This window comes from Sciurus vulgaris (assembly GCF_902686455.1).
Source record: "Sciurus vulgaris genome assembly, chromosome: 7".
Classification (NCBI taxonomy): Eukaryota; Metazoa; Chordata; class Mammalia; order Rodentia; family Sciuridae; genus Sciurus; species Sciurus vulgaris.
This window is the reverse complement of record NC_136467.1, coordinates 125938121-126005765: the sequence shown is the minus strand read 5'-3', so window position 1 is coordinate 126005765 and position 67645 is coordinate 125938121. Positions and strand designations below refer to the sequence as shown.

Here is a 67645-nt window from a genome sequence, read left to right as displayed (position 1 = left end):
TGGCTCCCCTGGGGACAACTTCCTGCTCCCCAACCCACCCCCCAGCTCCAATCCCTCACACACAATCCCCCTCAGAGTGCTCCAGCAAACCCCCCTTCCCCAATCCCCTCAAAGACTGAGCCTCAGACAGGCACCAGGAGCCTCCTGCCAGGACCAAGGATTCTGCACCCTCTTCCTCTAGAGACTAGGCATCCAGCCTCGGCACCCACCCCTCCCCCAGCCCCCCAGGTCACCGGGATGTGCTTTGTTTAGGGGGGCTGATCGGCGGAAAGACACTGAGCAGAAAGTGATTTGGAGGAGGGGTGCAGGAAGCCTACCCTAAGCTATCCTCATTCTATTTTTCTGGGCCTGATCTGAGTGTCTTGAGGGCTCACGCTGCTGGCCTGGTGCTTGATTCTGTTTGCAAGAGAATAGCCCTCAGAGTGCCAGTTTGCACAGGATGATATTTGTCTGTCTGCTCCTAAAACTTGCCCTAAATAAAGGAAGACCCCAGAATAAATCAGGGGGCTCCAGAAAGACTCCAGACCAGAGCGCCCCAAAGCTTGAAAAGCCAGAATTTTGAGCCTGGGATACTGACCTCTGTGGACTCCAGGCCTAGTCCAGTTTGGTTTTATTTGCTGGGATCGGTGGTTCTGTCTTCCCTCTGGGGGGCTGGGTGTCCCTAGGGCTGTAGCCAGCTATCTTCACCTTGGAGGTAATTATGAGTCTTTTGAGCTTGATTTGTATTTTTCCCCTCTGAGTATGTTACATTGCCCCTGCTCATGTGCCCACCTCCCATCCCTGTATAGTTTTGGGGTAACTAACCATAGGCATGAATGGCAGGCTGTGGAGCTGGAGCTGTATTCACAGCTCAGCCATTAACTTCCCCAAAGGCAGGTTGATTAAGGGGCCTGGCAGCAGTGGAGAGACGAGCTTTGGAACAGGAGGAGCCCCTCCCCAGTCATCTCCTCAACCCCCAGGATAGAGCCATCAGGGCATCTTTGTCATGCATTTATCTGCTGTCTGCCAAGAAGACGGCCTCCTGGAGGAGGGGGAGGGGCAGGCTGAAATCTCTACACCAGAGCTAGCCATCCTTTAATTCCTAGAAACCCCCACTGCTGCCCCTGCTTTCCTGGTGCCCTTTGCGCCAACTTCTGCATTCAACACCACCCCTTGTTTTTTGGATTTTAATTTGGAGTTGTTCTAGGTTGTATTTCTGGCTTGGGCAAGAGTCCCATTCCAAAGAGGGACTTGGGTCCCTGGGTCCCTGGCTGACTTACAACTGGATATGCTAACCAGGTCAGCCCATGAATGCTGGAGTCTGACCTGGAACCCACACATCAAATAAGTTGGTCTAGAATTCTAGTTGGCCCCTCCTGGGGTTGCCAAGGGCTGGCTCCTGGGAGGCTAAGACTGGCTCCCTTTTCCCCTTCCCTCCTGTTAGCCTGAAGGGCAGGTGACCTCACTTTGGCCCAGGCCAGCACTCCCCAGTCCTGGTCTAGCATTGTGGGGCCACTGTTGGGCCTAGAGAAAACTGGAAGTCTGGTCATCAGACCTAGCCTCTTGACTTTCCTGGGTCTAAAGAGAGTTACCAAAACACCTCAAATCCTAAAATTAATTTGGGAACTGAGCGGATACTCTACACATACGCCTTTACTATAGCACATTATCCAGGGTCTTTGACTGGAGACCCAGACATGGTAGGTGAGTTCCACCACCCCTCATGTGGCACAATGGCATAGCTGTAAAGGTATGAGGGTATGATGGGTGGTTTTGCTGCTATGAAACCAGCCACCCCCTCCCTGGGGTTAAGGGCTGCGGTTTGACTGTAAAACCAGCCAAAATGACTCAGATGGGATGGACTGACCAGAGCTAGGAAACTGTTAATTTTTACTTCTGGGTTCTGTCAATCTGAAGGGAAAAAAAGGAAGACATGGAAGTTGAGGAGAGAAGGTTCAGGCCTGGCCTACCTTGGAGATGATCTCCCTTAATCTCAATTTACATAGCTTCCACTGCCTCACTGTAGACCAAGGCACTGCTTCTAGGCAACCTTCTCCCCATGGGACCTGCAAACTGAGGTCTTCTTTTCCCAAATCCAGGTACTGTGACCTAAATGGAGGAGTCAGCTTCCTGATTTTAGTCTGCAGAACTAAGGGGCGGGGAGCTGGGAGGAACAGTTAAGAGTGTCTAACAGGCCATGAACCAGGGTTCTAGGCCCTGGCCCTGGCTTCCCAACTAATGGCACCTCCTTTTCTATGCCTCAGTTTCCTTGCTGAATTTTCCTTTCAACTCAGACAGAAAATACTGCTCCACTCCTATACACCCTCCTATTTTCCCTTCTCACTTGCTTGACTCGTAAATATAGATTTCTCTTTGCGTACCTGTAAAGAGAAATTGTCTTGGAGAGGTGAGAGGAGGAGGCAGCTGCTACAGGCCTTCTCCATACCCCACCTACCTTTTAAGTGGTCTTCTTGAGAAATCTAGTAGGCTTTCCCCTCAAGGTTGATTAAAATGTACATAAGGAGTTTCTGAATCCAGTTTGGATTTGGTTTTCAGTACTCAGGTGCCAACAGGAAACACATTCTAGCTGGGCATGGTGGTGTAAGCCTGTAATCCCAGCAGCTCAGGAGGCTGAGGCAGGAGTATAGAAGATTCAAAGTCAGACTCAGCAACTTAGCGTGGCTGTAAGCAACCTAGTAACACCCTATCTCAAAATCAAAAATAAAAAGGTCTGGGGATGTGGCTCAGTGGTTAAGTGCTCTTGAATTCAATCCCATGTAAAAAAAAGGAAAAAAAGGAAAGGAAGGAAGAAAAAAGGAAAGAAAGACAGTCCAGGAGGTAAAACTCCTCATAGATTTGAAAAAAAAAAAAGGTGGGAATGAAGGAAGGAAAAGAGGACATGGATGGAGATGGAGAGAGAGACAGGGATGTCCAATGATCCAAGGTGGCTTCCAACTCTGATACTGTGAGCATCCCTATTGCCCAGAAGAAAGTAGCTGCAGCTCCCAGTGATTTCTACAGAAGCCAGAAACACAGAAAATCCAGGCCAGGGTTTGCTTAGCTTGGTGAGCCTGTGTGAGGCAGGAAAGCATGTGGTGACCTAGAGACCAGCAGGAATCCCCCACCTTTTCCTGGCCACACTGTCCATTCTCCACTAGATAGGAGAGTCTCTGCTCATGTCCAGGAGCATCTTGGGACCTGGAGGTCCTACTCAGTGGTAGAGTGCTTATGTACATGGACAGGGCCCTGAGTAACATGCCTAGTACCACACACCAAAAAAAAAAAAAAAAGAAAGAAAGAGAGGGGACCACAGTGGATAGCCATCTCTGAGCAGAGACATTCCCCATGGAGACCAGAGGCTTGAGAGCCCAGGGACTCTGGGGTCAAGGCAGTCCATGACTAAATTACATTGGATGGACTATTGGAAGATGAAAGCCAGTGGCCCACATGTTGGGATGGGATCCCTTTCAAGGGCTTTGTAGGGAGCCACATGCATGTCCCAGGTGTTGATGGGGCTGGGGGGCTAGTGGGACAGGAAGGAGTGATGGCAAAGGAAACCTCAAGACCTTCTAGACCAAGAGAAACTGGCTGCAAGGTACCACCCAGGAACCATTTCCACTGCATTCAAGGTCACTGTAGGTGATACCCTGCCCTGAGTACCACTGGATGCTCTGCCCTGAGTTAGACCTTGAACATCCAGTGGAGAAAAAGCTGACAGGTATGTATGAAAGAAGCAGAGCAGAATGGCTAGGCTGCTCAGTGATGAACTGTGCTCATGTTAAGACACAGGCAATCAAGTGGAGTTTCTGAAACACCCTGTCCACTAGCCCTCCTCATAATGCCACCTTCCCTTCTCTACCTTCCCTTCCACTCACTGGTCAACTGGTCCCTACCTATCACATGTATTACAGATCATGGCCCCAGCCCAGCGGCCAAGAATTTCCAGAGAGGGTGGATACAGCTCTGGCTTGCTCCTCCACTGCAGTCTTGACTTTTCTGATTTGTTTTGCTGGAATTGATATCCTCGGGTGTGCTGAAAAGGAGATCCTGGCCATCATAGTTGTATTGCCAGCATACCCTCATTCTCTGGTTTCCCAGCAACTCCCAGACTACTGTGGGCTGGAAGGTTATAAGACTCTGAAATGCCAAAGTCCCAGAAGTCCAAAGTTAAAAAACAGCACAACAGTGGCCCTCTCCATTTCCACTCCCACCACCTCCCAAAATGCCTGAAATTCCCTTCTCCTGATAAACCCACACTCATTCTCCAATTTATAGTTTCTCTGTCATGCACATCCCCAGCAAAGCCATACCTACCCCACTCTCTAATAAGTGCCCCCTCTTGTGTCCCCAGCAGGCATCACTCATACCATGTTATAGCTCCTGCCCACACGGTCTCCTCATTCGTTATACACCCCACCACATGAGCCCTCCTGAAGGCAGGGACCATGCCCTGGACCCTGCCCTGTGCCCGGCACAGGATCACATTTAAATCTCAGATCTAGGCCAGGCATGGTAAAGTATACCTATTATCCCAGTAGCTCAGGAGGCAGAGGCAGGAGGATCGCAAATTCAAAGCCAGTCTGAGCAACTTAGTGAGACCTAAACAACTCAGTGAGACCCCTGTCTCTAAATAAAATACAAAAAGGGCTGGGGGTGTGACTCAGTGTTTAAGTGCCTCTGGGTTCAGTCCCTGGCATATATTTTAAAAAAAACAGATCTAAATACTACCTACTGATTATAAACCTATGGCGAATGTAATTGAACCTCTCTAGGTCTCACTTTCCTCATCTGGGAATTGAAGATAATAATCCCTACCTCCCAAGTAAAGATTAAGCCAGGCATAATGGTGTGTGCCTTTAAACCTAGCTACTCAGGAGACTGAGGCAGGAGGATCACAAATTCAAGGCCAGCTTAGGCAATTTAGTGGAGACCCTGTCTCCAAATAAACAACTGAGCAAGGTGATCCACGCCTGTAATCCCAGCTACTCTACTCAGGAGAGTAAGGAAAGTTCCAGACCAGCCTGATCAATTTAGTGAGACACTATTTCAAAATAAAAAGGGATGGGGAGGGGCTGGGGATATAGCTCAGTTGGTAGAGTGCTGGTCTCACAAGCACAAGGCCCTGGGTTCAATCCCCAGCACCGCAAAAAAAAAAAAAAAAAAAAAAAGTTTTTAAAAAGGGATGGGGATATTGCTCAGTGGTACACCAACCAAAATACAAAGAAATGAACAAGTAAAGATTAAATGGAAAAACACGTATGCAAGTGTTAATGTAAAACTTACCATTAAGACCAATAAGAATTCAAGATAGGGACTGGGGAATATAGCTCAGTGGTAGAGCACTTGCCAACCATGCAGGAGGCCCTGGGTTCTAATTCCCAGTTTTTGGGAGAAAAAAAAAAAAAAAAAAGAATACAAGATGGACTGGGAACCTGGCTCAGTCATAGAGCACTTGCCTAGTATTGTAGAGGCCTTGGGTTCCATCCCCAGTACTGCTAAATAAATAAATTTAAGAATCATAAGCTGCTAGGGGTTGGGGGTGTGTTTAGTGGAAGATCACTTGCCTATATGTGTAAGGCCTTGGGTTTGATCCCCAGCCTGCAAAAATACACAAAAAGGAACTAATTGCTGCTATCAGAAGGTATATAAAAAAATAAAAAACAATGTATGTTGAAATATCCTTTGCTTAGGACCTTGACCAGTTCCCTAGTGTTCATATAGCTACTGGTGGATGTGGAGGTGCGGAGTTGATTATGTCAAAGAAAGGCCAGGCTTTTCCCAGTTTCTAAATTTGAAAAAGTTGGATAATTTTTTTTTTTTTTTTTTTTCCATCAGAAGGAAAGGCTTGGGAGCTTAGAGACAGTTGATAATAGCTTAGAAACTTCTTCACTGAGTGGGGAAAAGGGGAGTCTTATACTTATGTCCTATTATTTCCAGCATCAATATGCAGAGTTTTTGGCACCGTTAGTTAGATAACAAGGTTTGAGTGAGGGGTGAAATGCCCCAGAGAGAAGGAGAAAATAATATTGGAATCTCAGTGAAGATTGTGGCATCCAGAGTGCCTAGCACAGTACCTGACAGCATTTTTTGTTTTTTCTTCCAGTGCTGGTGATTGAATCCAGGACCTTGCACAAGTGCTCTACCTCTGAGCCATATCCGCAGCCCACAGAGTACAGCACATCATATTTGAACAACAATGAATGCAGTTCTACATCTTTAGTCCTCTATTGAGTGTCCCCTCCCTCTGCCTCCCCTGCCTTCTCCCAAGCTCCCATCCTGCATCACTTGGCTGATTGTTTGGTACCATGAGGATCCTAAGGATGATGACAAGGTACTGGGCTCTGACCTTAAGTCTCAAAATCAGCCTCTCCCAAGCTCTTGGGTACCTGACCTGGGACCAGGACATCCAGGGTTCTCCCACCTGCTCTCTTTGCTGCACCATAAGAAAGGTTGGTCATCCAAATGGCCTGAGACTTCTTCATGAGGGCCTGGCCTGGGAAAGAGCAACGAAGGTGTAGTAGCCTAGAGAAGGAGCTACTGAGGGGAAAATGAATAGTGGGAAAAGGTTATCTATAACAAGAGTCTTGCCTGGGAAGATATAAGGTTTCTGTGAATAAAGGAGACTGTATGACTATTGCTTAGGACACCAAAGGAAAGGGTAAAAGGAACAGGGAGTGAACCATGGGAAGGAAAAATCTTGTTCCCTGTGGAATGTCATACAGTGTCATTGTTTTATTTTTATTTTTATTTGGGGGGGGGTACCAGGGATTGAACTTGGGGGCACTCAACCACTGAGCCACATCCCCAGCCCTATTTTGTATTTTATTTAGAAACAGGGTCTCAATAAGTTGCTTAATGCCTCACCATTGCTGAAGCTGGTTTTGAACTCACGATCCTCCTGTCTCAACCTTCAGAGGTGCTGGGATTACAGACATGAGCCAGCATACCTGGCGCATTTTTTAAAAATAAAAAAAATTTTATTTTTTTAATATTTATTCTTCCTTTTTTTTTTTTTTTTTTTTTTTTGTTTGTTTGTTTGTTTGTACTGGGGATTGAAACCAGGGGCACCCTTTGTCATTGAGCTACACTCCCAGTCTTTTTTATATTTAATTTTGAGACAGGGCCTCACTAAATTGCTCAGACTGAACTCCAACTTGCAATCCTGCCTCAGGCTCAGTCTGGGATTATAGGCAGGCTCATTGTTTTAAATAGTAATGACTTCTGTTTACGGTGGCACATGCTATAATTCCAGTTAGTCTCCAGTATAGGGGGACAGGGGAGTAAATATTCATGGACCAAATTTAGATACACAAAAAACATGGTTTAGGGGCTGAGGATATAACTCAGTGGTAGAATGCATGGTCAGCATGCATGAGGCCCTGGGTTTGATCTTCAAGCTGGAAACAAAAACAATATAATTTATTAAGTAAATGAAAAATATTGAGGAGACAAAAGAGAAAGTGCTGGGGTGGGTTGAGGCACTTAGGATAGGGTACAAGTTGGTAGGAAAGATCACAGAACTGAATTCTGGGTTATACAATGTCCAACTGTCCTGTCAGATTGAGATGTCATGAATGTTGTATGTCTCATAAGGTATCTGGAATATTTAGTAACATCTTGGTTTTTCTGTCCATTTCTCTTTTTACACATTCTACTTATCTAAACTTCTTTTGTATTATATTCATCCCATTTGTTTGGATAGTCTTGAACAGCCAGCAGTTGTGATTATAAGAATGTTTATCCTGGAATGCTGCCTCCCTCAATATCCCCCAGTTTCAAATAATCACCAAGTCCTGTTCATTTTTTACTTCCTATTTCTCAAATCTGGACATTCCTCTACCTTCACCAGATCAACCCTTAGGGTAAAACTTGCTTAGCAGGCCAAACAGATCCCTCAAAGTCTGTAAGATCTGTACCCTTACCTCCCACCACCTCCACAGGCCCTTGAAGAATGGAATGTTTGAGCATCTCTGAATTCCTTGTGCTGTTCCACATCCCAGGCCTTCCTGAGGCTGTCTTTTTAAATTTTTATTTATTTATGTTATTTTTTGGTACTGGGAATTGAACTGGGGCACTTTACAACTAAGCTACATCTCTAATCCTTTTTGTTTTTTCTTTTGAGACAGTGTCTCGCTAAGTTGCTGAGTCAGGCCTCAAACTTGCAATCTTCCTGCCTCCACCTCTTGGAGTCTGTCTATTCTTGAGGGAAGAAGGTCCATCCTTCTCTTCTTTGTATACTAGATAAACCCTTACATTAAACCCTTATTGTGACCTCAAACCAAATATGGTTCTGCTGCACCCTTCTATTTCAGAGATGACTTCTGACTTATTCGGAGAATGGTGGGCTTACACCAAACACACATAACATGCCCCACCCCATGGTTGTATTCTCCATCCCTTTTACTGTTCAAAATTCCTCCAGAGTCCCTTGATTCCTGGGTTGTTCCCCTCTGCCCAGCAGGAAAGTCCTCTCTTCTTTAGCTCCTGAGAAAGTCTTTAGCTCCTGAGAAAGGTAGGAGGCTATAGCTTTGCTCATTCTGCTCTGTGTTCCCTGAGCTTGCCAGAGCCAGAGTTATCTGGGCTCTTGTTTACCAGTCCCTCCTTTGAGAGCCTGACTCTGGAGAGTTGGGATCAGCCCAAGAACCTGTGTTTTGCTTTGTTTGTTTGCTTTGGTACTGGAGATTTAACCCAGGGGTGCTTTATCACTGAGCTACACCCCCAGCCCTTTTTTGTTCTTTATTTTGAGACAAGGTTTCACTAAGTTGCTTAGTGCCTCTAAATTGCCACAAATTCTGAGCCTCCTGGGCCACTGGTATTAGGTTGTGCACTATTGCACCCAGCTTGATTGATTCTTTTCAGATAAAAGTAACATGAACTATATCAGCATATTACTGTAAAAAAGCCATAAACTGGCCTCCTTCCAAGATCAGCTTGGTGAATGTTCTTCCAGATTATTTTCATGAATATAATGACTTGCTTTAAAAAAAACGAAAATTTATTGTTATGTAACTTTTTTTCCACTTAGTAAATTTATATCTCATCTAATCTTGCTTTTGCTCCCACCTCAGCATGCTCATCTGGCTGAGGCCTACAGCTATTCCTGATTGCCAAAGTCACTGCTAACTCTTTTCAGCCTTTGTGATGTGATTTGAGGCACCTGTGACCCAGGATTTCTCTTCCTCTTGTCACTCTGCTGCTTGAAAACTGACTGCTCTCCTTGGTCTCCTTGACTGATTCCAGTGCCTGAATGGCAACTCCGGGATTTCCTGAGTCCTTCCTCAACTCTTCTCTCTGCTTACTCTGCAAGTATTGCCTAAGCTGGGCATGGTGGCACTCACCTATAATCCCAGGAACTTGGGAGTTTGAGGCAGGAGTATTACAAGTTCAAGCTCATTTTGAGCAATTTAGTGAAACCCTGTCTCAAAATAGAAAATAAAAAGAACTGTGCATGTAGCTAGTGGTAATGAGCCCCTGGGTTCAATCCCTGGTACCAAATAAAAAAAAAAAATTTTTTAAGTATCATCTGGAATCAGGTGTGCTGGCACACGCCTATAATCACAGCAATTTAGGAAGCTGAGGCGGGAAGAACACAAGTTCAAAGCCAGCCTCAGCAACTTAGTGAGACCCTGTCTCAAAACAAAAAATAAAAAGGATATTGCTCAGTAGTTAAGTGCTCCTGGGTTCAATTCCTGATACCAAAAAAAAAAAAAAAAAAAAAAGTATTGCCTGGAGAAGCCCACATACCTCTGGACTCCTTCAATGCTCTCTTCTTTCCTTTGCAGCTCCCCCCATATCTCCTCCACACAGCTGATCAAATGATCTTTCCCAAAGTCAAGTCTGATCACTTTACTGCTCAGCCAGTAAATGAGACCCTCCCCTATACCTCCCCAAACTGTCAATCCCTTGGACCAGCTCATGTGGGAAACTGGCACTGGCCTAGGATTTGTTATCAGAAAGACCTAGATTGACATCCCTCACTCTCTTAACACATCAGTAGTGTGAATTTAGGGCAGTTACAAACGGCTCAGCCTCCTTTTCTCATCTGTAATCTAGGAAAATTAAAACTTCTTGGGTGGATATTCCTGATTCAACAACTTGGTAGTAAATAACTAGAAAACAACAATACAAATGAGGGTTCTAGCAATCAATACGTTCTTAGCCAGCCGTGTCCCTCTCCACCATCAGTTCTATAGTCTCCCTGTGGTTCCCAGACCTCCATTCACTGGCTGTTTCAGTTGCCTGGATAGCCCTCCCCACTCTGCTTTGCTTATCTTTCAACACTGAATGTCAACTATCTTGTAGTCTTTCCTGTGCCTCCAGATGTGGAATTCACCCCTTCCCTTGGGATGCAATAGCAGTTATAACTTTGTGCGTTATGTGTGGTGCTAGGGATGGAATCCAGGGCCTTAAACATGCTATGCCAGTGCTCTACCACTGAGCTATCTCCCCAGTCCCTTTAAATTTTTATTTTGAGACAGGGTCTAAGGTGCTGACCTAAAACTTGGGATCCTCCTACCTCAGCTTCTGGAGTAGTTAGGATTCATAGGCATTTACCACTGCACCCACTACTTAATAGTACTCTTTCACCAGAATAGACATCTTTTAAAATCAGATCTTATCCATCTTTGCATCCCTGGCACCAAGCAGAAAGTAGTTGATCAGTAAGTGGATGTAAAAAAAATCAATTTAATATAAAATTCACTTTTTCTCTGTTCATCTCCTGCCATACTGAACTGTAGGTAGAGTTAAGTTTAATGTTCAAGTACAGGGAAGAGTGCCGGGGATGTAGCTCAGTTGGTAGAGTGCTTACCTAGCAAGCACAAAGCTCTGGGTTCAATCCCAGCACCCAAAAAAAAAAAAAAAAAAAAAAAAAAAAAAAAAAAAAAAAAATCAAAGTCAATTATGGGGAAGAGGATATTCAGGGCAATCTACTTATAAGAGGCAACCAGTCTCAGAGGAAACACTACCTTACCATCTCTCAGACTCCCCTCTATTTCCCCTGCCTTCCTTGTCTGGGCTCCAGGTAGTGCTCACAAAATACCCCATGAGATTAGAGTTTGGGGAAGGCTACTGTTCCAGGGAAGAAAAGAGGTCTACACAATTGAGAACACCCCACTCCAACCCCGGCAACTTAGCGCCAGCCTGAACAGTTAGTTAGGCCTTCTGTGGAGGTGGTGGGTTGAGGGCATCACCTGGCCTCAGTTTCGCTAGAAGCAAGGTCTCTCCTGAGGGTGGCAGGGCTCGGGCACTCAGCAGGTCTGGAAGGAGTAGCTTGCCGCTCCCATCCCCTGCCATACTCGACATCTTGCACTTACTGGCCTGACCTCCGCAATGAGCCACCCCTAGCAAGCACAGCAGCACAACTAGGGCGAACTCTAGGCAGGGCAGGCACCTGTGCGCCCACCTGGCCAAGTCCTAGTCCCCTGCCTCACTGCCCACCGCCACTACCTGCACAACTTTCCACCAGTGCTGCTGGCCTCTGCCCCAGAGCTGCAAGAGGGAAGACTCCCAGTAGGTGGGCCAGAAGTGCTTGAGATGCCAGTCTTTCCCTTTTCTTTGAATGGCATCGGGCTAAATTTGGTCAGAGACAATATTCTCTCCTCTGCAGGCTGATAAATGCTTTGGTCCTTGTGTACTCCGCAGCTTTGGGTTTCATTTTCTCTTCCATCACTGTGGAATGATGAGCATTTGTTTTATGTGCGGACCCCTCCTCAGCAATTAAACAGTTAAATATTATGATTCTCACCCTGGGAGTCGACCCTTTCCCAACAATTAATAAACGCCCCCGCTGCACACACACCCCTTTTGGTGCTGGAAATAGCTATGCCTGCAGCAACAAATTTTTTTTGGTATCTGGGATTGAACTCAGGGTCACTCAAAGACTGAGCCACATCCCCAAGCCCTTTTTTGTATTTTATTTAGAGACAGGGTCTCACTGAATTGCTTAGGGCCTTGCTAAGTCGCTGAGCCTGGCTTTGAACTGTAGATCCTCCCACTTCAGCTTGTTCCACACCAGCTTGAATAACTTGGGGAGACCTTGTCTCGAAAATATAAAAATAGAGAAAAAAGGGCTGGCAGTGTAGTTCAGTGGTAAAGCCCCCTGGGTTCAATTCTCAGTACCAGAAAAATTAAAATAAAAATCTGCTTTCATACCTGATTTCCTATTTTCTAAGTAACTCCAACTTCCAATTTCAGTCACATAATTATTTCAAGATACATCAGCACTCTGTTTATCTGAGTTTTAAAGTTTATTTTTTATTAATTTGTGAGACAGGATCTTCCTATGTTGCCCAGGCTGGCCAGGAGCTCTTGAGCTCAAGAGGTACTGCCTCACCTCAGCCTCCCAAGTTGCTGGGACTACCAGTTAGTGTCACCATGGCTGTGGATCAATCCCAAAGCCTTGCATATACTGGGCACGCTCTCTACCACAAGCTATTCCCCAGTCTTCTCTTTTTTTTTTTTTTTTTTTTTTGGTACCAGGCATTGAACCCAGGGGCCTTAACCACTGAGCCCACACCCCCAGCCCATTTTAATATTTTATTTAGACAGGGTCTTGTTGAGTTGCTGAGGCTGATTTTGAACTGGAGATTCTCCCACATCAGCCTCCTGAGCCACTGGGATTACAGGCATGCACCACAGCACCTGATTCTACTTTATTTTATTTACTCCCCCCCGCCCCCCCCCCCGTGCTGGGGATTGAACCCAGGCAAGCACTCTTCTAACTGAGCTATCTCCCCAGCCCCCTACTTTTTAATAACTACATAATATTCCACAGAACAGGTGCATCACAATTTATTCAGTCTTTGCATTTTTTAAAATTGTTATTTATTTATTATTTTTTACAGGCTGCATTTTGATTCATGATGTACATTTTGTTTTCCAATCTGAACAATTGGCCTGGGGGGTGTAGCTCATTGGTAGAGCACTTGCATTACAAAGCCCCTGCATTAGCTACCCAGTATCAGAAAAGTTCAAATTAAACTATATTAAGCAGTCTTATGTAACTTTATTGATTTATTTTGCTGTGATTTATTTGTGATTTATTTAGCTGTCTTTATTTCTGGAGCTGCATCCTATTGTGGATTGCCATGGGGTGGTGAGTATTTTCATTTAAATTATCAGATTACCTTTACAAACAATGGAAGCAGTTTCCAGTCTCCAGTTTCCTTTCTCACTTCCTCACCAGCAGAATGCCCCTTTCTCTGTATTCTTATCAGTCCTAGGTGCTAAGGAGTGACCTTATAGGGTTTGCAGTCCATTTAGATTTATAATTTTGAGGCTGAAGTGCCAAGTTTATCTATTAGTGATGCTGCAGTTGTCAACAGTCTGGCTCTGAAGCTGCCTGCAGTTCTGCTATCTACAGCGAGGATCACAGGAAACCAAACCAGACAAGGGCTGGGAGAGGCTCCTAAGAAGCTTTGGCCTGGGGGAAGTCTGGGTGCACAATGGTAACCAGTTGAACTTGTGTCTTGGGCCAGTACTCTTGGAGACTTAGTCTTATTTACCCTAGGTGTTTTTCCTTGTTCTGAAAGGAGCTTGCCCATCCCTCAGGAAAACAGAAAAGAATTTTGTCAAAAGAACATTGTTTACTTATTATGTTCAGACTTGAATTCCAATAAAGAGAGTTCTGGGACCTCTCATACTCTATGCACCAGCTCTATCTGGCCCCCTTCCCTGAATTACTCCTGCTCTCCCTACAGTGACCAGAATGCACCAAATTTTAACACAAAGGGATTACGACAAGCACTTTAGTGTGTTTGTTCCCACCAGACAGTGAAGGCCTTGAGAGAGGGCTGTCTCCCCAACTCCCAACTGGAGATTGAGCCCAGGGGTGTTCTACCACTGAGCTACAGTTGCAGGTTTTTTTGTTTTGTTTTGTTTTTTTGAGACTGATTCTCCCTAAATTTCTCAGGTTGGCCTCAAACTTTTTTTTTTTTTTTTTTAGTTGTAGATAGACACAATACCTTTATTTTGTTTATTTATTTTTATATGGTGCTGAGGATTGAACCCAGTGCTTCAAACATGCTAGGCAAGCCCTCTACCACTGAGCTACAACCCCAGCCCCTGGCCTCAAGTTCTTGATTCTCCTACTTCAAGCCTCCTGAGTCTCTGGGATTATAAGCTTTTATTATAAACATTTAAAATTGTATAATTTATATATAGTGGAATGATTAGATCTTCAGCAAGTCCACCAATTTTTTTTTTTTTTTTTGTACTAGGGATTGAAACCAGGGTTACTTAACCCCTGAGTCACATCCCTAGCCTTTTTTAAAAAATATTTTATTAGAGATAGGGTCTTGCTGAGTTGCTGAGTGCCTCACTAAATTACTAAGGCTGGCTTTGAACTCACTATCCTCCTGCCTCAGTCTCCCAAGCTGCTGGGATTCCATGCATGTTCTGCACCCAGCTACACTAATCAATTTTGACAACTATACACTGCTTTGTCACCGACACCCCATCAAGATATAAAGATTTAGAATTATTATTTTTTATAAAGTTTTCTTTATCCTAGAAAGTTCCTTTTGCCCCTGCCATTCAGTTCCCCTTTGGCAGTCACTGATTTGATGACTATTGCTATAAAGTAGCTTTGCCTGTTGTAAATTTCCTATAAAAGGGAACAGGTTCTGGGGATTGAACCCAGGGCCTTTTTGCTTGCTAGCCAAGGGCTCTGCCACTGAGCTACATCCCTAGCCTTTATTACTAATTTTTTTTACAAAGAACTTTTTGTTTTTCAAAAAATGTCCCCTTTGGAACAGGAGATGTGCCTCAGTGGTAGAGCCCTTTTGCACATGAGGCCCTGGTTTTGATCCCCGGCGGGGGGGGGAAAGAAAAAGCTTCACAAGGTAAAATCTACTAATTGTTTTCACATATCATCCAAAATGTTGGTCTAAATTGTGAGGGCCAGTCCCTAGGAATTTCAGATGATTGTCTTTGTATAAGAAACCAGGCCAAAGTAATTTCTCTGAAGGACCCAGAACTCTTGGGAGAAATTCATTGTTCTCTTTGTAACACCTATTTCAGATGGTTGCTCTGAAGATTGTGGAAAGAACTAAATAAACAGGAATTCAGGAATTCAGGAATTCCCTAAGTACTGGAGCTAAAGAAGAATGCTCAGAATCCAGCCCTACCTCCCCTACCCCACCCCCACTCTTGAAGTTTGTCACCTCAGGCCTGTTTGCCCCCTGAAGCCCACACTTCTACATCCTCTTTCAGGGTTCTATATCTACTTTGTTTTGATTCTGGCTCCAGCTCACATTCCTCCCAGAAATCTGATCAGGGTTGTTCACATGCTCAGAATTGACTTTTCATCTTTTCTTTAATTATACCCCTCAGCAACTTTCGCCGCACTCTGTGATTTTCTTTATTCCTAGAATTTTTAAAGCAAATTTTATTAGGAAGTAGTTCTATCTGGAAGAAAGAATAGAGAATTATAAGAAAGATTTTGAAGCCACCACTCACATTTTTCTATTAATGACCATGTGCATTACATACAGCAAATAATAGAAATGTATGCAGACAGTCCTCATTTTGCACAGTTCTAATACATGTGTTTCAGGTAATACTGTACTGAGCCAAGCAAATATTGACTGTGGAGCCCAGTGCTGTGGCACACACCTATAAGGCTGTTGACTTGGGAGGCTGAGACAGGATTGCAAGTTCCAGGCTAGCCTCAGCAGCTTGGCAAGACCCTGTCTCAAAACTAAAAAACAAAACAAAGACCTGGGGGTTTGGCTTGGTGGTAAAGTGCTCCTAGGTTAAAACCCCAGTACCAAAAAAGAAAAAAAAAGAAAAAAAAAAAAATTACCTGTGGAAGATTTTTTTTTTTTTTTTAAATTGGATTGAACCCATGGTCTCACACATCTACCACTGAGTTACATCTCCAGCCCCGGGGGAGGATGTATTGCACTTAATATATGCCTTTATTTATATTTTCACAGGTGTGTGTGTGTGTGCTTGTCACTTATTTGTTTGCTTTGTTTTGGTTCTGGGGATTAAACTCAGGGCCTCAAACACACTAAACATGTGCTCTACCACTGAGCTAAACCACCACCAGCCCTGCTAAATTTTTTTTTTTTTTTTTTTTTTTTTAATTTTCCCAGTAGTGGGGATTGAACCCAGGGGTGCTCTACCACTAAGCACATTCCCAGCCTATTTTTTGAGATAGGGTCTCCCTAAATTACCTAGGCTGTCCTTGAACCTGAGATCCTCCTGCCTCAGCCTGCAGAGTAGTTGGGATCACAGGTGTGTACCATCGTGCATGGTTTCCCTCCAGGATTTTAAATATCATGTATATATAGATGACTCCCAAATATGTATCTCTCTATATTTTCATAGTTTAAAAAATTGTACCAATACAGGTACTTTCTTTTTTAAAGTTTTTGTACTGAGATTGAATCCAGGGGCACTCAACCACTGAACCATATCCCCAGCCCTTTATGTATTTTATTTAGAAACAGGGTCTCACTGAGTTTCTGACGTCCTTGCTAATTTGCTGAGGCTGGCTTTGAACTTGTGATCCTTCAGCCTCAGCCTCCTGAGCCATTGGGATTATAGGCATGTGCCACCACTCCTGGTTAGTACTTTCATATATTGTAGATGAGACAGCCGTGCCACTTCTAGGAATGTGTTCCAAAATATATGTGCACACCTTCAAAATGATTGCATGTAAACTTACATATTGTAGTATTACTTATAAAGGAAAAAAAAAGTTCAGTGGTGCTCGTCTAGCATGTGTGAGGCTTTGGGTTCATTCCCAGCACTGAAGAGTGGGGCAAGGGGAGAAAGAAAAAATAAATGAATAAATAAAGTAAATAAAGTAATTTAAAGGGGACTGGTTAAAAAACATTTTGTATCTATACAATGAAGTAACAGGAGGGGGGAAACAAGGACATAGATAGTTCTTCCTATTGCCTCCTGGAATGGTTTCCATGTTACACTATTAGGGGAAAAAAAAGCAAGGTGCAAGAAAGCATATGCAGTTTGCTATAATTTGTGTGAAAAGGCAAAAGAATTAATGTGTCTACATTCATATTTGTTTACATATACATAAAGTGCTTTTGGAAGCATCAAGAAGAAAGGCATTAGTGACTGCTTGTCAGGGATGGGACAACGGTGAGAGATACTTTTTGAATCTTTTGAATTTTGAACAAAGTGAAAACATACGACAAAAGATAATTCCAAGGGAGACAAAAACAAAATAAAGAAACCCAAAACGAAAAACTTTAAAATTGGGGGTGTAGTCAGTTGTTGAATACTGGGATCAATTCCCAGCACCAAACAAAACAAAACAAAACTTGGATAGAAATAATTCTTTTAACTTCATTATGATAAAAGAAATTTGTCAAAGAATCATAGCATTCCTTAAACAAGGATGTTTACTAGCATTTTTACTGAGCATGTTTTCTTTTTAATTGAAGTTTCTTTCTTTCCATATATTTTATTCATTAAAAGACAAAATAAATATTTTTTAAATTTATTAACAAATGCAGTTTGTTCAGAGAATGAAATTTTGAGCAAACGGGAAGTGTGGTCTGCAAGGGGCTGTAGGTGCCCTCACACAGAGCTTGTGACTTCCACAAGCTCAGGGCGCCCTCTGGTGCCATGTGAGACGCAGAAAAGAGAACACTGGTTGTTACCTTCCTGGTTCTGGGGATTGAACTCAGAGGTACTTACCACTGAGCCACATCCTATACCCTTTTTATTTTGAGAAAGGGCCTCGCTAAATTGCTGAGGCTGGCCTTGAACTTGCTCTCCTCCTGCCTCAGCCTCCTGAATATCTGAAATTACAGGTGTGCACCACCACATCCAACTAGACAAGTGATTGAAGCCAGCTGCCATGAGCCCATGATGTTATTCCTGTAAGTTTGCTCCTACTCATCAGACTGGCACTCCATCTTTGTATCAAAAGGATTCTCAAACTGGGTGTGGTGGTACATACTTGTAATCCCAATGATTCAGGAGGCTGAGGCAGGAGGATGGCAAGTTCAAGGCCAACCTGGGCAACTTAGTACAACTTTGTCTCAAAGTAAAAATATGTAAAGGGCTGGGGATGTAAGTCAGTGGTATAGCATACCACAAAACAAATAAACAAACAAAAACCCTCAAAACTCCTCTGATAACACCATAGTCTCCCCAAACAGTAAAGGGGCAATAGAGTGAGGTCTGAATGTCAATGTCAGCAAATGTGGGAAGGACCTGAGATAAAGCATCCAGTCTGTGGAGCTGCAGGAGCTCCAGGGGCTGTGTAAAAAGCTCTGTCTCTGGGTCACCCTCTGAGGGTGCTCCCCTTGGGTCCCCAGGAAGTCAACACTTAATCCTTGTGGCATTCTCTAGAATGTACCAGATGTGATATAGCCTGTCCTATTTCTTTGCCTCATAGCCTTCTTCTAGCCCTTTTTGTGGTTCTGGGAACTGATAGTTTGGTCTTCCCTAAATGAAAGCACTTGACTACTCAGTAGCATCTTCAGCCCTTTCAATTCTTTAAATTTTGAGACAGGGTCTCAATAAGTTGCCCAGGTTGGCCTCAACTGGAGATCTTCCTGCCTCAGATTCCTGAGTGGTCAGGATTACAGGTATACACCACCACACAGGCTTCCTGTCCTCTTCTGACATTCAAAATCAAACTGGATTGGTTTAGGGCAGTGGTCTCACTGAGTTGTTTAGCACCTTACTTTTGCTGAGGCTGGCTTTGAACTTTTGATCCTCCTGCCTCAGCCTCCCAAGCTGCTGGGATTTCAGGTGTGCACCACCATGCTTGACCAACAAGCCTAATTTAATGTTTTTAAACATTGATTGAAAATGTAATGCTAAGGGAAAGGAAACAATACAAGCCAAAACTGGAGTACAGTTGCCTTTTTTGCCACTGACAGAAACCAGGAATCTTTTCTCAGGGAACTTGTTTCCTGAAACATTCCTGGGATTACGGGACCGTGCTACCATGCCCAGATTAATATAATTTTTGATTGAAATAAAATGAATAGAGGAAAGCTGCAGCCCTCTGTTCAGTAGGGATTATGGGATTTTAAAGATCTGAATCCTGCCTTGGAGTCTTAAGGGGTTTGACGCCAAAAGCAGAGCCCAATCATGGGAGAAGGCAGGGTCTGCAGACACCCCAGATCTGCATCTCTTACCTTTCCTACTCCTTCCTTGCTTCTTTTATTATTCTTCTTTTGCTCACTTTCCCTTTTAGTTTTTCTCCCTTTTTATTCCCTCCTTTCTTCAACATTGCACTCATTTTCCCATCCCCACGCCCTTTTCTGCACTCTCTCCTTTTATCTCAGGTGTATGGAAGCATTGTGTCCGAACAGGTGACTTGCATCCACCTGGGACAGGTTGGGTAAACAGGGGACAGGAGGCTGGGCTCCTCTGTGCCGTCCTGCGTTCCTGTATGCTTTTAGTGAAAGTCACTCCATTCTTCCGTGGAGATCATACTGAGGGTCCTAATTAGGATCCTCACTGAATGGGCGGCACCGTCTGAGGGTTTATCTTGGATCGGGTTGTTTCTGTTCCACTGGTCAGGTCCGAAGGCAGGCACTTCCTTTCCTGGCATGACAACAAGCGGGAGGAAGTGTTTTCTGATCCTAGAACCTACAGGCAGGCCAGAGGGGGACAGGCTGGAAAAAGCATATCCCTACACACTGGCCTCAGAAGCCACGCGGAACCCTGTTCAGATCCCGGGAATGTCCGCCACCCGCGGGTCTGCACTCTCTCTCACAGCCGCAGGAGTCACTGCCCAGCTGAGATCCCGAAGCCCAGATGCAGCTCGCCCTCCTCCTGGCGCTATAAGCACCTTCATTCTATTTTTGTTTCAATCAGTACTTTTTATTTTCTTTAGGCCAGAGTGCGAGTGACCGGTGACCTTCAGCCTTCCCAGTAAAGTTTGGCGTCACAGACTTGAAACCGCGCCAAAGTGGTGGCGCGAGATCCCGCCCTAGGTTATGTAAGCGACCGCTTTGGTCACTTGTTTCTTTCCGAGTTCAGCTGTGGCGCTCAAGGTATGCGCGGGAAAGGCACCCCTCTTCCTGTGAGTCCAGGGATCCAAAGACGAGAGTTGAGGGAGAAACTGTAGTTTATGGGGCAGAGCAAAAGGGGGTGGGTGGGGTGTGGGGAAAAGGCTCTTTGCACCACAAAACCTGGGAGACTTGGAGGGAGAGGGGCAGCCAGGCCTAGTTCTTGGGCAGTGACCCACCCACATCAGGAGCCCCACACCTTTGGGGCCTCCTCTGAAGCTTTTTCTCTTCTCTTCTAAATACTCTGAACCAACCTATGTAATCTTTTCTCCTAAATACCCTGGAACTCACCTTCTATGTAATTATTAAAGCAGTGAAAGTCTTTTTTTTTTTTTTTTTTTTTTTTTTTTTGTGGGGAGAGGGGCGTGGGGATGAGCAAAATGAGAGTTTGCTGGAGCTGGCCCACCTGGGAAGTCCTGGAAGGAGAATAGACATCACAGAGGAAAAGGTTTGGGACCAGAGGTCAGGGTAGCTGGGTTCTCTATCCCACTCTGCAGCAAAGGTCACTCTTATGACCTCCATTAATGAAAATAAACTGAGAATGGGCCCAGTGCCTCCTGTGCAAAGTAAATTATCCTGATCAAAATAATTAATAATAGCCAGGCATGCTGGCCCACCACTGTAGTCCTAGCTACTTGGGAGGCAGAGACATGGTAAATTCAAGGCCAGTGTGGACAATTTGGTGTGACAGTGTCTCAAAAAAAAAAATAAATAAAATAAAAAAAAATATATATATATATACATATATATATATATATATATATATATGTATATATAAAAGTCTGGGGACTGGGGATGTAGCTCCAGGAAAGTGCCCCTGGGTCCAGTCCCTAGGACAATAAATAAATAAGTGAAGAAATAAGTTAATTAAATGAATGTAAGCATGGTATGGTGGTACATGCCTGTAATTCCAACTTGGGAAACTGAGGCATGAGGATAGCAAGTTGGATGCCAACCTGGGATATTTGGTGAGACTCTCAAAATAAAAAAATAAAAAGGCGGGGGCTGGGGATATAGCTCAGTTGGCAGAGTGCTTGCCTTGCAAACACAAGGCCCTGGGTTCAATCCCCAGCACCGCAAAAAAAAAAAAAAAAAAAAAAAAAAAAAAAAGATAATTTCTAAAAAATAAATAAAAAGGGCTTAGAATGTGGCACTGTGGTAGAGTGCCCCTGGGTTCAATCCCCAATCCCCAATCCCCAGTCCCCAGTACTGCAAAAAACAAAACAAAACAAAAATTAGAAATATAACCAAGTGGTAGAACACCACCCCTGGACTCAGTTTCAAGACATACATGTATGTCTGCATGCACACGCATGCGAGTGCGCACACACACATATATACACACAGTGTAAACCAAAGATATTGTCAGAACTTTGTGATTCATAACATTTCCAACCAGAGGAAAAAGTATAGGCTGGGGCCTCACAGAATGGTTAATAATGGTAAGTGTTAGCACTAAGAGACCTGGCAGGATGCAAACCTCACGAGTCATCTCAGCTCTTTACTTAAGGGGATGAAATGATGCCCATGGACCCACTCTCCTGGTGGAAAATGAGCCACTGAACAAAGAAAGGGACTGGGTTTATATAGGTTATTTTGAGGGCTGGTCTAGTGAACATGTGTCAGTTTTACTTAGACAGTCAGGAATGTGAGCCCTTTAGGTCAAGGTCTGTGGACAGTGCCTAAAAAGGATTTTGTTTTGGAGGAGATAACACCTCCTAGAGACTGTTTTCTTCTGAGGATGATAAAATATATCCTCTTTGCCTGCAACCAACAACTGGAAAACATTTGCCTTGGGAGATGAAAGTTGTAAATGCATGGCCTTAACTTTTACTCCCTTTTCTTTTTCTCAGGTCTCATTATTTTGGGAATTTCTTATTCTCCATGTCCAGTATAGATCTTTCTTACTTCCTTCCTTTCTTTCCTGGGGATTGAACCTAGCCAGGGGTATACTACCACTGGGCTACATCCTGAGCTCTTTGTATTTTTTATTTTGTTTTGTTTTGTTTTTGGTACCAAGGATTGAACCCAGGGGTGCATAACCACTGAGCTACATCCTCAGTCCTTTTTATTTTTTATTTTAAGATAAGTCTTGCTAAATTGCTTAGGTCCTTGTTAAGTTGCTGAGACTGACTTTGAACTTTTGGTCCTCCTGCCTCAACATTGAGAGTTGCTAGGATTACAGGTGTGCACCACTGCACCCAGTCTTTTTTTAAATTTTTTTGAGACAGAGTATTGCTCAATTGCCCAGGCCAGTTTCAACTTAGTGATCCTCCTACCCTATCCTGAGGAGCCAGGATTACAGGCATGTACCACTGCACCCAGATAGTTTAACTTTAAAAAAGGCATTTACAGGGGAAACAAAAATGAAATGAGAACAGTTTTTGATCTTGGAGTGCTCTGTGGTCCACTGGGGGGATGTCATAGATGGTAAGATGGGATCAAGGCAAGGCACAAAGTTGGTGCCATTGTGGAGATCCAGACAAGGTGGTTCTTTTTGTTGTTGTTGTTGTACTGGGGATTGAACCCAGTAGCACTTTCCCACTGAGGTACATCCCTTGTCCTTTTTATTCTTTATTTTGAGTCAGGGTCTCACTAAGTTGCTGAGGTTAACCTCGAACTTGAGATCCACCTGCTTTGGCCTCCTGAGTTACTGAGATTATAGGTGTGTACCACCATGCCCACCTGGACCTGTGGTTCTCAAACTTGCCTCGGAAACACCTAGGAGATTTTAAAAGATCCTAAAGCCTAGTTCCTCTCATCTTTACCTATTTAATAGGTTTTTGCCTTGGCCTGGGCACAAGAATATTAAAGACTCTCCAAGTGGTTCTCTTAAGCGGCCAAGGTGGAGAACAACTGACTCTATGTTCCAAAGATCAAGAGATATGTGTTGGACACAAGGCAAAACTTCCAGTAGGAGCTTTCAGGTAAACATGGTCATTACTATTATTGCTGAGTTCATTTATTGTAACTCACCCTTTTAAGGTGTGCAGTTTGGTGGGTTTAAGTATAATCGTGTAGTGTGCCCATTATCTTCATAGGATGACTTTAAGAATGTGAAGTCTGATGGTTAGAAGGCAGAGGCAGGAACAGTTCCCAGAAGGGAGATCACATAGTAGTAGCATCCTGTTGAGACAGGATAAGGAGACCAGGGGAGTTTGTTTTTACTGCAACCCAAGGGAGATACGATGATAGAAATGTGGGGAGGGGTGATGCTGAACAGCAGGTTGTGCAACTGCAACTGTGGGCTTTAATGGGAAATTAGAGGCATCCTGGTTTTTTTTTTTTTTTTTTTTTTTTTTTTTGGTGCTGGGGATTGTGAGGCAAGCACTCTACCAACTGAGCTATATCCCCAGCCCTCATCCTGTGTTAAAGTCAGCAACTCGTGCATCCGTGGGTGGCTTGGGTTATTTTGGTGACACCTGGGGATAGATAGGCTCAGTGTTTAGGAAGAAGGCTTTACCATATGATAGGCTGAAGATGTCATGGGAGAAGAGATGTCTCCTAATAAGTGTATGAGGAGTTGCCGAGAAAAGGGGTCACTCGACTCAGGACCAGCAAGATTTTTGGCATACCCAGTGGAAGTATTTTAAGCTGGGCCTGGTGATACATGCCTATAATCCCAGGGACTGGAGGCTGAGGCAGGAAGATAGTGAGTTCAAAGCCAGTTTCAGCAACTTAGCCAGGCCCTAAGCAACTCAATAAGGCCCTAAGTAACTCAGTGAGATCCTGTCTCAAAATGGAAAAGGCGGGGGATGTGACTCAATGGTAAAATACACATGGGTGTTATATCCCTAGTACCAAAAAAAAAAAAAAAAAAAGAATTTAACAAGGGTGTGTACCCATAAAAGGCAAAGGCAAAGGTTTATTTAGGAAAGTAATACAAATTTAAGGGTGACTGAGGGCAATCACAATGTGAGACGTACCTTTAGGGATAAAGCAAAGAATACATATTTAAGGAAGAATGTGGGCCATCTTGAGAGTGAGATATGCGTTTTGGTGTTCCCAGTTCTTATTTTGCTGGTTGTGAGGATTGAACCCAGGGGCACTGTGCCACTGAGCTACATCCCCATCCCCAGTTCTTTTTTTTTTTTTTTTTTTTTGTACTGAGGATTGAACCCAGGGGTGCTTTACTACTGAGCTACATCCCCAGCTCTTTTTATTTTTTATTTTGAGACAGGTCTCGCTAAGTTGCATTGGGCCTCGCTAAATTGCTGAGGCTGGCCTCAGACTTGTGGTCCTCCTGCCTCAATCCCTTGAGTCTCTGGGATTACAGGCGTGCATCACCATGCCCTGCCCAGCTCTTTTAAAGGAAACTTGGTGAGGCTGTGAATAGAAGAAAGAAGACTTGCCTGGATCTTGGGGTCAATGGGAGAAGGAGGAAATCAGAATGACTGAAACATCTAACAGCATTTGGAATTGGAGCAATGTTTTTTTTTTTTTTTTTTTGGATACTAGAGTGCTTAACCACTGAGCCACATCCTCAGCCCTTTTTATATTTTATTTAGAGACAGGGCCTCGCTAAGTTGCTGAGGGCCTCATTAAGTGGTCGAGGCTGGCCTTAGACTTGCCATCCTCCTGCCTCAGCCTCCCAAGCTGCTGGGATTACAGATGTATGCCACCATGTCCATTGAATCTGATTTATTTAACTGCAGAAGATGCTTCTGAGAGGCAGAGGTTGCTGGAATCTGCAGAGGTCATTAAATCTGGTTACCAGTGCCCTTGCCAGCAACACTGTCCTTGATGGAGGGCAGTGTGTTGGGAGAGTAACAACACATTGGCCCTTGAAGTGTGTTGTGAGTAGGAACCAGAGAGCCTGAACTAGGCAGGTGGGGTGATGGGCTACAGGAACTTGGGGAGACCCTCACTGCTCTGTGGGTGGGGACTAGGTTAGCAGTGATGTGGCTGTATGACACTCAACTGCTCAGAATCTGCCTCTGTGACATGAACCCAGTTGCTTTTACCTTCATGTCTAACCTACCTGGGAAGTCCTAAATCATAGGTGGTTCTCTGGACATAAACTGGTTGAGTCTGGTGGATATTTCCTAGAGTCTTTGAGGTTTTTCTCCTCCAAGTCTTGAGCTCGCTGGGAGGGTCTATTTCAAGTGTAACTCCTCTCTTTCTGCTCCAGATTGGTCTCAAGTTCTAGGCATCTGTTTCTTTTCTCCCTTCCTCCTTTCCTTCCTCCCTTCTTTCCTTTGCTTTTTAAAGGGCTACTTATCTCTTTTTCTTTCTTTTTCTTTTGGTATTTTTCTATGGATTGAACCCAGGGCACTTTATCACTGAGCTACATCCCCAGCCTTTCTTTTTCTCTTTCTTTCCCTCCCTCCCCCCTTCTCTCTCTCCTTTTCTTTCTTTCTTTCTTTCTTTCTTTCTTTCTTTCTTTCTTTCTTTCTTTCTTTCTTTCTTTCTTTCTTTCTTTCTTTCTTTCTTTCTTTCTTTCTTTCCCTCCCTTCCTTCCTTCCTTCCTTCCTTCCTTCCTTCCTTCCTTCCAGGATTGAACCCAGGGGTGCTTAACTACTGAGCTACCCCCATCCCTTTTTAGTTTTTTATTTTGAGACAGGATGTGGCTAACTTGCTTAGGATCTCGCAACATTGCTGAGGCTGCCTCGCCCTGAGTTGCTGGGATTACAGGAGTGAGCCATTGCACTTGGCCCTAAAAATCAAAGATTTAAAGGGCTATTTCACAATGCTAGTAGAATTGTTTAGTGATTCTGCTGGCCATGATGCTTTCACTTCTGCACCCTAGCAAAATTATGAGATCAGGTTAAAAAATGATCATACTTCTTGGGCTAATGAGAGTTGCCAATTGGGTGAGAAAGCCAGGGAGACCCATGTGTTCTTCCATGGACAAAGAAAATTCACTATAAATCCAAAAATTCAGACATGGAATATGCTAGGAGTTCAGAATAAAGTTAGCCTGGGATGGGGAGAATTGGTGAGCCCAGACAAGGCAGAGTGTTAGGTATAACTGGTTTGCCCTAAACAGGTTTTCACATCTTTTTAGTGCAGTCCTTCAAGCCAGAGTTCAGAATGCCCTTCTGTGTGCTCTAGATTTTTGGTTCATGTTAAAGGACCATTTAAGATTTGCATCCCAAGAAAAATCATGCTACATAAAAATGCTCCAAGAATCCACCCAAAACACTTCTTGGATAAAGTCTAAAAAACACTATTGCGAATGCATCTCTTGAAGGAAAAAACAAACAAACAAACAAACAAATCATTATTCTAAATGAAAACAGATTCACTCAATTCTTTTGTTGTTGTAGAAAATTTCAGAATAGGTAAATTGCTGTCTAATTTGCCAGCAGAGGATACAAAACCCTTTCTTGTGCCAGCATTGTCTGGGGGATGAGAAGAACCATTCCACATAGCTGAAGAGGGCCTCTCAGTGCTTCCAGAGAAAGGCAATGAAAACCACAGGGAATAAAGTGCCGAATGTGCTCTGTGTAGTGGTGCACACCTGTAATCTCAGCAACTTGGGAAGCTCAGGCAGGAGGATCACAAGTTTGAAGCCAGCCTCGGCAACTTAGACTCTGTCTCCAAATAAGAATTAAAAAGGGCTGGGAATGTAGTTTAGTGGGAAATGTCCCTGGGTTCAATTGCCAGTACTTAAAAAAAAAAAAAAAAAGAACATCTATTGCAAGATAGAGGGGGAATCACACAATTGACTACTTTGGACAGAGAGACCAAAAGGACCACCATGAATGGCTAGAAGGGTGTTGAGTATGCCCAGAAGGTTCCAGCCTTGACATTCTCCAGCCCTTCCAGTTGTACCACCTGCTGCTGCTGCTGCTGCTGTGGTCTATCTTGGAGATGTGCATCTGGTATGCCTCCATAGCCTCCTGGATGTCCCAGCACATTCATAGGACTGACGTGCAATTTTCTTTTCTATGCTGGCCAATTCCTGCTTCCAAGCTTAAGCTATCATTCTGGTGAAGTTCTGTTAGGTAATTTAGTTGTTCTTCTGATTGCATCTATATTGTTCCTTCTGTAAGGTCTGCATTTTTAAAAAAACTTTTTTAGTTATTGATGGATCCTTTTTAAAAAAATATTTATATGCAGTGCTGAGAATTGAACCCAGTGCTTCACAAATGCTAGGCAAATGCTCTGCCACTGAACCACAATCCCAGCCCAGGCCTACATTTTTAAGGAATAGTTCTTCTGATAATATTCCTTGAGGGTCTCAACAGATTCCTCTGTACTGGCCTGGGTTTTCTGAATCTCCTCCATCTTAGGTAGTAGTGCATCAAATCCTGAGCTCTGCATGTCAAGGGGGTTTGTTTTGGAGTGGATTCTCCTACAGCTACACCCCCAGTTGGCTTACATTGAACCTGAAGTGGCATTAGAATAATCTTCCTCACTACCATATTTTGGGTTCTATTGAAAGTTCAGAATCACCTTCAAAGACTTCCCATCTACATTCCACTTGTACTTACTCTAAATCATCCCCAAAGACTCCCCCCACCCATCATTCCCTCTAAAAAGTTCTTCAGGTTAGAGATGTCTGCGTTGCTAATTTTGTTCTGAAACAGGAATGTGATCTCTGGGTTTTGAGATCACAGCTTCTACTGCTGAATGGGTGACCTGGGAGAAGCTGGAAAATCCACCTCTGACACTATTCACCACACCTTCACTGAAGCCAGTCACCTTTCCTCCTATATCCATCATATCCTGGTGCACATCCCTGAAGACATTCTTTGGGTTGCCATTCTGCTCTACCTCCCAGAGCTTTTGGTGGTAAAACTCAAACTTCTTTTGTAGCTGAAGGATGGTTTGAGCAGATTTCTTCTTCCCTAAAACCTGCTTGATATGGCTTTAAATACTCATTAACATTGTTGTTCCTGGGGTTGTTTGTGTAATCTTCTTTTTTATTTATTTTTTGGGGGGATTGGGGATTGAACTCTGGGGCACTCAACCACTGAACCACATCCCCAGCCCTATTTTGTATTTTATTTAGAGACAGGGTCTCACTGAGTTGCTTAGGGCCTTGATAAGTTGCTGAGGCTGGCTTTGAACTCAGAGGTGTGTGCCACTGCGCCCAGCTTGTTTGTGTAATACTTTTTTTTTTTTTTTTTGCGGTGCCGGGGATTGAACCCAGGGCCTTGTGCTTAGGAGGTGAGCACTCTACCAACTGAGCTGTCTCCCCAGCCCTGTTTGTGTAATCTTGATCTGTGAGCTTCAGGATCTTCTGCTGCAAGCAATGGCAGCCTTCTTTTTCTGAAGATCTAGTTCTATCCACCTGAGTCTGTGTGGATGCTGCCATCTGTGGTGGAGGCCACCACACTAAAAGTCTGGCGAGGTTGTTTACTTCTGATCTCTGCAGTTACCCCCTCTCCCAGTAGACATGCAACAGCTTCACAAGCTATTTATATCACAGTGGAGTTGGTAGGAGCATCAGTTGTGGATGAAGATCTGGGTGGGCCTGAATGTATAGCAGCAGCCATCTCCTGGTCAGATTTCCTGTTGATCTGATAATTTATCTTTGGAGATGTCTGGCTTGCCCCCCACTACTATGTAAACTCCTTGCCCTCTTCATCATGGGTGGCATTTGGATCTGCTGCACAACAGAATCAGAGCTGTAGGATGGGCAGGAACACCATCAATCTCAGCATATGTGTTCTGGCTCTACAGATAAATTTCAGCTTCTCCATCTGTACAAATTTGCTCAACATATCATGTGGAGACACTGATGACCTTGTGCACTGGTGCTGGAAGAGTTGCTTTAAGCCTTGGCCAATCACATTCGTGTTCTCCAAAGCAAATGGGACATTTTAGATAACTTTTGTTCTGATTCTGTCTCCTTTCTGACCTTTGTATCTTGGAATTTGCCTCCAGGATCAGGGTCCTCATATAACTGTTTACTGCCCTGAGGTTCCATCAGTAGCCTTAGTATGCTTATTTGCAAACAAACAAACAAACAAACAAACAAACAAACAAAATTAAACAGACCAAGACAGATTAGGTAGGCATTTGCTTTAGCAGCAATTATGCATGCAGCTGTGAGATGGAGGCTTCATGCCTACCTTCATCACTCTTCCTCAAGCACTTCTAAGAGTTTTCTGTCAATAAAAGCCACAGCGAGGGAAGGCGCAGCCAGCAGTGTCTGGGCTCTCGCGGTCGCTGGAGTTCAAGCGCGCCCCCCTCAACCACACTCCTCCCTGCCCCTCACGGCTGCCCCTTAAGCTGGTCTGGCGTGCCACCGTAGCCACCAGCCATAACCATCGCCCCGCGCCCAGGCGTCTGTCTTCACTGGGTGAGCGTTTGTGGGTAAGGGGTGGTGACAAGTTTCACATGCGCCTTCTCTACGGACTTTCAATTTTTCGCTGCCGGTCTGCTGCGAGGGTGGCCAACTCACTCACTATGGGGCTCAGCGCTGTCCTGCTGCTCCTGGCAGAAGCTGCCCTGTGTGCACCCGGGGTGCGGCATCTGGTGAGTAGGCTCCTTGCGGTCCTTCAGAGCGCGAGCTGTCGTGAGATTCCAGGGCTGCAGGCAGGTTCCAGCGAGGGTTGAGCGTCTGCCGGAACTGACGGGCTCCGGAGCGCGGTCACCCGGTGGCGTGGAGGGGTGCCGGGCTGGACGCAGTCCGTTCGCCACAAATCTCAATTCCGCTTTTCAAGGTTACCCACAATCGACAAGTCCCGCGACTCAGATCAGTGCTGCACCTTGCTTCCTTTCCACTTCTCTGCCCTGTTCTTGGTTTTCGGACCTTTCTTTACTTCTGACGCCCCTGAGCCCCCGGGGCTGTCTCCTGAGTTGCTCCTTTGAGCGATATTCAAGGACCCTTCGAGGTCGGCCTTTTGGGGATCGCTTCTCACTAGTGTTGGGGACAGTTTCCAGGCTCCCGAAGTCCTGTGTTCTCCCGGAATTCAGCGGGGTGTTGTCAGCTGAGCTCACTGGAATCCTCACTACCTGGAGTTGGTCTTCCTTTGTTCCTGCCGGGAACTGGTAGGGACATCCCAGTCTACCACAGCCCTTCTGCCGCTGTGGGGACTGTGGCTGCACCATTCAGAATAAGGGAGATTAGAGGTTGAAAACTTTCTGGGCCAAGAGATTTTTCCTGTGACTTCTCTCAGTTCCACCCTCATTGTCTCCTGGGCTCCTGCTGCCTGGGGGAGGTGGGATCTTCTCCCCTCTTGCACCCCCTTTATCCTAATATGAGCTTGTTCTTTGACCAGATGTTCCTCAGTTCCAGCTCTCTCTCCTTAGGCAACTGCAAAGAAGGAATGAGGGGAGGGAAGAGTCAGTAGCATTGGTGTATATGTATGATGCTAGGAATTGGACCCAGGGACTTGCACATACTAGGCAAACACATGGCCAGCCTTAAAACTGGAATTGTAGAGGACATTTTCTTCTTGCCTCTGTGAGTTTTCCAATTTAAAACCTTTCTCCCAGCAGTGGACTGCACCACATACCTATAATCCCAGATATCTGGGAGGCTGAGGAAGGAGATCAGTTCCAGATCTGCCTAGGCAACTAACTAGGACCCTGTCTTAAAAAAATTAAAATAAAATAATAAAATAAAATAAAATAAAAATAGGCTAAGGATGTAGCTCAGTAGAACACATTTTTAAATGATGTGCTATATATAGAACATCAGAACTTATTCCTAGGATCTAACAAACTTTGTGCCCATTGATCAATGTCTCTCCTTTTCTATTTACTCTCAGACCCCACACCCAGCCTGTGTTAACCACTATTCTACTTTCTCTGAGTTTCAACTTTTTTTTTTTTTTTTAATCTTTTACATTTAAGCTAAAGCACTTTTCTTTCCTTACCTTGTTTATTTCACTTAATTCCTGTTCAGATTTCCTGTTGATCTGATAATTTATCTTTGGAGACGTCTGGCTTGCCCCCCACTACTATGTAAACTCCTTGCCCTCTTCATCTTGGGTGGCACTTGGATCTGCTGCACAACAGAATCAGAGCTGTAGGATGGGCAGGAACACCATCAATCTCAGCATATGTGTTCTGGCTCTACAGATAAATTTCAGCTTCTCCATCTGTATAAATTTGCTCAACGTATCATGTGGAGACACTTATGACCTTGTGCATCATCTAGGTTTATCCATGTTGTCACAAGTGATAATTACCTGTTTTTATAGGCTGAATATTATTCCATTGTGTGTGTATATCACGTTTTTTTTGCTTTTTTGTTTGTTGTTGGTTTGTTGATTTGTCTTTGAGACGAGGTCCCACTATTTTCCCTGGGCTGGTTTTGAAATTCTGGGCTCTTGCAATCTTCCCATCTCAGCCTCCTGAGTAGCTAGGATTACAGATGCCTGCCCCCATGCTTGGTTAATGCCAAAGTTTTAAAAATCAATTCATGTTGATGGACACTTAGATTGTTTCCATGTCTTGACTAGTATGAAAAATGCTGCAATGAATGCAGAGTGCAGATCTCTTCAACATCCTGATGTTAATTTCTTTGGGTGTACATGCTGTAGTAGTGGAATTGCTGGATCAAATAGTGATTCTATTTTTAGATTTTTTTTGCCAGGTACTAGGGATTGAACCCAAGGGTACTCTACTACTACTGAGTGACATTTGTACCCCCCACCCGTTTTTTTTAAATTTTGAGGAAAGTTCTCTCTAAGTTGCCTAGGCTGTCCTTGAACTTGTAATCCTCCTGCCTCAGCCTCTCAAGTCTATTGAGATTGCACGTGTGTGCCACCATGCCCAACTGCTTTTAGTTTTTTGAGGAATCTCCTGTACCGTTTTCCAAAATGACTACTAAATTACAACACCAATAGTATTCCCTTTTCTCTACATCCTTGCCAACACTTATTATTTTTCATGTTTTGACAATAACCAATCTAATAAGTGTGAGGTGGTATCTTGTTTTAATTTGCATTTACATTTATTTACATATCTGTTGGCCATTTTTTAGAAGTTGATAGACCTTTATTTTATTCATGCATTAATTTAATAATTAATAATAATTTAATAATTAATAATAATTTAATAATTTATTCATGTATTTTTTAATAATTTTTTTTTTTACAGACTGCATCTTAATTCATTGTACACAAATGGGGTCCAACTTTTCACTTCTATGGTTGTAAACAAGGTAGATTCACACCATTCATGTAATCACAAATATACATAGGGTAATACTGTGTTTCATTCTACTATCTTTCTGTCCCCCACCCCCTCCCACACCATTTTCTTTACACCATCCAAAGTTCCTCCATTCTTCTCTTCCCCTTGCCACCCGCCCTCGTTATATATGGTCATCCACTTATCAGAGAAAACATTGGGCCTTTGGTTTTCTTGGGCTTGGCCTATTTCACTTAGCATGATATTTTCCGACTTCATCCATTTACATTTATTTACATATCTGTTGGCCATTTGTATGTCTTTTTTTTGGGGGGGGAGGGAGGAGGATTGAATCCAGAGGTGCTTAATCACTGAACAACATCCCTAACCCTTTTTATTTTATTTTTATTTTGAGATAGGGCCCTGCTAAGTTGCTTAGGGCTTCTAGAAGTTGCTGAGGATGGCTTTGAACTTGAGATTCTCCTGCCTCAGCTTTCCAGGTACTAGAATTACAGAAATCGTGCCACCGCATCCATCTATTTGTTGGTTTCTGTTATTGGGTAGTTAGAGTAATTTAGATATTAATCCCTTATCTGATACATGATTTGCAAATATTTTCTCCCAGCCTGTGGGCTGTCTGTTCACTCTATTAATTGTTTTCATTGCTGTGAAGAAGCTTATCAGTTTGATGTAATCTTGTTTGTCTATTTTTCACTTTCATTGAGGTGTTTTGAGATCACACCCTAGGAAGACCAGACCGACGTCAGGGAGTTTCCCCCCTGTATATTCTTCTAGGAGCTTTATAGTTGCAGGTCTTATATTTTGTTGTAAGGGTTTACTATGATGTGCAGGTTGCTCTGGAACTTGTGGTTTTAGGGGATCCTCCTGCCTAGCCTCCTGCGTAACTGGGACTACAGTCCTGTTCCACCACATCCTGCTTCAGGTCTTACATTTAAGTCTTTAATATATCCTTAGTTGATTCTCATATAAAGGTTGAGATAAGGGTTCATTTTCATTCTTCTAAATATGGATATCTAGTCTTCTCAGCAGCATTTATTGAAGAAACATCCATTTTTCCTTTGTGTATTCTTGGCACTTTGGTCAAAAATTTATGGACAGTAAATATGTGGGTTTAGTTCTGGGTTCTGTATTTTGCTCCATTTGCATTTTCTGTCCATGTGCATTTTCTGAATCCTCAGAGTGGTCAGGAGAGCAGAAGCTTTGGGTTGAACATGGATGAGCAGTCATTTCCAGGAAGAAGTATCATTTGTTGTTGTCTCTTCCTCAGGAGTTCACAATCTTCATTACAACCTTATAGTGAGATACCAAGGTGGACCTGTGTACTCAAGGTTCTTTGCTCAAGGTCGCTTGGATGATCAGCTCTTCCTGCACTGTGAGAGTGAGAGAGGCAGGGCAGAGTCTCAGGCACTACGGGCAGAAACAGTCCTGGGAGCCAAGACCTGGGACTCAAAGACCCATGACTTGGCAGAGTGACAGGAATCTTAAAGTAACAGTAGCAGATATCAACTCCCTGAAAGATCAGAAAAGGAGGTGAGTGTGGAAAGAGACACACGTGATATGAGACTTTCTCCATGGAGGATGAGGGCAGAGAACAGGGACCTGTCCCTTTTTGTAGCATAGAGCATGAAGTAGGGTCCTTTGTTTCGTGAATTTGAAGAATGATATCTTGACACAAGGGTGGGAGCAAAGTGACAGAATTTATTAGGGTAATAGAAAGAAAGCAGAGCTCCCAAAGGGGAGGAGTCTTAAGAGAGGGATACCCAAGAGTGGTTATTGTCTAGGGGTTTGAAGAGTTCTACAGGGTTAAGAGAGCTAGTCCCCTACCCAGTCCTGGTAAGGTGTTCATATTAGGAAATTAGAGTAATTTTCTTTAGTGTCATGACCATATTACGATTGCAAGAAAAATGTCATTTCAGAAGAGATGAGCACTGACTTATTTAAGAATGAGTGTTACAATGTTGGCATTGATTTTTTTAGTGTTTCAGCAAGACCTATACAATCATAATTTCTTATACACATAAAACAAATGTGACAAAATATTGAACTAATTAGGTCTATCATCACCCTTGTACTGTTTATTCAAAGTTTGGAAACTTTAATCTTTTTCATGTAATTTGGAGATAATTTAATGCTTCCTAATAATGTGGGAAATATTCACAATGTAATACTGAACAAAAATTAAGTTTCAAGACTACGTGTGTGTTAGCCAGAGTGGTGATGAACACCTATAAACCCAAGCTACTCTGCAGGCTGAGGCTGAAGAATGGCAAGTTCAAGGTCAACCTGTGTGACTTAGTGAGACACTATCTCAAAATTAAAATTTAAAAGAGGGTGTATTCAATGGTACAGCACCACTTGATTTAAGTAAAAAAAAAAAGGGAATAAAGTAATAAAAGATTATGTGTGTCTAGAGAAATTCTCAGTTGAGGGTGAATCAGTGTTTGTCAGCATCATATTACTGCAGTTCAATACCTGAGGCAACTAACTTATGTAAGAAAAGATTTATTCAGGTCACAGTTTGAGGGGATCCAGAGCCTGCACCTCTCCCAGCTAAGTTTTGGTGAGGACAGTGGATGGTGTCCTGCCATGGTGTGAGCATGTGGCAGGCTAACCAATTATATCACCAGCTAGGCAGCAGAGAGAGACTGGAGACCATGCCCCCAAATCCCTCTATGACCTAAGGACCTCCCATTAGGCCCCAGCCCTCAAAGGTCCACAGCATCTGCACTACCACTCTACTGAGGTCCAAGCCTTTATGTAAGGCCCTGTGGGCAACACACAGACCTGTACCAAACCATGGCACAACGCATGTGTGTGCAAGTGTGTCAGTCACTGTGGACATTTATTCATCCATTCAATCTGCAACTTTTTGCAGATAAGACCTTGCAAATCACAGAGATGTTCAGCTAACATGTTTTGAAAGATCCTTTAAGAATTTCCAGAGGAAGTACAGGGGAAATTTTACTCAGTCCCCCCAGCGCCCCAGGGCCCCTGACAGAGATGAATATGTCATCAATGTTTCATGTATCTCTCCTGAAAAAAAAAAGTTATTCAAACGCTTTCATCATTGCTCCATTAAGAAGGAGCACTGGAAAGCAAGAGGAGCAGAGGAAAAATTTTCTGCTTTTCAGCTCTGTGGGGTGTTGATGTCAGGTGCTGGTTGGTGGGGTAGCATGGAAGAGAAAGCACACTCGGGCAGGGCACAAGGGCTCCTGGGCTCTCCTCTACTTCAGTCTCTGCCACTTCCAGGACCTAGACACCTGTGTAGTCTAGGGTGCTCAGAAACTCCTCATCTGGAGCTTACGTTTAGTCCTCTTCTTGGCTCCTCAGTGAGCATCCGTGAGCAGCACAGTGGCGCCAACATGTGGCCATAAAGCTGAACACACGAGACCTAGTGCCCAGATCAGAGATTGTTTTTTGAGTTGGGGAAGATTTGGACTTTTTACCTTAAAATTTTATTTCATGGGCTTTAAAGCGTCATAGTGGGTATTTTATACTATTAGAATATTAATGAGTCTCGGAAAATGTCTTAAACAAAAGCAGAGAGATGTAAAACCATCTTTCATCTCCACTGAGAGAAGATCCTGCTTAACCTTTTGATTGGCAGATTCTCATGGACTTGAGTGTGAAGGGGCCCCTGGAGCTGTGCTGTGTAGCAGCGCTGAGTTCCCCCCAGTGGTTTTCTGTGCATATGTTATATGCAGGGCTACATAGTCACACTCATACAAGATGAATTATTTTGAAACTTACATTTGAAAACTTTATATAATAAATAAGCAACTTTATATGATATTCCAAACTCATTTAAACACTTTACTTTTACCAAGCAAATATTCATTACAAGGGAAAAAAAGACATAATGACTCCTGATTGAGATGTCTCTTTCTCTTTTTCTGTTTGGGATCAAACCCAGAGCCTGATGCATGCTAGCTTATGCTCTAACACTGAGTAACATCCCCAGCCCCCTTTTGTATCTTATTCTTTCATTGCAAATGATGTTTGATTAATAATCTTATATCTAAAAAAACCTATGTATTTTGAATTTTGTTTTAAAAATCATAGATTTCTTGAATACACATGGGATCAAATTGTTTCTCACAGTTATACGCCAACACACATTCATTCAACCATCTATCTAGATATTCATTCAGTTCAGATTTATTAAGTCCCTGTTCTACAGTAGGATTATTCCAGATGCTGAGGATACAGGTGGTGACAGCTAGACAAAGTCCCTACCTAAGGAACATCTACTTCAGAGATACAGACTGATGACCAAAGAAAATTATTCAACACCATTAATAATTGCTTTTGAGAAATATGTGCCTGGTCCACAAGTTTGCTAGTGGCAAAAATGACAGGGACACTATTTCAGACAGGTTGGTATTAGAAGCCATACCTAAGAACTTGATATCTGCACTCATAGCAGGCCCTGGATGGTGTGAGGAGGGAATCTTAATGCTTTGTAAAGGGGATTTTTTTTTTTTTTTTTTTTTTTTATGGCGCTGGGGATCAAACCCAGGATCTTGTGCCTGCCTTGCGACCGAGCTATATCCCCAGCCCTAAAGGGGATCCTTGTAACTGCTGATTTGGTGACTATTGTTGTCCCACTCCAGAGGAAAAGATACACACATACACATCAACTCCTGCAGCAGAGTCGAGGTGGTAGCTTTCCTAGTGGCCCAGGTGAGGGACTATGACCCTCCACACAGAGCAGAGGTGGGGAGAGGGCTGCACTCAGGATGAGAACCTCAGGGGTCCTTCAGGGCTTCTCTCAGTGGTCTTTATCTCATTTATCCTGGACTTTGGAGGGCTTTGTGCCCCAGCAGGAGAAAGCCTTTGAGAAAGTGAAGAGATTCTCAGGAGCTCTGGCTGGTGCCCAGAGCCTCAAGGCTCTTGGTAACTGTCACCTGAGGGAGGGAGAGGGCTGCTGGCTCTTCTACCTGCCAGAAACATAGGGGACAGGCATTTGGCTTTTTGTTTTGTTTTTGTAAATGCATCAAAGTAGAAGATAAGGAGGCTACTTTTCAAATGACATCTTTTACAGTCTACTTTCAGTGTGAACTAAGTGAACTAATTAGTTCTCAGTGTGAACTAACTAATCCCTAGGAAAAGAGAGCAAGGTACTGTGGGGGACAGCAAGAGACATCTTGAGGCAACCCCTATCTGCACCCACCACCCCTCCCAGGACCATTTGCTTCCCTCCAAGGTCAACTGTGGGTAAAAGAAGGAGGGGCCTGCAGGCTTTAGCCCTCTCCCCCTCATCCTTCCTCTTCCCTTATTGCCTGAGCTTTCTCCCCTCCTCCGCAATCGCAGTCCCCCTAGAGCTAAGCACTGGAGGCTCCAGGACTGGAATCCTCTTTCCATTTCAGACCTCGGAAGCAATTCACAGACTGCTGTCCTTCCTGGTGATTGCCACGGTGTGGAGACAGAGAGTGTCGCCCAGCTTGGCTAAGTTCCCTTATGGAATCCTTTCAAAGGTTCTTGAAACTCATATCACAAATTCAATCTCCTTCTTTTAGACTTTCACTTTTTACAGTTCGCAAGGGCAAATTGATGCGCGAAGAAGGAGAAATGCCATACTTTATCCACGATTCGTGGACAATACTGCAATGCAGGCTTCAAAAACGTTTTGAGTAGAAAAACGTTTTGAGTAGAAAAGTGACAGGGTGCACCACTCGATTTCCCCGTCCCCCCACCCCGTCCCGGCTTGCCGGCGGCGCAGACCATCCGACGCTTCCTCGCACTCTATTTTGCATTTTGGGTCGTATTTGTGACCTGTCTGTCCACTAAAAAATTATCCCTTTCGGGGCTGGGATGTAGCTCAAGGGTAGAACACTTGCCTGGCAGCGTGAGGCACTGGGTTTCATTTTCAGCACCGCAGAAATACAATTTTAAAAATCAAAGTATCGTTTTCAAAAGTAGTCGAGGGAAGATCCAATGCTATGAAAACACGAAGGTTCATCCTAAGACAGGGTTTTGGTGTTGAATTGTAATTAATATTTTTGTTTTTAAAATCAGTATTTTCTTGAGTTTGGGGCTTAGTCTCTCATATTTTTAACTGGTAATATTCTCTCCCTGACACCTCTTACAAATCCCAGTTTGTACTACACGATGCAATTCCAGCATTTCAGAGAAAGCCATATGCAGCAAGTTTTCCTAGTCCCTGGAGATGCCACTGTCAGATCGCTGGTGGGAAAGGATCCACATTTTCCTTCTACTAAAAATGTACACCATGTTGCTGGTCAAGGTGGTGCACGCCTATAATCCCAGTGGCTCTGGAAACTGAGGCAGGAAAATCTCAAGTTCAAAGCCAGCCTCAGCATCTTAGTGAACCCTTAAGCAACAAAATGAGACACTGTGTTCAAATGAAATACAAAAATGGGGGGGTGTGTGGTTCAGTGGCTAAGTGTCTCTGAGTTCAATTCCCAGTTACCCAGTTACATCCCTCCTGCCCAAATGCACACACACACACACACACACACTCACACACACACACAAATACACACACACAATGTAAGTGATGGCATTATAATCCAGTATTTCTTGTTTAAAAAAGCCTAAAATATGTTGGCACCCCTTTTCACAGCAATACATTAAAATATATTAATAATATAAAATATTTAATGGCTACATAGAATTTTATTGCATAGATTTTGGGGGGGGGTTAATGGGAATGTTCTCCATCTTCATTCACTGGTGTTGATACAAGTATGTGTGAATACCCAAACTCAAGGAGCTGTATGTTTAAAATATAAGCATTTTATTGTATGTACAATATGCGTTAGTAAAGCTGGTTTAAGAAGGATGGTACCCTGTCAGGGTTGTAGCTCAGTGGTAGAGCATTTGCCTGGCACATGTGAAGTACTGGGTTTGATCCTCATAAAAATAAATGAATAAAACAAAGATACTGTGTCCATCTACATTAAAAAAATATATATATATTTTTAAAAAGGATGGTACCTCTTTGAAATTTGTATTTTGGTTCTGCAAAAAGAATAAAACAAACCCATGTTCTTAAGAGATAGATCCAGACACACCCAGAGGTAAAGAGTTATGATGGGTCGGCCTGGTGATGAACGCCTGAAAAATCCAGTGGCTTAGGAGGCTGAGGGAGGAGGACTACAGGTTCAAAGCCAGCCTCAGCAATTCAGTGAGGCCTTACACAACTTGGTAAGACTCTGTCTCTAAATAAAAATATGAAAAAGAGCTGGAAATTTGGCTCTGTGGTTAAGTGCCCTGGGTTCAATCCCCGGTGACAGCAACAATGGGGGGGGGGGGGTGTTATAGTGTCTCAACTTATTATCCAAAGGTGCAGCAATCCCAATAACAGCTATATATTTATGTGGGGTTGGGGGAGAGAAAAAACTGTGACAAATGTTAACAAAAGATGACCCTAGGTTAAGGGTAAAAATAAAAGCTAGAAATAATAAGATACATGTTTGCTCTCTATCTGAAAATTAGCATATTTTTCCATTATGAACACAAATGGAAAACCAGGGTAGTAGGAGCCATACTTCCTACTTTGACCACTAAATTCATAGATGTTTGCATTTCATTGCAGTAGAGCAGGGAGCTCAACACATCCTCTATACTCTTTGCTGCTGTGATATCATGGTACTGATGAGACCTGCTTCCAGGTCTGGCTATTTAATGTGTCAAGAAATTTCAAAAAATATTTTAGTATTTTCAATCATTTATTGTATTTTTATTCATTTATTGTATTTGGATGGCATCCAATCTTAAATCAAAACTCAATGTTTATTTTGATTATTCATAAGAGAAATTTAACCCTGTTTTTTATTAAGAGATGTAGCACAATAGGTCTTGACACATAAAGAACTTTTGTAAATACTTGTTTTTATGGTGCTGGGCATTGAACCCAGGGCCTTATACATGAGAGGCAAGCATTTTACCCCTGGGTTATATCCACAGCCCTCTATATTTGTTCTTAAGAGTAGGAAAATTCTGCATGCTTGAAATGCATACCTTCTGTATTTTGGGGGTTTGTTTTTGTTTGATTTTCTTTGTTGTGGTTTGTTTGTTTTTTGGGGTGCTGAGGACTGAACACAGGGCCTGGTTCAGGCTATGGAAGTACTCTACCACTGAGCTGTGGTCTCAGCCCCCAAATGAATTCATTTTAAAAATAATATTTTAAAAGATTCTTGGAATTAGAATTATGGGAAAAAACAGAACTCTGTTACACTTCCTTATAGTTTTTTGGCTTGATATATTTCTATCTCTATCTATCTATCTATATATGTATATATATATACACATATATAAATATGTATATATATTTTTGGGGTGGGGTACTGGGGATTAAACCCAGACACACTTTACCACTCAGTACATCCCCAGCGCTTTTTATTTCTTTATCTTGAGACAAGGTTTCACTAAGTTGCTTAGGGCCTCTCATGTTACTGGGGCTGGCCTTGAACTTGGCAATCCTGCCTCAGCCTGCCATATAGATAGATGGTATTATAGACTTGTGCCTTCACCACCTGCTTGTTTCTGCTTTAAACATGGTAAATGAAGAAAGGTTGTAGCCCTTTCTGCGGTGAGGATTGTGTGGTCTCTAAGGCTCAGGGTCTGCATCCTGCCCTGGAATCTTAAGGGGGTTGATGTGGACAGCAGAGCCCAGGTCTTGCAGACACCCCAATCTCTGCATCTCTTTCCCTTTCCTGCTGTCCTTACTTGTTAAAATCTTCGTTCTCCCCTCCCCCCACTTTCTTCCTCTCTTCTTTCTTCAGCATTTCAACCATTCTCTCCATGACCCACTTTTCTTCACTCTCTCCGTTCCATTTCGTCCCCTGTTTATTGAAGCCTGGTTGCCAACATAGGGGACTGCGTCCACCGGGGACAGGCCAAGGTAAAGGGGGACATAGGCAGGGCCCCTCCCCAGGCTGTTAAGCGCTGAGGCGCGGTCTGAGCCGGCTGTTCCTGGATGGGTTCAGTAAACTCACTTCGGTCTTCCCTGGAGATCACACTCTGGGTCCGAATAGGATCCTCACTCGGATAGTTGAGAGGATTTTTCTTGGAATTAGTCTGTTTCTCTTCCGATCTGGGGGTTTCAATCAGCACCGCACTGGCGCGGGAATTCCGTTTGCGGTAGGAAGCTGAGCCCTAGGAAGTGTTTTCTGATCCTAGACCCCTAAGGCGGGCCACAGGGGTGGGCTAAGGGGAGGGGACGGGAGAAGCTTTTCAGTACCCACCTGCCACATCCGGGCGGGTGCTGGTTGAAGAGTGTCGGACTCCACATCCCGTTTCAGGCAGTGGACGTCCCCCCCGCCTCGGGGTCTGCATTCTCACAGCCTGGCAGTTAGGGAACCCGAAACCCAGATGCAGCTTGCCCGCCTCCAGGCGCCCACAAGTACCTTCAATCTGCGTTTATATCAACTAATAGTTTTGTTTTTCTTTGGGTCAAAGTGGGAGTGACATGTGATCTTCAGCGATCCCAGTAAAGTTGGCGCCACAAACTTCAAACCACGCCTAACTGTGCGCAAGAGCCCGCGCTCTGGTTTCTATGAGTCAGAGCTGGGTCGTTTCTCTTTCTATTCCGGAACTCAGCATTGGCGCCCAAGGTCAGCACGGAGAAAACCCTAGGTATTCTTGTGAGTCCAGGGATCCAAAGGGGAGAATGGAGGGATAAAGGGTGTTTAATGAGAGAAGAAGGGGGCCTGGGGGAAGGGGAAGGGCAGAAGTGCTTTGCACAAAAGACTACCTGAGAGTCTTGGTGAGGAAGGGGGCAGCCAGGCCTAGGCCCTGCCAGAGCCCCAAATCCTGAGGACAAGACCTGCAGGGCCGCCTCTGAGGCTTCTCTCTCCTTTTGGTCATATGTAAATGCCCTGTAACAAACAAACCTAGCATGCAGCTATTATGTAGTAAGTGTTTTGGGGGAGTGAGCTGAATAAGGCAGATTGTTGCAGCTGTCCCACCTAAGAAGTTCTGGAAGGAGGGTAGACCATGGGAGGAAAGGGCTTGGGACCAGCTGTCAGGAGAGCTGTGTCCTCTCTCCTACTCTGCATCACCACCATCTGTGACCCTCACTAATAAAAATAGCCTCTCAGAAAAGAGACTGAACCCCAATCCTTCAGTCCCTTCTGGGTTAAAAAATATCATCACAGTGAATAAAAAGGAAAGTAAGTCTAGGAGCTTGCCAAAATGTCTCCATGAATGGACTTTCCACCCACAGAGAAAGTATAGGCGACAGCCTTAGGGAATAGTAAGGATGATAGGTAGAGCTCATTTTTATAAAGGCATATTTAGGGGCAAAAAAGATGAAATGAACAATTTCTGATCCTGGAATGGTGTGCGGTCCACTGGGGGATGTCATGGATGGTAAGAAGGGTTCAAGGTAAGGAATAGTTAGGACCAGCTTGGGCCAGAACTCTGGTTCTGAAACTTACCTACATATTTGCAACAACTAAGTAACTTTGAAAGACACTGCAGCCTACTGCCCACCTAGTTTTACCTATTAAATAGATTTTGGCTGTGGCCTGGGCACAAGGATATTAAGGACTTTCCAGGTGGTTGTCCTAAGCAGCCATGGTAGGGAAGAACTGACCCTGTGTTCCAAAGACCAAACCATGTGTGTTGGGGACAAGGAAAACTTCCAGTATAAGGAGCTTTCTGGTAAGCATGGTTATTACTATTACTACTGAGATATAATTCATTTACCTTAAGTTGCACTTTGAAAATGTGCAATTCAGTGGTTTTTAGTATAATCATGAAGTTGGGCCACCATCACCGCTATCTTCATGGGATGGTTTTAAGGATATAGCTAGGTTTGATGGTTGGAAGGCAGAAGCAGGAGCAGTTGTCAGGGAGATTGCTTAGCGGTAGCATCCTGTTAAGATAGGGTGAGGAGACCAGGGGAGCCTTCGGGAGTTGTCACCAGAGAAATGGGGGAACAGGGTGATGCTAGACAGCAGGTTGTGGCACCCGTAAGCTTTGATGGGAGGGTAGAGGCATCCTGTGTTAAAATCAGCAGATGGAGCAGCTGTGTGTTGGTTTGGAGCATTATAGTGACAACTGGGGATGGGTACAGTATTTAGGAAGATGCCTTTGTAGTATTCTAGGATGATGGTAGATGAATGGACCAAGGTAGTGACATGAAGCTGTAAAAAGGTTTCAGGAGCTGACTGGGGAAGCTAGAGATGCAGAGGAAAGAGTCAATTAGAAGTAACCAAGGGTGATGAAGTTAAGAAAAGTAGGGAAATAGGGGCAGTGTGTAGTGGTGGGAGAGGTGTAGAGTAGGCTGAAGACTTGTCTGATATGAGGGTCAAATGGGCCCAAGATGCAGATACCCTAACGTGGGTTAGCAAAGAGAGTCTGGTTGGTGTTGGTTTGGTCCATGGGGAGTAGTCTGATGGGACTCCTGAGTGCCCTGTGAGAGTTAGGACAGTTACAGGATGTGGTCAGAGGAAAGGAGACCTGCCTGGATCATGGAGTCAATGGCAGGAGAAGGAGTAGATTAGAATGGCTGAAATGTCTAAGGGAGTTTGGAGCCTGAGCGATTTTAGTGCGGAAGCTACTTCTGAGAGCAGAGGTAGCTGAAATCTGCAAAGGGTTCTTGTAATCTGGTTACTGATGACATGGCCAGCAAGGCTGTACTTGATTGAGGGCAGTGTGCTGGCAGAGTAACAAGGCTTGGCTCTTCAGGAACTGTGTCATACAAGGAATAAGCTAGAGCCGGCCAGATGGGGTGAGATGATACATGAGCTATGGAGACCCGTGCTTCTGTGTGGGGAGATTCCACTGGGCTCCAAGTGATGTGGCAGTACTTCTAAGGTTGGGCCATGGCAGTTGCTCAGAATCTGACACTACAGCATTCTTCTATCTGCCGTTACTTGCGTGGCTAACCACCTGGTAAGTCCAAATCAGAGGCGCTTTTCTGAAGGTTGAGGCAGGTGCAACCCAGTGTACATTCTCCCAGTGTCTTTGAAATAGTTTAGCCTTGGTCCTGTGCTTGCCGGGAAGTTCAGTGTTAAGCGTAGCTCCTCCCTCTGCTCCTGATTGATCTTGCGTCCTCATTGGGTGAATGCTTATTAAGCCACACCCCAAAACAGGTCAACTCTGCCTGCGCCTCTTTCCCGCGAACTCTCGGGTCAGTGCTGCGGCTCAGTTGCGAGGGTGGCAATCTCGTGCGCTATGGGGCTGTACCCTGTCATTCTGTTCTTGACCAACTCCGCCATTTTTGCATCTCTGGGTACCGCCGCTGGTGAGTGGACTCATTGTGTGTCTTCAGAGCAGGAGCTCTCTGGCGAATCCTGGGCGGCGGGCGGCTTACAGGGAACATCTACTCCGCTTGGCGGGCTCTGGAGGGTGCGCAGGGATGCGGGACCCGGCGCGGCCCGTTTGCCACAAAACCTCAAGACGGATCTTCAGGACGCAGCCCTCCATCACCTCCCGCACCTGGATCTGTGCTTTACCTTGCTTCCCTCCTTCCCCTCTGAGCCTTGCTCTTCCTTTTCGAACATCCCGGTTCTTAGGACGCCCGGGAGTCCCCGGGTCTGCCTCCTGCTTTGCTCCTTTGAGAGATATTCAAGGACCCTTGGAGGTCTGCCCTTAAGCTCGGGACCAAATAAAATCCGACAGAAAGCGGCCGAAGCAAGTTTTGTTGGAATTTGGCTCTCGGGAAAAATTCCCAGTCCCCACCCCCTACCCTACAGGGAGCCGCGCACGTGGCTCCGGCTGCTCAGGGTTTTTATAGGCTGGAATGGGCGGGGGTCCTGCTGAGTAATAGGTCTCGTAAGGGTCAGTAGAGTTTTCCTGCCAGTTTGATTGGTGGCAGTGTGGCGCGCTGCCCTTTATCTCAGTTGCCCCGCTCTCCCTCATATGGTCGCCCAAATTCCGACCTAATACTGCCTTTCATGGGACCACTTCCCACCAGTGAGGGGGACAGTTTCCAGCACCCCCGAAGCCCTGTCCTTTCTCCGGAGTCAGCAGCGTGTTCTCCCTAGAGTCCTGAGTACCTGGAGTTAGGGGTCTTCCTTTCTTCCTGCCAGGAGCTGGTAGGGACATCCCAGGTGTCCACTGCCCTGGTCCTGTGGCTGTGGCGCTGTGGCTGCTCCAAACATTCAGACTGAGGGAGGTTAGAAGCTGAGGACTGCGGCCAAGAGATTCTTCCTGTGACTTCTTTCATCTCCACTCTGGAGGCCTTCTGGCCTCCTGCTGCCTGGGGGGCGTGGTCTTCACCCCTCTTGCACGCCCCTCTTACCCTAATGTGAAGGCCAGTGGTCTCACTAGACCTCTCCATGACTCCTCAACTGCCTGTTGCACACACCCCACCCTGTCTGCCCTGTTTCCCTCCCTGTCCCTGCTCTCCCCTCCTGCCTGTAGTTCTCTGATCTATTTCTAAGGTGTCTGTGCTTCATCTCCCCTCCCTCCCCACTGCAGGTCCTTTCTCCTTCCCTGTGAGTCATTGCCTACAAGGAGCTGTACCCAATGCTGCTGTAAGCAAGTTCCCCTTCCCAGGTCCAAATTTTGCTTGAAAAAAAAAAAAAAAAAAAAAAAAAGATTTTTAGTTGGACTGCTTTTTTCAAGTTTTATTTTCTTTTTGTTAATACATAGTTGTATATATTTGTGTGATGCAATGTGATATTTTGATACATGAACACATTGTATAATGATCAAATCAGTGTAACTAGCATATCTGTCATCTCAAATTCTACCATTTCCTTGTGATCAGATCATTTTAAAATTCTCTTTTAGCTATTTTGCAACATATACTACATAATTATTTACTATAGTCATCTTAATGTGCTATAGAATGACACAGAAGTTATTCCTCCTAATTGAAACTTTGTACCCTTTGATCAGTGTCTCTTCTATCTACTCTCTACCTGTGCTCTACCAGCACTCCTCCTGCCTGCCCCAGTCTCCACATATAAGTGAGATCATTTGTATGTTTTATTCTCAATGTCATCTAGGTTTATCTATATTGTCACAAATGACACAATTTTCTGTTTTTTAGGAACATTTTAAATAATTAAAATTAATTATATTGGAGATTGATGTTAGCTCTGATTGATTTTCTTGTTGTTAAGACTGATTAGTATTCTTCAGGTATTTTTGCCAGTGTATTGTTCTTTTGTTTTATTTTGGAGATTGGTCCGCAGTGTTGCCCAGGCTGGCCTTAAACTCCTTGGCTCAAGGAGTACTCCTGCCCTAGCCTCCCAAGTAGCTGGGATTACAGGCATGCACCATAGTGCCTGGCTCTTTGTCTATTTTTTGTTTTCTATATGTTTTTATTGAGCATAATAGTTGTACATAATGGTAGAATTTGTTGTTACACATTCATACATGTACACAATATAACAATGCATTTGTCTAATATCATTCCCCAGTATTTCCCCTTTCCATCTCCTCCTCCCTCCCCTGGTCCCTTTCTTCTACTCCATTGATTTCCCTTTGATTTTCATGAGACCCTTCCCCCCTTTCTTTCTTTCTCTTTCTTTCTTTCTTTCTTTCTTTCTTTCTTTCTTTCTTTCTTTCTTTCTTTCTTTCTTTCTTTCTTTTTTTTTCCTTCTAGCCTTGACTTTCTGGGGTTTGGCTTATTTCACTTAACATAATGTTGTCAAATTCCATCCATTTTCCTGAACATGGAGAAAAATTTCATTCTTCCTTATGGATAAGTCAAACTCCATCATTTATTTATACCATATTTTCTTTATCCATTCATCCATTGATGGAAATCTAGGTTTATTCATGAATTCTTTTTGTTTCTGCTTATCTTGTAAAGTTTTTATTTCTACTTTGATTCTGAAGGAGAGTATTGCTATATATAGCCATCTTGACTGATAGGGCTTGAAGTACTTCATTTAAAGCCCTCCTGGATTTTAGTGTTTGCTGAGAAATCAGATGTCATTCTGATTGACTTACCTTTAAATGTGATGTGACATTTTTCCCAGAGGCTTTCTCATTTTATTCTTGCTCTGTATGTTAGGCATTTTAATTACAATGTGTTCTGTAAAGGTTCCTTTTTGATGTCTGTTTGGGGTTCTCAATGCCTCCTGTATTGGATGGCCTTCTCATTCTCGAGGTTTGGAAAGTTTTCTTTATTTCCCTGAAGAGGTTATCCATGCCATTAGCCTGCCTCTCATAACCCTCTTCAATTTCCATGATTCTAAAATTTCATCTCACAATGTTGTCCCAGAGTTCTTGTATGTTCTGGCCATGGATACTTATTATTTTAACATTGTCCAAATGTTCAAGGCCTGCCACTTTGTTCTGGAGCTCTGAGATTCTGTCTTCAGCAAGGTCTACCCTATTAAACTTTCAAATGAATATTTTATTTGACTTACTGTGTCTTCATTTCCGAGATTTCTGTTTGGTTCTTTTTCAGTATCTCTATCTCCTTATTGAACTTGTCTTTCATGCCCTTTACTGACTTCCTTAATTCATTCAGGTGTTTTCCTGTGTTGTTTTGAAATTCATTGATCACTTATAATCATTCTTTTGAATTCTTTATCTGATATTTCACCCACTTGAATATCTTCAGAGTAATTTTCTGGTGAATTATGAACTTTAGGAGGTGTTGTGTTAGCTTCCTTTTTCATAGTTCTTGTATACCTATTTTGGGTTTTATGCATATGTTGGGATGGGTTTCTCTTTTGCTCTTATGTGTGGGCCTTTTTAGGGCAGGGCCTTCTCCTGCCACAGTGTCCTAGAGTGCTCTAGGGTGAGAATCCTCGGCAGTGTGGTACTCACAGCCTTTGTGTTCATTCTCTTCTTTTTGCTGAAGGGCTGGATATATAGGAATGGGACCCAAGGGCCCCCCCTAGACATTCCCATATGGCATCTGGTGTTTAGTTGTATTTTTTTCTCTTCCAATCTTTGTATTAAATATTGCTGAAGTTAGTGTGATTAATTTGTGTGTGTGCAAGATGTGCTGTCTCTTAGATGGGTTTATTTGAGCATCAGTGTGTCTACCCTGTGAACCTGTAGTGTCCCTGTAGATTCCCAGCACCTCACAGAAAAAGGGAAACAAAAAAATTTTAACAACTGAACCAAACAATATACAGTATTAAAATCAATTTGCAGTGCCCCCTATGACATCTACAACACTAATTACCCCCAGGACAGGAATATGGGGGTCAGCAGTTGCCAGAAGCAAAAACATAAATAGCCATGAACTAGGTCTGGCATTAAAATCAACAGCAGGTGTAAAGTATGCCATTGACAGAACTAATAGTAGCAACAACATGAATGGTGTGATCAGGAGTTATATAAATTAGGTATTCCAAGAGATGGTAAAAATTCTGTTCAGTAAGAGAGAAGAAATGTGATAGGATAGTAAAGAAAAGTTTAGAATGTTCAAAATGTGAACAGAGTGAATACAGAAGAGATGTAACAAGTGATGGCTATAAAGAAGGATGAGAAAAATAAATGGGGAAAAAGCAAAGAGAGAGAGAGAGAGAGAAAGAGAGCAAGAGAATTTGGCTGTTAGTGAGAGACGAAAGGAGAAAAATAAAAATGAGAAATAAAAACCAAACAAAAAGAAAAAATGAAAAACAACCCCATCCTTCAGAAGACAAGGGAAAATAAGGAGTGTTTAAATGGAAACAAACATAATGGGTATATATATTCATTAAGTAATCAGTCCAGTAAAAACAAAACAACAACAACAAAAAATAAAAAATAAAAAAAGGAAAGTTATTCTTTTGAAAACTAAAAGATTTTTCCTCACTGTTGAAGAGGATGAATAGTCCCTGCCTTTGTCCAACTGTCATTCTTTCCATTTCTTCTTGGGCTATATGAAGAGAGAGAGACCAAGCACTGGGCTTTGTTAACCCCTTCTTTTTATATTGCTCACAAAGTTGCCAGCAGGAGTAGTCTAAAACTGAAGCTGGTTGAAATAGCTCTCAGATTCTTAGCAGTGTAAGTTGTGATGGAATGGGAAGTACTGTTGATTGGAGTTTTCTCCAATCAACCAGATTGAGGCTGCTGCAGAGTTTTTTTTTTTTTTTTTTAAACAATACAATGGTAGACACAAGTGTTTGTTACTTAATGAACATTATTGAATAAAATGCCATCAAACTCTTCTAAGATGAAGCAAGCTTTGTATTGATGGAATACAAAAGTTTAGTAAATGAATATTCAGTAGCTTTACAAAAAATGATTAGATTTTCAATTGCATTTAAAATGGCAACTGAAATCAATAGCCTGTTATTTTAGAGGACATACTCTATTTCATAAATACATGGCATAATAATTAAAAATGTTGTTGTCAATAGGCGAGAGGTTAATTGTAAAAACAGCCAGGAAGCCAGTGGTGTCTGGGTAGTATTCAGAATTAACCGAGTTAAGTGAATGGAACATTTGAGTGTATGTAAGAAGGGCTTCAAAATCAATTCAATATTGAATTAAAGGTGATTGCAAATATTTCCTACAAATGCTATGGATAAATATTAAAATTATATGTGTGAAACCATCAGTGCTAATCATTAAAAAAGTTTAAAATTCAATACACAATGATTTTTACTTTAAATATGGCAATATAAATTTCCAATATTTCCAAGTGCATTCTATTTTTAGGTAATATGGTCTTGTGCAGATTCCCTGAAAGTCTTGCGGACTCTTAAGTATTTATGTAAACTGGTTCAGTTGGGCTTTACCTAGGATTAATTTAGAAATACATATTTATAAACACTAGAAAAAGGAAACTATGAAAATAAAGGGATGCAATCTAATTACAGGATTGCTTTTACTTTTTGCATTTTTATGTTTATAACAAGATTCTTAGCATACTGACCTTAGCAACATTTGGATGCCAAAAATAGTGCATTTGGGTAAAACAGTGGACATAACACACTAAATAATTTCTCCTTCCTCTCCTCAAGTCCATGTTCTTTCAAATGGAACCAACTTCACAAGTTGTTGTATATTCTTCCATATCCTACTCTCAATGCCTGCAAACATTTGAAATACATTCAAATATATTTTCTCTTCCTCCCAACACTGAGAAAATAAGCACATAACTCCAAATACAAGCTGGATTTTTATTTGTTGACTTGTTTTTTTTAATGATTTATTTTCCTTTTTTAAATTAAGTAAAATTAACATACCAAGAGATGTGTACACTTAATGTGCACATCTTGATAACTTGGAAGGAAAGGATACTCCTATGCAGCCATCATCATAAATATATTACCTGTAAAAGTTCCTCTTCCCTCATTTTTTTCCTTTAATTGTTGTAAGAACATTGAACATGATATCTCCTTTCATAATAAACATGGTATGTCTTTAACTACAGGAACATATTGTCTTGTAGATCCCAAGGATTTATTCATTTTGCATAATTGAAACCTTGTGACCTTTGACTAATATATCCTCAATTCCCTCTCCCCCAACCTCTGTTAGGCACCATTCTACTCTGTTTTGATGAATTTGATTACCGCAGATTTCTGGTATATGTGAGATTATGAATTATCTGATGTCCTATGCATAGTTTCTTTCAGTTTGCCCATTATTCTCCAAGTTTATTTGGGTTGTAACAAAACCAGAATTTCCTTCTTTGGTAAAGGGCAGTATTCCATTCAATGTGTATAGTACATTTTCTTTTTTTGGTCATTCTGTCAGTAGACACACATGTTGTTTCCCTGTATTTGCTACTATAAATAAGGTTATAATGTTCTCTATGAGAGCCTAATTTCACTAATTTTGGATGTACACCCAGAAGTGGGATTTCTGGATTGTATGGTAGTTCCTTTTTTTTTTTTTTTTTTTTTTTTTTTTTAAATTACATGATTCTTTATTTGATGAGGCCATGGTGGAGAGAATGCCATGGATAATTAGGTGTTCTTTAAATATGAAGCTGGTTACATAGCTCTTAGAAGTATTTAAAAATTTCTTGATTTTTTTCTTTTTTTTTAATTTATTTTTATTGTAAACAAATGGGATACATGTTTCGGTTTGTACATGGAGTAATAGCATACCATTAGTGTAATCATACATTTACATAGGGTAATGATGTTTGATTCATTCTGTTATTTTTTTCCTTGCCCCCCACCCCTCCCACCCCACTTTTCCCTCTATACAGTCCCTCTTTCCTCCATTCTTGCCCCCCCACCCCCCATTATGTGTCATCATCCGCTTATTAGCGAGTTCATTTGTCCTTTGGTTTTTTGAGATTGGCTTATCTCATTTAGCATGATATTCTCCAATTTCAACCATTTGCCTGCAAATGCCATAATTTTATTATTCTTTATAGCTGAGTAATATTCCATTGTATATATATACCACAGTTTCTTTATCTATTCATCAATTGAAGGACATCTAGGTTGGTTCCACAATCTGGCTATTGTGAATTGAGCAGCTATGAATATTGATGTGGCTATATCTCTGTAGTATGCTGATTTTAAGTCCTTTGGTTATAGGCCGAGGAGTGGGATAGCTGGGTCAAATGGTGGTTCCATTCCAAGTTTTCTAAGAAATCTCCACACTGCTTTCCAGAGTGGCTGCACTAATTTGCATCCCCACCAGCAATGTATGAGTGTACCTTTTCCCCCACATCCTCTTCAACACCTATTGTTGCTTGTATTCTTGATAATCACCATTCTAATTGGGGTGAGATGGAATCTTAGGGTAGTTTTGATTTGCATTTCTCTTATTACTAAAGATGGTGAACATTTTTTCATATGTTTGTTGATTGCTTGTAGATCTTCTTCTATGAAGTGTCTGTTCATACCCTTAGCCCATTTGTTGATTGTTTGTATTCTTCGTGTAGAGTTTTTTGAGTTCTTTATAGATTCTGGAGATTAGTGCTCTATCTGAAGTATGATTGGCAAAGATATTCTTCCACTCTGTAGGCTCTCTCTTCACATTGCTGATAGTTTCCTTTGCTGAGAGAAAGCTTTTTAGTTTGAATCTATCCCAGTTGTTGATTCTTGCTTTTATTTCTTGTGCTATGGGAGTCCTGTAGAGAAAGTCTGACCCTAAGCTGACATGTTGAAGATCTGGACCTACTTTTTGTTCTATAATCTGCAGAGTCTCTGGTCTGATTCCGAGGTCCTTAATCCATTTTGAGTTTAGTTTTGTGCACGGTGAGAGATATGGGTTGAGTTTCATTCTGTTGCATATGGATTTCCAATTTTCCCAGCACCATTTGTTGAAGAGGCTATCTTTTCTCCATTGCATATTTTTGGCCCCTTTGTCTAGTATGAGAAAATTGTATTTATTTGGGTTTGTGTCAATGTCCTCTATTCTGTACCATTGATCTACCTGTCTATTTTGGTGCCAATACCATGCCATTTTTGTTACTATTGCTTTGTAGTATAGTTGCACTTCTGATATTGTGATACCCCCTGTTTCATTCTTCCTGCTAAGGATTGCTTTAGCTATTCTGGGTTTCTTATTCTTCTAGATGAATTTCATGATTGCTTGCTCTATTTCTGTAAGGTACATCATTGGGATTTTAATTGGAATTGCATTGAATCTGTATAGCACTTTTGGTAATATGGCCATTTTGACAATATTAATTCTGCCTATCCAAGAACATGGGAAATCTTTCCATCTTCTAAGGTCTTCCTCAATTTCTTTCTTCAATGTTTTGTAGTTTTCATTGTAGAGATCTTTTACCTCTTTGGTTAGATTGATTCCCAAGTATTTTATTTTTTTTGAGGCTATTGCAAATGGAGTTGTTTTCCTCATTTCCCTTTCAGCTGTTTCATCACTGTGTATAAAAATGCTTTAGATTTACGCGTGTTGATTTTTATAGCCTGCTATTTTGCTGAGTTCATTGATGAGGTCTAGAAGTTCTCTGGAGGAGTTTTTTGGATCCTCTAAATATAGAATCATGTCATCAGCAAATAGTGACAGCTTAAGTTCCTCTTTTCCTATTTGTATCCCTTTAATTTCTTTTGTCTGCCTATTGCTCTGGCTAGAGTTTCGAGGACAATGTTGAATAGAAGTGGTGAAAGAGGACAATCCCTGTCTTGTTCCCATTTTTAAAGGGAATGGTTTCAGTTTTTCTCCATTAAGAATGATGTTGGCCATGGGCTTAGCATAAATAGCCTTTACAATGTTCAGGTATGTTCCTACTATCCCTATTTTTCCTAGTGTTTTGAGCATGAAGGGGTGTTGTATTTTGTCAAATGCTTTTTCTGCGTCAATTGAAATAACCATATGATTCTTATCCTTAAGTCTATTGACATGATGGATTACGTTTATTGATTTATGGATGTTAAACCATCCTTACATTCCAGGAATGAACCCCACTTGATCGTGGTGCATGATTTTCTTAATATGTTTTTGGATATGGTTTGCCAATATTTTGTTAAGGATCTTTGCATCTATATTCATCAAGGATATTGGTCTAAAATTTTCTTTCCTTGATGTGTCTTTTCCTGGTTTGGGTATGAGGGTGACATCAGCTTCATAGAATGAGTTTGGTAGGGTACCCTCCTTTTCTATTTCCTGGAATACTTTGAGAAGTATTGGAATGAGTTATTCTTTGAAGGTCTTGTAGAACTCGGCTGAGAATCCGTCTGGTCCTGGGCTTTTCTTGGATGGTAGGTTTTTAATGGCTTCTTCTATTTCATTGCTTGATATTGATCTGTTTAAATTATGTATGCCCTCCTGATTCAGTTTGGGAGAGCATATGTCTCTAGAAATTTGTCAATGTCTTCGGTAGTTTCTATTTTGTTGGAATACAGATTTTCAAAGTAGCTTCTCATTATGTTATGTATCTCATTGGTGTCTGTCGTGATATTTCCTTTTGCATCATGAATTTTAGTAATTTGAGTTTTCTCTCTCCTTGTTGTTAGTGTGGCTAAGGGTTTGTCTATTTTGTTTACTTTTTCAAAGAACCAACTTTTTGTTTTGTCGATTTTTTGAATTGTTTCTTTTGTTTCAATTTCATTGATTTCAGCTCTGATTTTAATTATTCCTGTCTTCTACTACTTTTGCTGTTATTCTGTTCTTCTTTTTCTAGGGCTTTGAGCTGTAATGTTAGGTCATTTAGTTGTTGACTTTTCATTCTTTTCTTGAATGTGCTCCATGCAATGAATTTTCCTCTTAGTACCGCTTTCATAGTGTCCCAGAGATTTTGACCTCTAAGAATTTTTTAATCTCCTCCCTGATGTTTTCTGTTATCCATGTTTCATTCAATAGCATAGTATTTAGTCTCCAGGTGTTGGAGTAATTTCAGTTTTTTATTTTGTCATTGATTTCCACTCTCAGTTTGTTATGATCTGATAGAACACAAGGCAATATCTCATCTCTATTTTTTTGCATTTCCTAAGGGCTGCTTTGTGGCATACATATGGTCTATTTTCGAGAAGGTTCCATGTGTTGCTGAGAAGAAAGTGAATCTGCTCGTTGATGGATGGAATATTCTATATATGTCTATTAAGTCTAGGTTATTGATTGTGTTATTGAGTTCTATGGTTTTTTTGGTTGGTTTTTGTTTGGAAGATCTATCTAGTGGTGACAGTGGTGCGTTAAAGTCACCCAGAATTATTGTGTTGTGGTCTATTTGATTCCTGAAATTGAGAAGGATTTGTTTGATGTACAGGGATGCACCATTGTTTGGGGCATAAATATTTACTATCACTATGTTTTCCTGATTTATGGTTCCCTTAAGCAGTAGGAAATGTCCTTCTTTATCCCTTCTGACTAACTTTGGCTTGAAGTCCACTTTATCTGATATAAGGATGGAAACCCCCGCTTTTTTACTGAGTCCATGTGTGTGGTAGGTTTTTTCCCATCCTTTCACCCTTAGTCTGTGGATGTCTTTTTCTATGAGATGAGTCTCTTGCAGGCAGCATATTGTTGGGTCTTTCTTTTGAATCCATTCTGCCAGTCTATGTCTTTTGATTGATGAGTTTAGGCCATTAACGTTCAGGGTTATTATTGAGATACGATTTGTATTCCCAGTCATTTGGGCTTATTTTTGGTTTTCAATTTGGCTTGGTTTCTCCTTTGAGTGGTTTTTCTCTAAGGTAGTTCCTCCGTTTGCTAACATTCATTGCTGTTTTTCATTTCCTCCTCATGGAATATTTTGTTGAGAACATTCTGTAGCACAGGTTTCCTATTTGTAAATTCTTTTAACTTTTGTTTATCATGGAAGGATTTTATTTCATCTTCAAATCTGAAGGTTAGTTTTGCTGGGTATAGGATTCTTGGTTGGCAACCACATTCTTTCAGAAATATGTTGCTGCAGGCCCTTCTAGCTTTTAGAGTCTGGGTTGAGAAGTTGGCTGCTATCTGTATTGGTTTCCCCCTATATGTAATCTGATACTTTTCTCTCACGGCCTTCAAAATCCTATCTTTATTTTGAATGTTAGGCATTTTCATTATAATGTGCCTTGGTGTGGATCTGTTGTGATTCTGTGCATTTGGTGTTCTGTAAGCCTCTTGTATTTGATTTTCCATTTCATTCTTCAGGTTTGGGAAATTTTCTGATATTATTTCATTGTTGTTCATTCCTTTGGTTTGTATCTCTGTGCCTTCCTCAATCTCAATAATTCTTAAATTTGGTCTTTTCATGATGTCCCATTGTTCTTAGAGATTCTGTTCATGATTTCTTACCATCTTCTCTGTTTGGGCAACTTTATTTTCGAGATTAAATGTTTTGTCTGAGGTTCTGTCTTCCAAGTGGTCTAGTCTTTTGGTGATGTTTTCCATTGAGTTTTTTATTTGGTTTATTGTTTCCTTCATTTCAAGGATTTCCATTTGGTTTTTTTTGAGAATCTCTACCTCTTTGTTGAAATGATCTTTTGCTTCCTGCAGTTGCTCTGTCAGCTTATTGGTATTATCATTCATTGCCTGCATTTGCTCTCTTATCTTATCCTTTGCTTCGCGAATCATCTTAATCATGTATAATCTGAAGTCCTCTTCTGACATTTCTTCTAACATACTGTCATTGGATTCTGTTAATATAGAATCTAGATTTGTTTGGATCATTTTCTTCCCTTGTTTTTTCATGATGTTCATGTATCTTCCCCTCTAGCAGTGCAGATCTGGGGTATTGCAGATTTCCCCCTATAGGCTTATAGTGGCCTGATAGGTTTCCAAAAACTTTTCTTTAAGGGGAGATCAATATTAGCAGTGCCCAGTTCCGACACTATGCAATCCTACACCAAGTAGCCCCTACGAGGACAATAACAAAATTGTCATAATAAACAGAATGAGTTCAAATATTATCTTCAGTAAAACAAACAGATTTGCAATAAGGTCTGCAGTTTCTAATGGAGGTCAAAGAGGATGCAGAGAGATGTAGAATGTAGCTGTTAATGGAATAAGAAAAGAATATACAGAAGTTCTAGATAATAGAAAGGGTGAGATTGTAATCAAAAGAAATTGGATGTTCGCATGCAAAAAAGGGAGAAAGAGACTCTGAGGGAACAGGTAAACAAAAGGAAAAGAGCAAGAAAAGTAAAGAAATAAAAACTTAAAATTTTTCAATAAGGAGAAAAAAAATCTACAGTATAACAGTCATATAGTAATGCTGCAGAGTTTTAAGAGGGGAGATCTGGTGGTTGTGGCTGGGTCTGTTCCGACCTTAGAAAGTTTGTTGGATGGTATCTGCTCTGGACAGATTAGATAAACACACCTCTATGGCCAGGCAGATGCCGATCTCTGCAGGGAGTCTGATCTCTGGAACCTCCCAAGGACTCTACTCGTGGGGCAGGTGAGCCAACCCCACACAGGTCTTACACACTCAGCTGCGTACAAATGTGGCTTTCACAGGCTTAGTCCCTGTGTGATCATGCCCTCCTGTTCAGATTCCCTCTTTAGCTGCTCATGTGAGCCACCAGACTCAAAGGGAATGCGAGTTGTACTTCTGGTATTTCTGACTTGCATCCCCCTGGGCTTAGTATTCTCTATGCCTGTTTCGCTCATTGTTCTAGGTGCAACCTAGGCCACACTGTAGGTGCTTGTCAAGACAGAGTGGCAATATTTGTTATGATCTCCTGGTCTCACAGCAGCAAGCAGCAGCACGGCCTCCTGAAAATGGTTCCCACCTCAGCTGTCTGCTTGCCAGTTGAGAAACACAGAGCCCCTTTCAAACACCCATTCACTGTGCAGCCTATGGATCAGCTAAATACATACTGCTTTTCTGATCTACAGGTGTTTTTGTGACAAATGTGTTTTTCTCTCTGTGTTATCCCTTCCCTTTGTGGTGAATCAGCTTGGTTTCAAGTGTATTTCTAGTTTTTGTTCCTTGCACAAGAATTTCTGAGTCTCTAAGAGCCTTTGACTGTTTGATATTAAATTTCAGTGAATTTCCTCTTTCACCCACTACACTGAGTAGCAGTACTCCTACTGCTTGAATCCTGAGCCACAGAGCAACTGGAAATGAAGACATCCTCTAATGCACCATTTTGAATCTCTCTTCTTTGGCCATTTTTAAATAGGGGTTCTCATTGTTTGTAATTGGGAAGTTGTGTTCCTTGTGTATTTTTAATACTAACCCTTTATCTGAGGTATGATATGGAAATACTTTCTCCCAGTGTTTGAGTTATCCTTTCACTGTCTTACACTCTCTTAATTATTTTCTTTCTTGAGTGGAAGCATTTTAGTTGAATGCTTTCCTATTGGTCTGTTTTTTCTTTGGTTGCCTGTGCTTTGAGGATCATATCAAAGAAAGTTCTATCCAGACCAACGTCAGGGACTTTGCACCCGTGTTTTCTTCTGGTAGATTTATAGTTTCAGGTGACATATGTGTGTGTGTGTGTGTGTGTGTGTGTGTGTGTGTGTGTGTGTGTTTTGGTGAGAGTTCTTCCTCTTTTTGCTCAGGCTGGTCTTGAACTCATGTGCTCAACCAGTTTCAACCTCCAAATTAAGTAGAACTATATGCCTGCTCTATCATACCCTGCCTTAGGTCTTACATTTAAATCTTAAATGTATTTTGAGTTTGATTTTTGTATAAGGGCTGAAGTAAAGGTCCATGTTCATACTTTTGTCTTGAATATCTTGGTTTCTCAACAACATTTATCAAGATACCCATTTGTTTCCCATTTTGTATACTCGGCACCTTTGTGAAGAATCCATGTACTATTTTTATTTCCAGGTTCTTTTCCATTGGTCATTGCATTTGTTTTCATGCCAATATCATGCTGTTTCATTTATTATAGTTTTTTAATTTAAATTTTTATTTTTACAGTCTGCATTTTGATTCATGTACAAAAATGAAGGTGTAACTTTTCATTTCTATGGTTGTACACATTTACTATAGTTTTGTTATCTATTTTGAAATCTGGCATTGTGATATTCCCAGCATTGTTCTTTTTGGTCAATATTGCTTTCATTTTTGGACACCTGTTTTAGTCAGCTCTTACACTGCTATGAACAAAAGATCTGAACAATTTTAGGAGAGGAAAGGTTTGTTTGGGGGCTTACAGTTTCAGAGGTTACTATCCATAGATAGACTACTCCATTCCTCAGGGCCCTAGGTAAGGCAGGACATCATGGCAGGAGAGTGAGGTGGAGGAAAGCAGCTCAGGACATTTCACCAGGAAGCAGAGAGAGTGAGCTCCAATCAACAGAGACAAAATATATACCCCGAAGGCAAACCTCCATGACTCACCTTCTTTAGCTATACCCTACCTGTCTACAGTTACCACCCTGTTAATCCTAGGTGTGGATTAATGAGCTGATTAGGTCGAGACTCTCATAACAGTCAGTTCACCTCTAAACTTTCTTGCATTATCTCACACATGAGCTTTTGGGAGACACCTCCTATCTAAACCATAACAGGGTCTTTTGTAGTTCCATGTGAATTTTAGAAATTTTTCCCACTTCTATGTAGAATGAAATTAGAATATTAATAAACCTAACTGGTTTTGCTTTTTTCCTTTTCCTTTTTCTTTTTTGTGGAGTTGGGGATTAAGCCATGACCTCAGGCATGCCAGGCAAGTGATCTCCAACTGAGCTACATTCGCAGACTGATGACACTAAATTTTTGGTGGAGCCTTCAGTCCAGTGGGTGTTCCCTTCACCCCCACTGCTCTGCGCCCTCGCCAGCAGGAGTCCTGGTGCTGACAATCATTGGCTTTAAGCACCTTGTCCTCCCTGCTGCTCTCAGCACTACATCCTCCTTCTCCCTCCAGTGCAGGCATCTCCGTCTTGATGGTCCCTTGCCCACTTCTTCATCCAAACCTTCACCCTTTTGAGGCCTTCACTCTCCAGCCTGCAGGTGCTGGACTCTGTCTTTCCCTGGTCCCTCTGGACCACTCGGCTGTGGGACCTTTTCTTCACCACCCTTGCCTACCTGCCTTGGCCCTCACCAACTTGCATCTGTCAGAAGCCCCCTCTGGTGGAAGCTTTGCAATCACTACAGCCACTCCCATCCGTCTTCATCCAGAGCAACACCCCTGCCCTCACCCTAACCCAAGTTCTCCCAGGGTCACCTGTATGCCATGTTCACCTCCCGCCCACAGGTCATTCCTTGCCGAGGCCAATACTCTCTTTTGCCCTTTTCATCTCCGCTCCCCATCCATACCAGGAAAAGGCTCTTGGTCCTTCTGCTCTTTGACCTTCCTCCTCCGTTTTTAGGCTCCTTTACCTCAGAGGGCTTTGGCTCCCTCTACCATGTATCCAAAATCTGTGTTTTGCCACTTGGTTGGTCCCCTACTCTGGCCTCTCCCAGCACCAGTTTCCTCCTGGGATGTTTTTTATTTGTTTGTTCATTTCTTTCTTTGTGCTGGGCATTGAACCCATAGCCTCAACCATGCACTCCACCACTGAGCAACACCCCCAGACCTCTCTGATGGTTTTCTAATCTGATGCTTTTTTGGGCTGTGATCTGTTCCCCCTCTGCCACTCCTGCTATGAAGGGCCTACCTAGGCTGTGCAGCTTGTCCACCTGCCTTGATTCTTTCTTCTCAGGTCTCCACTTCCTTTTTCTTTCTCATTTTACATTAATCTTAGTATACTGCCCTGATTTCTGTTTGGTATTTTATTGTAGTAAAATATATATAATGTACATTTTACTCTTTTAACAGTTTTAAGCGTGCAGTTCAGTAGCATTAATTGTGTTCATACTTTTGTGGAAACCAAAACTCTGTACCCATTAAACAGTAACCTCCATCCTCCCCACCCCAGTTCCTGTGGTCTTTTTTGCCAGCATTCTACATTCAACTCCCTAGGTGCCTCATATAAGTGCAATCACATAGAATTTGTTCTTTCATGACTAGCTTTTCCACTTAGCATAATGTCCTCAAGATCATCCATAGTATAGCAATTATCAGAATGTTCTTTCCTTTTAATGCTGAATAATATTCATTTTGCATATAAGCCATGTTTTGTTTAGGTATTCATCAGTTGATAGATCCTGGGGTTACTTCTACCTTTTGTCTTTTGGGAACAATGCTGCTATGAATGTGGGTATAGACATATCTCTGCATTTCCCTGCCTTCAGTACTTTTGTGTTTATGCCCAGAAATAGAATTGCTGGATCACATAGAAAGTATCTTTTGAGCATTTGGAGGAAACACCATGCAACTTTCATAGGAGCTGCACCATTGTATATATAGGCAAGCAATGCACCAGTGCTGCAGTGTTCTACGTAGTTATGAACTTGTTCGTTCTGCATTGCTTATTCTAAACAGTAGCCATCCCTCATGGGTCGAAAATAGAATGTTATTGTGCTTTTAATTTCATTTCCCCAATGATTCCTAAAGTTGAATATCTCTTCATGTGCTTACTGGCTATTTGTGTATCTCCTCAGGGAATTGGCTGTAGAGAGCCTTTGCCCAGTTCTGAATAGGTTCAATATTTTTTAATGTTTGAGTTGTTGAGATTCTTTTTTGTTTGCTTGTTTTGTAATCAATCCCAGGAATCAATCCCAGACCCTTGCATATACTATGCAAGTGCTTTACAGCTGAACCCACCCCAACTCAGGATTTCTTCATATATTCTGAAGGTTCATCTCTTAGTAGATATGTGACATGCAACTATTTTGTCCTGTTCTGCAGGTCACCATTTCTGTGGGTGTCCTTTGGTGTACAGATGTTTTTGTGTTTTTCATTTCATTTTGTTGAGTCCAGCTTATCAATTTCTTTTCTATATTGTTTGTTCTTTTGGTGTCATATCATTGAAAATGTGGTCAAATCTTTGTTGTGAAGATTACTACCAATATATTTTCAAATATATATATATGTATATATATCCATGTACATATATATGTACACACACACACACACATACACACACATATATAATATATATATATATTTTTGGTACCATGGGTCTCTCGCATGCTAGTAAGTGATCTACCACTGAGCTACCCTCAAGCCTTTTTAAAATTTTATTTTGAGACAGGTTGCCAGATTGGCTTTGAACTTGCATTCATCTGCCTCAGTTGTCTGAATAGCTGGGATTTCAGGCATATATCACAATATGAGTCTGCCAATGTGTATTCTTCTTGTTCGGTTTTATAATTTGCATTTTTAAAATTTTGAGTGTGTGTGTGTGTGTGTGTGTGTGTGTGTGTGTGTGTGTACATACTCTTGAGTATTGAGCCCAGGAACTTGCACAAGCTAGGCAACCACTCTATCATTGAGCTACATCACCAGTCCTGAGTTAATTTTTGTCTGTGAGTGAGTAGAGGGTCAAACTTCATTGTTTGTGTGTGGAAATCCAGTTTTTCCAGCACCATCTATTGAAAAGATACTTTGGAAATACTGCCATTTGCCTGTGCCTAGGAGATGCTAGCAGGACAATTTTACCTTCCCCACCTGGGGTCTCTTACCCTCCCTCCCACTGCCACACCCTGTATGCCTGACCTTATCCACAAGAAGAATAGAGACAGCATCTCCCTCTGGGCCCTTTCCCTGCCAGGGCTACTTACATATGACCATAGGTCCACCCACCCTCTTCCCTTCCTGTGCCCTCTCTGCCCTCTGACAAATCCTGCCATACACCTCTGGCCCTCATGCACCTTCCTTGCCTCTGCAGGCCAGACTCTCCTCTTGAACACCCCTCTGTACACTTAGGCCATCCATGACCCTGTCTTAGGCCCTGGCCTACATGCCTGCCCCTCTCCATTTCCCCTTTCTCCATTCCTCAGTCCTGCTCTCCTTCCTCCCTACTTTCCTGTCTTCATTTTATTGGAAACCTTTCTTCTGTCTCTCTGTCTGTGTATGTTTGCCACCTCCTCAGGGTGCTCAAGACAGCAGAGCCTTTGTGGTGAGCAGTAATGAGCAGTTGTTTTCAGGAAGAGGTGTCATCTGTGGTTTCCTCTTCCACAGGGGCTCACAGTCTCCACTATAACCTCACAGTGAGGTCCCAAGGTGGATCAGTGCAATCAAGGTCCTTCGCTGAGGGTTATTGGGACCATCATCTCTTCCTTCAATATGATAGTGACAATCAAAGAAGTGCAGAGCCCCGGGGGCCATGGGCAGAAAAACCTCTGGGAACTGAGAACTGGAACACAGAGATGCAGGACTTGGCAGAGCACATCAAGAATCTAAAAATGACCCTGGCAGATATCAATGCCTGGCAGGAGCAGAAAGGAGGTAAGTGATAGTGGGGGCAAGTATGATGTGAGGTTTTCTCCAGGGAGTCTGGTGAAAAGAGCAGGGACCTATGTCTTCTCAGTGCAGTTGAATGGGGAGGGCAAGCAATGGGCTCCATGCAGCTCAGCACAGGGGACTTTGAGGAGAGCCAGGTTGAGGTCTTCTGCAGGCTAGTATTTTTCAGTTGGTGGGCAGGGAGATAAGGGGGACCAGGGGATGAAGAAGTGACTGGCGGGTGGGGACAGGGTCTCATTCCCTCCAGGAAACTCGGGGCTGCAAGATTCAAGAGGACAACAGCACCAGGGCATTCTGGAATTTCCACTATGATGAGGAACCCTTCCTCTTATATGATCCGGAGACTCGCAGCTGGAAGGTGCAGCCATCCTCAGCTCAGAACTTGGCTATGGAAGTCAAGAATTCCTGGGATGCAGATGGCATGCAAAGCAAGGATTACTGGGCCCACGTGCATGGAGAGCTTTGTGAAAGACTTAGGAGATATCAAGTCTCCTGGATGGGCTCTTCCCACTCCCCTGGAGCCTCTGCCCAGGGGACCTTGTGTGAGTTTATTGTTGTGATTTGCTTGTTCTGTTACACCACTAGATGGAGACAGGAGGGTGTATGTGCCAAGACACTAGTGAGCTGCCACCTGCCTGCCTGCCTGCCAGCCTGGTATTACAGAAAGCTCCCACCTGAGTCCATAATCTTGGACCCTCCAAAATACTCCTCATGACTTCACAAACCAGAATCCCTGTAACAGCCCCTCAACATCATCATGTGAAGTGAGAATGTGAGGCCACAAGCCTGAGATCCATCCTCTTACCAGTCAGAGGACTCAGGCCCCAGGCTGAGAACTGACTTGTGGCAGGTATAGGGTCTATGAGGTCTTAGACCAGAGTCAGCAGAGTGGAGAGGACAGTGACTCTTGGTCAGATGGCTGACTAGCTTTGCCCTTTTTTCTCCAGTGTCTCCAGCAGTGAATGTGACCTGTGATGAGGCCTCAGAGGACACCATCCATGTGACATGTTGGGCTTTGGGCTTCTATCCCCAGGATATCTCTGTGACCTGGCATCAGGATGGGGAACCCCTGAGCCAGGACACACAGTGGTCTGGGGGTGTCTTGCCATATGGGAATGGAACCTACCAGACCTGGGTGTCCACCAGGATTCCCCAAGGACAGGAGCAGAGGTTCAGCTGCCATGTGGGACACAGCAGGAATACCAGCACTGGCTCTGTGTCCTGTGGTGAGCCTGGGGGTCCCAGCAGGGGTTCCAAACCAGGTGAATCAGTGACCAGGGTGGTGAGAGGGGAGATACTTGAGGTTTCAGTACCCAGAGTGTAATAAGCCTGCTTTCAGGGACTGCATCGCTGTTCCCAAACCCGTGGATCATCTTTGGGTGTGTTGCTGCTGGAGCTGTTCCTTTTGCTGTGATTCTTGTTTGTGTCTATTGCTACAAGAAGAGGAGGACAACATCTGCTGTGGAGTGTTCAGGTGAGAAAAGTGGTCAGCGACTGGAGATGGCAGGACCTGCTTGGCGTTTATGGACCCCTCATGCCTCCCGCTGCATGGAGAGCAGTGGTGGTGACCAAGCTTCCGGAACAGGGGATGGAGGTTGTGTTTGTGATGAGCTGGGAGCCATGTCTCCAGGTACACCCTTAGGCCTGCCAAAAGCCAGGGTGTCAACCTTTTTGAAAGTCCAGCATCAGCTTCCTCTGGCTGCAGAGGGAGGAGTGAGCAGCAGTGGTGCTGTGGCTCCTGCTGTCTCATCTCTCTCTCAGCTCTGCAGGCTTGACCAGGGATCTGTGTTGGGAATGGTGGGCTGATTGGTGTGGCCTAGATTATCATGGCCTCAGGAGGTCACAGAATAAATAAGTTGTGATCTTTGGGTGCTTAGAAGCTGGAGAGGATTTTCATGAGTGGTGATGTCTCTGCTCCCTTCCCCTCACTCTCCCCCAGTCTCTCCAGCTGTCATGAGCAAACCAAGAAAAAGACCCACAGGGCCAGAGCCCTGCCAGTGCAGCCCCTGGGAGGCCCTTGTAGAGCAGGCCCATGGCTCTGCAGCACAGACGGTCACCTCTGTTCCATGTGTAGCATCTCCAGCCTCCCCAGAAGCTGTCTTCTGAATGTCTTCAGGGTCACTTGGGCCTCCCAGTCCCCACTCTGTCCCCACCACACAGCTCTTCCTCCTGGAGTGGCCCTGCAGATGACATGGATAGGAAAATAGCCGATCTCCCTGACCATCTAGGGAGAGAGACCAGCCCATTATGGGGCAGCTGTGGTCACTGTTTTTCTTCTATGTCTACCATTTTCCAGTGTAGCCCCTGGAGGTGTTTGTCCCCAAAGGCTAGGGCAGACTGCTTCAGAGCAGAGGCCCATCCAAGTGACTCCATTAGTAGGGCAGGCAGCTCTGTGCTCTCTGCTGCTCCCAGCTGTGGCCTCTCCAACAGAGGGAGCAAGGGGAATGTTAGTTCTACTTTCCCTGTGATCAGAAATGGTTGCCTGAAATGTCACTAGGATAGTGCCCAGGAAAAGAGTGGGAAAGGCCTGTTGCTTATTTTTGCAAATTTCTTCTTTAAATGTTGAATCTCAGTAAGGGTATTCCCAGTTTTAGCTGTATGAGGGGAATAGCAGTTCTCCAGCATCCATGTGGTAATTGTGCACTAAATATCACGCTTGGAGATGCCTTGTGGGAGTGCCCCCAGTGGGAGACCTGGACTGTGACCATGGCAATTCCAGGGTGTAGAGGGTGAGTCAACAGTCTACACTGCAGGATCTCAGGAAACCCCCTATTCTGCGTTGGGAAGAAGACTCCTGTGGGATGTGAGTGCTGTGATCTGTATGAGTTCCTGATAGGGATGGAGGTAGGGAGTCTAGGGCAGCCTCACGAAGCAGGAACCCCTTGGTGACCAATGAGTTAGAGAAGTTCCAGGACCATCTGGCCCGGTTTACCATGCATTGCAATGACAAAGCCAAAGATTCAATAGATGCTGGGAGTAAAGAGCTTCAGGTGAAGCGGCAGCTGGACAGTTGTGTGACCAAGTGTGTGGATGACCACATGCAGCTCATCCCAACTATCACCAAGAAGATGAAAGAGTCTCTCCCATCCATTGGGAAAAAAAAGTTCTTGCCAGTGGCCAGTGGGGCTGAGAGCAGGAATCTATTTAAAAAGAGGAATGGGAATTTTAGTCTTTTAAGCAAAGTTGATGAATGAAGAAACTAAAGATGGTAACAAGTTTAAGGCATATAAAACTTGACTCTGGACACTGATTCCTTTATGTTTTGATCCAAGAAAGTGAAATGGAAAAAAAAAAAATGGTGCTAAAATTTGAGGAAAAGGAGAACCTTTTAGAGCCTAAATTTCACATGGCAAGTGGTTGTCCTGAAAGTAGAGAGCTCCCTTATACCAAGCCAGAGCCCCCCAAGGTAGCAAGCAGATTCTTACAACACATGTACCTACAGGATGGCACATTCTTCTGGACTGCTGGTGACCTGGTGGAGTTTGAAGAGAGGTGTTTCTGTTTTATTTACCAAAAGTATCATAACATTTTCCATAAGCCGTGAAACAAAATCCAGGAGATGAATAATCTAGAAGGGGGAAAATGTTTCCACGTCTTTATTTTGTTTGGTAGTTTTTTTATATACAAGGCATTAAGTGGATTTAAGATGTGAATTTGAGAGGAAGAGTAGTTTGGATAAGAACTTGGAAAGGTTCCATGTGTATACCCTTTATGGTCATCAAGATATGGATTTCTTGAAATTCTTATTTCATCTTTCATTTGGGAGACCACTGCAAAAACATGAGAGGCAATGTCACATTTAGTATGGAAAGCAGAGCTTCCACCACCAGCATATGTACCCTGAGGCTTTCTGCAGCAAAGTGACAGGATAATCTTTCCCCCTTGAAGAGAAAGGAATTTTTTATTGTGATACATATATCGGTGTCTGGAAATAAACAGTAAAATAGTGACTGTTTCCTAGCTAAGAAAATTATGAAGTACCATACTTGGAAGGAAAAAAGAAATGGTTTTCATGGAACAGAAGCCTAAATCCAGCATTGCTTACTTAGTTCCCTGAATTAACAGAGCCTTACTGAGATAATCTCCTGACAAGAGGAAAGTCAAAAAGTAAACAGTTTGTACCAGGACAAGTGGTGACACACACACACACACACACACACACACACACACACACACTTTGAAAGCAAAGGAGGGGCACCCCACACTCTTTACCAAATACCATTTTTGCCTGGGGCCTTTGCAACATGCAGTGTTCCAGCCCCAGCATGGCACCTTATCTTCTGAATAAGGAGCATGTTGTCTTTTTACCAACTTATTACTTGAAACGATAATATAGCCTGTCTGTTTGCTCTGTCAAGCCTGTGATATACTTTCCTAGTGGTTTGGTTTTAAAATAAATAGTTCCATTGTCCAAAAAGAAAAAAAGAAAGAAAATGGAATGAGAGGGAGAAAAAAAGTCTGGGCATTTTCTTCCCTCAGAGAAAGGCCAAATCTGATTTTTGAGGAACTAGGAGAGAGAGGTCCCAAGGGAATAAACAGAAATATTCTACAATTGAACACTGACTGTTTCCCTTCTTCCACAGAGTGCCTGAGCCTACAAGTCCGGGATCAGCAGCAGAGGGAGCCAAGTGACCACACTGGACTCAGACAGTTGGGGTGTCAGTCTCTGCTGAGAGCTCCTGAGCCTTCTCAGGGAGCTTAGATCGTGCAGCCCTGCTCTGACTAGCACTTTCTTGAGACTTGGTTACCTCATCTCTACAATGTGGAAACACATGTTTAGTAACTTGGGGTTGGGGTTTATGTGAGGTGCTTGCAGCTGTGCTATACTAGGTATCCTCATTATTTTACTATATTTTAACATTATATATAAAATTATGGTAAATGAGATTTATTTTAAGTGTCCTTTTTCTGCCTCCTACCAAGAAACCTCCAACACTGGTTTTCCTTGACCATTGAGGGCCCCTCAATTCCTGCCTTACCTTCTGTCTGCATAATTTTATACTATGAATGTTTCAATGCTTTTAAATATGAAACAGGGCGGGGGTTGTGGTTCAGTGGTAGAGTGTTCTCTTAGCATGCATGAGACCCTGGGTTTGATCCTCAGCACCACATTAAAAT

General features: G+C 43.0%; 1 protein-coding gene and 1 pseudogene across 4 annotated transcripts; one reads left to right on the top strand and one right to left on the bottom strand.

The window, feature by feature from the left end:
* Positions 1–28017: 28017 nt before the first annotated feature.
* LOC306666203 (transmembrane and coiled-coil domains protein 1-like) lies at positions 28018–30780 on the bottom strand (annotated as a pseudogene). The gene has a single exon. The product of its transcript is annotated as a transmembrane and coiled-coil domains protein 1-like (transcript).
* An 11750-nt stretch (positions 30781–42530) lies between these two features.
* Positions 42531–67414, top strand: LOC306666193 (MHC class I polypeptide-related sequence B-like). Of its 3 annotated transcripts, none has more exons than XM_079148130.1 (6): positions 42531–42680; positions 62246–62512; positions 62758–63069; positions 63475–63753; positions 63867–64001; positions 67111–67414. In XM_079148130.1, exons 1-6 carry the CDS (start codon positions 42635–42637, stop codon positions 67227–67229), a joined length of 1158 nt encoding a protein of 385 aa, XP_079004256.1. In that variant the 5' UTR covers positions 42531–42634; the 3' UTR covers positions 67230–67414. The 3 variants fall into 3 exon arrangements, with proteins under 3 accessions (XP_079004256.1, XP_079004255.1, XP_079004257.1); XM_079148129.1 differs by having other exon boundaries at positions 63475–63789; XM_079148131.1 differs by lacking the exon at positions 42531–42680 and having other exon boundaries at positions 61584–62512; positions 63475–63789.
* Positions 67415–67645: the final 231 nt, after the last annotated feature.

Coding starts and splice junctions, on each gene's coding strand:
- LOC306666193 (XM_079148131.1), top strand. CDS start 62,194: ATGAGCAGTTGTTTTCAGGAAGAGGTGTCATCTGTGGTTTCCTCTTCC. Junction 63,790..63,866: donor CAGCAGGGGTTCCAAACCAG/GTGAATCAGTGA, acceptor GCCTGCTTTCAG/GGACTGCATCGCTGTTCCCA. Junction 64,002..67,110: donor ATCTGCTGTGGAGTGTTCAG/GTGAGAAAAGTG, acceptor CTTCTTCCACAG/AGTGCCTGAGCCTACAAGTC.